This window comes from Gymnogyps californianus, chromosome 2 (genome assembly GCF_018139145.2).
Source record: "Gymnogyps californianus isolate 813 chromosome 2, ASM1813914v2, whole genome shotgun sequence".
Taxonomy (NCBI): Eukaryota; Metazoa; Chordata; class Aves; order Accipitriformes; family Cathartidae; genus Gymnogyps; species Gymnogyps californianus.
Genome location: NC_059472.1, coordinates 40,595,740 through 40,667,828, shown reverse-complemented (window position 1 = coordinate 40,667,828; position 72,089 = coordinate 40,595,740). Strand labels below are relative to the sequence as shown.

The 72,089-nt window shown below is 41.1% G+C and overlaps 1 protein-coding gene across 1 annotated transcript; it reads right to left on the bottom strand.

The window, feature by feature from the left end:
• Nucleotides 1-20,022: 20,022 nt before the first annotated feature.
• CA8 (carbonic anhydrase 8) lies at nt 20,023-70,484 on the bottom strand. The gene is made up of 9 exons (XM_050892137.1): nt 70,406-70,484; nt 69,806-69,997; nt 65,763-65,887; nt 46,271-46,366; nt 43,766-43,828; nt 42,345-42,393; nt 39,578-39,690; nt 32,982-33,154; nt 20,023-20,229 (listed from the first exon to the last, which is right to left on the bottom strand). Exons 1-8 carry the CDS (start codon nt 70,482-70,484, stop codon nt 33,020-33,022), a joined length of 852 nt encoding a protein of 283 aa, XP_050748094.1. The 3' UTR covers nt 20,023-20,229; nt 32,982-33,019.
• Nucleotides 70,485-72,089: the final 1,605 nt, after the last annotated feature.

Below are 72,089 nucleotides of genomic sequence, written 5' to 3'. Positions count from 1 at the left end.
ATGGAGGGAGACAGACCACGACTTGTGGTATGTCACAGCAATCAGAACATGACTTTTAGTGTTCCTCTGTGCTGACATAATGTACAAAAAAGAAAACATGGGTAAAATATAATATTTTTATGACATGTACCAATCCACGCCTGGGAGTGTTGGACTACACGATCTTTAAGGGTCCCTTCCAACCCAAACCATTCTGTGATTCTATCATTTCTGAAGTATCTTCACAATTTTTCTGAACTCCTTTGCAGATAAACCCGCAGCTTGAGACTTGTAGGTATGCTGGTTCTAGGAAACCAGGCACACAGGGATAGTGACACTGTGTCGCTGAGGTACCTGATTTGTACCTGAGCTGCAGTGCTCATCTCTGAGCTCTCTGATCACTAACTGAAGAGAGGGAGGAAGCCTCTCCAGAACCAGGAGATTAATTAAGTGTCTGGGGAGACTGACATTAAATTTGATGAATAAGTAAGGTAGTGTGTTTGGTCTTGTCTCTCTCTTGCTTTCCTTCATGTTTGCTTGTATTCTCAGGCCATAATTAAAGCATTCATTGAAATAACTTGGGGTTTCATAGAGTGCTGGTCCAAATGCAGAAACTATTTTCCATGAGCTATATTGACTGTTTGTTCAAAAGAACTGAGTGCTGAAAGGACTATTCATTCTCTACATCAGGTTAAACTTATCTGGTCCATCTTTCATCTGCCTACTGAGTTTATTAGGATTTCATAATAACTGAAAAAGAGTTTATTAAATTCACTTGATTAGAATTGGCGACAAAAGTGTTTAAAACTTTCTTACCCTTCCTTTTAAACCATTCTGTCAAAATAGGAAAGATCAGTACTACAAAAATGTATCCATAATTTTTTAATAATCTGTTAAAAGATACTGTTCTTCAACAAATCTTTGAAGTAGCTATAGCAGCTACTGCTACCCAGTTACTTTGTGTAGGTGGGCTCCCAGGCTGTGCGCAGGCTTGTTGAAGACAAGCAGACAGTACCTGTGTTTTGCAATTCTCCTTGTGTGTATTTGCCTGCAGGATTGGCGCTGTGTCTCATGTCTTTGAGAAATGCAACTGTTCCAGGAAAAAAAAGATATATTTCCAGTCTAACACTGTTGCTTTAAAACTTCAGAATCTGGCAGCAATATGAAAAAAATATTTCACTCTTTGTCAGTGTTCGTTTTAATGCTTTTTTGGAGATGTGGCAGCAATTTGCAATCAGACAGCTCAGTGCAGTTGGAAATATTTAATTTCCAGAAAGTGGAAGTTCTGGGCTCCTGTGGATTCCTAAAGCCTGAAGCTAATATATAGGCCCCAACCTTGCTTTCATTTAAGTCATTGGCAAAATTCCCATTGACTTCAAGTGAAGCAGGATTGGCCCAGTTTCAAAAAGGGAATATTATTAGGTCTAACATTTTAAACCCACAAACATAAGGAGCAGACTTAATATTATTGTGATTGAGCATTTTATTTTCAAATGCATTTGACAGTATATTCAAACAAAGAAATGTGGCTTATCTTTTAAACTTTCAAATTGCTAGGTTGAGCAAAATGGGAGCTGCTTTCAATTAAATAATGCAATGAAAAGTATCAGGACTGAATTGCATTTGGCAGAAGAAAATACTGTATTTTTCTCATTGTAATCCATTCATTGGTTCATGACTCCAGACTCCTCAAGCAAATATCATAAATCCACATGACGTCCTTGCATGTTCTAGCAGATTTTGCATTTGGGTCTAAGTTAGCTGAAAGATGTGTTAAAACTCATGTAACCAGGCAGCTTCCTGTCAACCACCCATCTGAGAACCCTCAGAAGTGCTAGTGATTACAGTGAGGTTTTGGATGAAGCTACGCACCAGAAATTGGCTCCAGATATGTCCACTAGAGAGAAGACCACGTGAAGTACAACTGAAATCTCCCACAACAAGCTAACTGAAAACACTTTGGAGGTTTCTGACATCACAGTTGTGAGTGAAATTCAGTTTTAGGGGCATGTATGTAAACCCTGGAGCTAAAAGTGTTGCCAGGATGAAAGGCTGCTTTAACTGGCTCTGTCTGGCACCATTTACCTGAGTGATGGAGTTTCTTAGGCATTGTCCTACCTATTGTATCCTGTGCAGGGGTTGCCTACTCTTCAGCTGCGCAAGTGACAATACCTCGTTGCGGACACTGTGCTAATAATGAAAGGGCAAAAGAGACGTGCACCAGGTGCTCCTGAGGACAGTGAATTGGATCCTGTTTTGGGTGCAGATACAGTTCAGCAGGAGAGAGGAGGGAGCTGCAGGCTTCCCGAGCCCTGCTTGAAGGCTCCTCTGGAGGTTGTGCCGCTTTGAGGCTCAGGTGGAGATTCAAGAGGTGTGGGACTGCGTGGCTGGGTCCATGGTGGCAGCAAACAGCAACGACTTCATCGCAAGGAACGGCTGGACTAGACCGGATGTGCCTGGCTCTCCAGTATCTTCATAAACAGGGATCTTGGAAGCAATCTCTTCACCAAGCTGCCCTGTGGAGCCTCTGGTGTCTGCTTACCCAGTGTTTCTGGCTGTAATGGACTTGCTCAGGGTACAGCTGGGCACAGAGGGTCCTGTATCCAGAGGACACCTTCGCCCCTACACTGATGTGCATGAATGGGCTTCTGAGAGGACAGATACAGTCAGGCTCTAACAACAAAAAAATACTAATATTTGAACTGTGCTCTTCCTCTATGTCTTAGATGTTGATTGGGTTTTGCTTGCTCAGTTGTGTCTGCATATGTATAAGACTTCTATGATGTGTTTGATTTCCTTTTGTATTATTCAAATAAAGGAAACAGAGAAGATTCAAAGGCAGTCAAGAGTAGGGATGTTATTTCCTAACTTCTTAGAGCTAAGGGATTTCCGAGAAAGTACCATGAGAAGCTTCTGATGCCAGCTTGTGAACTGCGTGGGCCAAAGTGTGAGCAGGGACTTGCACTGCGAAGGGGTCCAAATTCCCTCTCTACCCACTCTCATAGAGACAGGGGGTGAAGAGTGACTTCCCACTTTCAGAGGAAGTGATCAAGGCACCTGATATGTTACAGGTCTGCCAGGGGCTCCAGCAGTCATGGACAGATACTTAACACTGGCCATGAGAAGACAAGAGTATGAAAAAGTACTCAGGATTTGCTTGTTTGCCATTAGGAAGAAGTAACAAAAATACTCGTTTTATAATTGGCTGCTCAATAAACAAATCTACTGCAACATTCAAGCTTCATACACTTGCATGCTGAGTTCAAATTGACAGGATTAAGTGGCTAGTGATAGTACCAATACCTGAAAAAGTGTATGATTGGTTAAAAAATGAACCCTAGTATGCTGCCAGCTGAAAGAACCTGATTGTATTTACAATATGAAAGACAAATCTGTTCATCTACTACTTCTACTACGGCAATTGCAGATGTTGTGAGCACTGTAACTGAAGGAAAATTATTCTTCTCATTTTCTATACTGACAAGCCCATTCAAATAAACGATAACTGCAATTTACTATATATTCAGAATAACTCTTCTCTGCAGACTTCAACATAGACCAGTGAGTCTTTCCTTAATCCATCTGATTTCGTGTTTGTTTATCGTAATACAGAGAGGACATGTACTGAGTAAACAAGTTGTTTTAGAAAGTTAATAACTCCTGAGTTATTAGATGAGACTTCGTGCCTAAACAAGCACAGACACATAAACGAGTTAACTAGTCATAGTCAGTTCTAGGAAGGGATCACAACCACATAACTCAGTTTATCCATGGAAGATAAAACTCCTGTAAAGAGTTGTTTTCATTTCAGTGTGCGATGAAAAATAATTCATTTAAAAATATATTTTTAAAGGCTTGATCCTGTTCCACTGAATGGGGTGGTTTGCCACTGAACCAGACACTGAATGTCTGAGTCAGACCATTAATGAAGTCTGAAAACAATTAATGCAGAATGCATATTCCTGAATGTTTCGCTACATTATACACTTTTAGAATGTACATTTTGAAGTATACCTGTGGCTTCCTAGAAATATTCAGTGCCTGTAATAAGGGGAAAAAATGCTGGGAGGAGATTGATTAGTTTTTTCAGTTAAAAGTGTATACTTTCCTGTTGATACAGGATGTAACTGCTAAGTAATCTTCGACATTTCTCTTTGAGATTACAGATCTTTCTCTAAAACACCAATTTTAAATGCTGTCTTGTTATCTGCAGTTGATGCTCTTACCATTCCTTTTTATAGCAACCATTTTTCAAATGGCTTTTGAATCAGTGCCTCAGTCTAGTAGCCATTGTGTCTTTGAACACTCTTTATTCTGCCCAGTGCCTAAATTGCTGACTAACCCAGCTCTAGAAGATGAATTACTGCAATGAAAAAAATTCAACCATCAAAATGGCTGCTGTCTTTGCAAGAAACTGCATTAAAAACTGGAAGTGGCCTAGCCTAGATATTCCCAGTATTAGCGATGTATTAAGGAAATCAGGAATGCATTTACCATTTAATATGTTAATGATTCAAGAGCTGGTGGGATAAATGCATCAGAAAATATAGTGCGTAACTTCCTTGCCTCTCTCTATGTATTCTCTTTTTCATGAACTGTTGTTTACACTGAAATTTCCTGTGTCTGTACAGAAGTTATGCTACCTCTGCTGGTAAATCTGGCTATTTTAATCTGTTTATGTGTTGATCCAGCAAAAATGTGCTTGGTACATCCTCTGGTGGCAACACTTGGAAACATCAGTTGGGTGTGCAAAGAACCGACTCTCCAGTTTCTGTCTTCGTGTATTAGAGCCGCCTTTTCCCCACTTAGGCAGAGGAGACCTGGTGGGCAAGAGCGTCCAGAAGGAGCCATTGGGGAGCAGAAGACCACCTCCATCCCAGGCTGGGCTGCCCCGGGACAGGCTGCCAGCCACGGGGCTGTCCATTGCATGAGTTTGGAGGGCTGACGGCACGATCACACCACAGCTTTTCATTTGCACCCCTCTGTGCCATCCTGCCGCCTCAAACTATTATGTTTTTATGGAACAGCAGCAAAGTTGTGTAAGTCTTGGTTGTGGTTCATTTTCCTTGGAGTGCCCCTCATGCCCAAGGAAGCCGCAGCAGCCCTTTTGAAGTGCTGGCACTCAAGGTAGGCACAGGTGGCAAAACCCCATGCCAGGGAGGGAGGTAATATAGATGAGTACTCCCAGCTCTCTGTATTTAATGCAAACAGGACAAAGTAAGGATTATTGAAGTGGTTTTTCACTAGGATGGATGAGCCTGACTGAGCAGAAGGTGACAACCTCATTGTTGAGAACCAGCATCGTGAGGTCCCCTCACCTTTCCCTGCTTCTTCTTCCCAGGCAGCCCAGGCATTGCTCCTCCTCACCGCTGGAAGCCAGCAAGCAGGACGGTGTCACTTACGGATTAAAAACATGCACAAGGAACGAAGAAAGAGCTATGAAATAGGTGTGAAATGACATTAATTTAAAATTGGCCAGCACATGGTCATCTGAGGAGCATGTGTAAACAGCTCCTTTTCTGATCAGAAGGTTTTCTATTTTACCCAAAACATAGTTGTTTGCTTTTCTTCTTTTTTACCCTTTTAACTTCAGGACACGGGCAACATACAAAATGTTTTACCATACTACTTTTCACTCTAACAATGAAGCGGGATTAGTTACTACTTAATCAGCTGCTTTCTTCCCAAGACACATTGACAAGGCCCATGAAATTAAGCCGTGCAGATTTCTCAGTCCCAGAGAGTAGGTTGTGCTGAGGGCGAATTTCTGTCCTCCGGGGTGAGCCCCGCAAGGGAGGCAGAGAGGACGGGAAAGAGGGGCATCAGGAACCACGGGAGGTGGTGCCAGGTGGGATCGGTAGCATCTGGTCGTCCCTTGCACCGCAGTCCTCAGGTGGGATGGTGGCTTCTCTGTACCACAGAGATTACAGACTAAACAAAACGAAGAAAAGTGCCTGGTGCAGAAAATAGCGGAGGTGGACACCAGGCTTTCTTCAGAGTAGAGGACTGTTGGCAGATGGGATCACTGCCTTGAGGTGGGTAACAAGCTGTTAGGAACAGGACAAATTTCCGTGTCTCTGCCTGAGGGCGCTGCCAGGCCTGTCCCTGTCCTCAGGGAGGTGCCTGATGCCAGGACAGGGTCTGCCCCAGTGGTGGCTCCTGGCTGGGGTGGTGGGACAGGACGGGCTGCCAGGCCCTGCCCTGCCACCCGGGGAGCCCCCAGTCCTCATGGTGCCCTGCTGCACTAGCATGTCCATACCCTGAAGGACCCAAGAGGGATGGGGGCAAAGGTAAGGGGACATGGTCACTGAAGCTGAGTGTGGTTAGCCCAGAGGAAAAGCGTTCTGAGGAGACAGGGAAGGCTCACATGGGAAGCTCTCTAAAGCAAGTTATACAAATACCCTTCAGCCACCCTTGCCTCAGTGCTGGGATAGGACTAGACAGTGCAGCTCAACATCCCTGTGTTTTTACAGCAGCAACAGGCTCATGTACGGCAAGGGGAGACCTCCTCTGGGAGCAAATGCTCCTGTCAAGCCTGCTTGAAGGTGCCCCCACAGACTCCACCCAAGTAGGGCCCATAGGAGGGAGGATAAATCATTTTTTTGGCTACCCCTTTACAACCCTCCTTCAGTGACCCAGGAAGGATCGAGCACTTTCATTAAGTCCTTCCAGCTCAAGACCTGAGTGCCTGGATCCAGCAGTGAAACTTCAGACCTCCAAAAGGCCCGTCAGGGCCACTGGGGTGGCTCTGCCTTTCTCTCCCAAAGCAGAGATGATCTGACTGCAGGTACCATTGAGCCCATTCATTTCCAGCCATACCAACATCCCTTTCTCAAGAGACTCACTACATGGCTAGGCATAACCAATGCTATTTTGTACTACTTTTTTCTGTGAAAAATCAATAAGTAGTGCCTGGAATTCCAATATTTAATTATTTATTTGAGCATTTAAGTATTTGAACAAATACTTATTCAAACTGCATTATTAGAAGTGCAAACTATTAGATACTCTGGGTGCTAGAATGTCTTAGTACAGCCCTGGCAAGAGGAAAAAGCGTGCAAGTATATAACAAACATGATAAGTAGACAATAAATAGCTTCCAGGCCATCTCCTACTGCCCAGAGATGATTTGCCTTGATTTGCCTGAGGTACTATGTAAGAGACAGGTCCTGAACAGAGCTTTGAAGTGAAGCATTGGGACCATCCCTACTGACTCTCCAGTACCTGGAAAACAGGAAGTAAAGAGATATTTCTTGTTTAAAAACACATATCCCAGAGACCTGTGAGTCAGAAAAAGAGAACAGACCCATTCACCCTGCAGCCAGAGCTGAAGGACTAACAGGAGTGAGAAAGAGTGGAAACTTACTTCCATCAGGTGATGCCTGAATGTGCACAGAGGTAGACTATTTACTAGATTACAAAGGTGACTCAGTCACTTTTGGAGAAAAGTGTTATACTTTGGCCAAATCCAATCCTTATATCATCAGATCAAGGGGTCTTATGCACTGAAGTGGGTAGAAGGGGATAAACATTTTTCCCAAGAAGTGCATTAACTCTTTTATATGTCATTAATCCCCTATTTTATCATTTTATTAAAAACTCTTAAAAGTAAAAAGATCTTTGTCAATCCCAGTGCATCCACAAAGAGGTTCCTGTGTCCGTGTCAGAAATGGTCAGCACCCTTTTTTGGCTCTTCACTTAAGACCCATCACCTGATTGCAGTGACAGGAAAGATTCTGGCTTTGTTTTGATTGATTTGTGTCCTGTCTGTTTTCCTTCTCATCTTCTCACTCAGCTGCCCCCCTAATGGTATACCTAATCTGCAGGTATACAAATGAGCAGGGACAACTTTTATCTCATCAAGTTCAGAGTTCAGCATCAGTTCTGGCTTTCCCCTGGTAGGGCTGGAGGAGCTTTTCCTTAGGTTGCTCTCTTTTGCGGTCTCCAGGGCCAGTGGTGCTCTCTTAGACTGCATCTCCATCTTGTGTCTGGCTGAGGCACGAGCGCTGGATGTGCCAAGCCTGCTGTCCCTTTGCAAGAGTGGTCTGCCTCCAATGGGCAAATGCAGAACTCAACTGGCAAGCAGCAGGCAATGGAGTTACCTGGTGTGGCAACCATCAGCCACATGTGACAACCATCAGCCACAGGTGTCTCTTATCCACGGCTGGTGCCTTACCCTAAGCTACAGACATCGGCCAGATATGGGAGGCAGCACTGGCAGCCCCTATCTCCCAGCCAGGCTGACGCTGGCAGCCGCACCACTTGGCTTGTAGCACGGCAATGGCAGAGGAGTGCTCTCGCAGACGGGTTGAGCACGGGTAGCTGCTGATGACTGCCTGTCTCTGATAAGACCAGCGCTTGCCTAAGCTCCTCTTTCTATTCTGCTGGTGGCTATGTGGCTGCCAACATCAGGGGAGCAGAGGGCTGCTGAGCCGAGCCAAGCAGCACACTCGCTCTCTGCCCCATCTCTGCTGGCAGAAGGGAACAGGCAGCACAGTGTCCTGGCGAGGTCCGAATGAGCGACTTCTCCTCCTCAGTCCATAGGGGAGTGCCCTCGCCCCTGTCTCCTAGAAAGCGGTTTCCCAGAAGGGAAAGAGCAGCAGAGCCCTCTCGTACCATGCTCCAGGGGTGAGTTGCAAGTAGCAACTGAAAGGCAGCTGGGAGCAACATCCTAGGGCAAGTGTGTCTCACCAGCCTCTCCCTACAGCACAGTATGGATCAGTGTGCTGGGCTAAATATCCTCTGAAAGGAGGGGGCTCAGGGAGTGCCAAGACTTGGGTTGAGGATGGCTGTTTCTAAGCTAAGAGGTTTGCCAAGGTTCAGAGTGGAAGAGTGACTCGAGGTACAAATCCCAGATGCGTGCTGCCTAAATGATGTGTTGACTGTATTGGCCAAACAACGTTGTATTACTGGATGCTTCATGTATTTTCTATCATGGGGCCTTGATATTAAATAACGATAGGAGGTTATTGAACACAATGTGGATTAATGAAGGAAATTCTACTGTCTGGGTCGTTCAGGGATCAGGTGAAATTACCCGAAGGATTCCTTCTGGTCTTAATATCAGGAAGTTTATTACTTTGCTGACATTGGTGTTACTGAGGCTGTAGTTAGACAAGATGGTAAACCTGTTTTAAGATGCTTATTACAAGATCAAAAACCCTGTGGCCATATGACACAAAACACTAAAACAACTTCAGTCTGTCAGTTCAAATTTGTTCCAAATATTTTGAATTCTTAGTACAACTTCAATCTGTCTTGACAGATCAGTTTTTAGCTCATCCTGCCCACTCTAATTTTATGCCGAATACACATCATCTGTTTACCCATAGTTGGGATAAAGCCTGGCATATATCCATACCCTGTACTCTGGCTAATTCATCAGAAATATGCCCGTGCCTCATTCAGATCAGATTTGTACCACGGGATGATCCAGGAGCACACAGATCTTACGCTGTGGAAGCACAGCCTGCATGCGCCCTGTTGACAGAAATGGTATGTGACAGAAAGAATCTAGGAAGAAAGTAAAAAGTATAAAAGCTGGAGGAAAACTGATGAGCACAAAAGAATGAGATCTGACTTAAAAAGAAAAAAAAAGGAAAAAAAAAGGCATGCGAAACAAAAGATGTGAAAACCACGCACAAAACTGCATGTAATGCAAATACGGTTACACACAGTACCAGACATAAAGCATTGAGAATATGGATTAAAGGTAATTCAAGACTAGGCAGAAGGTCATTGCAAGCTTCTCAACTTGATGAAGGAATTACTGGGTGAAAATCTGTGGTCTATTTTACGAAGACCAGGCCAAAGAGAGTGAACCTTTCCACTTTAATGTTGGTTGATCGTAAGTAATTGCAAGTCACTTTGGTGAAGCAGTCTGGATTGCACATATGGACTTGAATATATTTTTACTACAGCTCTGAACGTAAGGCTGTACAGCTGGAAACAAACAGGAAGAATGCACCGATAAAATGGGAGGAGACTATCTGGAGGAGATGAAGAAAATCTCATTAAAATCTAATGAAAGACAATTTAAGAGACTAAGGAGATAAAAAATACTACATGATCTCATTAAATTAGTAATTGAAAAACTCTTGAGAGCAGATTTAGACTTGACAGATTTCTAACTCCTTTCCTTCCTCTAGCCAAACGTCCTCCTCTTACAGGTGCAACTGCTTTGTTTTGGATAACAACAGCTCTACCCCTGCATGGAGACATCCATCACAGCTAAAATGTCGGCTGGAATTCATTGCTGGGAAGGAGACCACATTTTGATTTTTTTCTCTCCTTCTTCTGGCTGCTAGGGAAAGGGACAGGCATAAGGAAAGTGAGGGGAACAGGGGTATCTCATCATCTGGTCTCTTGTTGCCTAATGAGCTTGCCAAAATTGAAGATATATGAGTTCTTCCTTCTTAGAAATCTGTGGGAAAGCAGCATTATTAAAAAACTGTAAAAGCAATCTCGTCTATACATAGCTAGGTGTCTTTCTGTATGAAAAGATTACCAAAGTAATACCAGATTGCTCTTTTCTAACTGGCTAATTAGCAAGAGGAGGTGTGTATTCGAGATCACAAAGTCTCTCCTATTTAGAGATAGTAATATAACCACACATTATCACTTTCTTCATTTACAGGACAACTGCCAGATACTTTCTCAAAGAGCATTCCTTTTTTTCCTCTCTCTCTTTGAGAAATAAAAACAATTACTTAACAAAACAAAGGTAGAATGCGGGTTGGTCTAGAAAGGAGCTGGAGGGTAAATGAAAAGAGAAATTTAGCTGATATAACAGAAGTCCTATAAAGCGTGGCTAAAACTGGTTGAAATTTGAAACCTTGATAATGTAGGGTATTCTGACATAATTAAAATTTCATTCTGGTTCAGAAAAATACTAGAAATGTCAAAAAGGGCACTTTCTTTCCTTGCAGGTGAAACAAAGACCCATCTTCCAAGGGCTTCACTGGCTGTTTGCTTTTGAGACCCCAAGATTACGCACACTGTAGGCTCTTCTCTCAAGACAAACCATCTGCCCAAAATAATTTCAGGTTTTTTGTGAATTTTAAAAAAAAATGTTACTGTGCAGAAATGCAATGGACGACGCAGTTTAGCATTCACATAAACGGCAACAGAATTCTGCTCTAATTCAAAGAGAAGTAGCAATGGTAACTTACGGGTTGCACCTCCACTTCTTAAAAACAGAAAAATGTCACTGTCAGTCTGTCCCTCAGCTTCACGAATTTGACACTCACTGTTAGGGACAGTGAAAGAAAGTTTCTGCAGCTCGTAACTGCAAGACACCAATTGGATCTTCTTTCTCTGCATTTACCAAATGAAAAGGGTGTGAAATGAGCTTGTTAGCCTTTTAGTGATTAAAAACAAAGTTAATTGTGATGGAACACTAACCACAATTATGGTAATCAACTCTAAAATGAGAATGAATCCTTAATATTAGATTCAATTTTGTTAATGAGAAACTGGATTTAAGAACTGTTACTTGATTAACTAACCAAGAGATGTAAAGAAGCAGGGAAAGCCTAAACATAATACACCACTCAAATCCTTTTGGGAAAGGGTAAATACTATAATATCAAGTAGCACACAAAAAGCAGCCGTGCTCTGCAGCCACCTACTAAATGCACTTGGGAAAGAACACACACCAGCAAGGGAAGGCATCTGATCCAGAGAAGCAAGAGGACGTCGTACCTTGGAGCAAGCAAACAAAAGCAACATGATACAGGGGTCAAGAGGCCTTGGAGGGAGGAGGCAGAGTTCAAATTTAAGGGTTATAGGACACGGTTAATCTGCCTTTATAGTGGTGCTCATTTGAGGCACTGCAGGTACTGCCTTGCGTAAACCAGTAATCTTCACAAAACTTCACAAACTTCACTTGTTCCCAGACAGCGAACACAGAGAACAGGGACCTCTGAAGCTGAGTGTCTAAACTCAAGAAATACTTCCTTTCCTGAAAGCATAGGATTTTTTTTCCCCATCCCATTCTTGGCATTTCAGCACAGTGAGCACCTAGGAAGGGCTGCCGATCATTGTGCCTTGGGGAAATCCTGTGAAAAAAGTGTTTATGACAAACAGGTACGTAAACATCTGCCCATGCAGTGCACACTTAGGCTGGGCTGTCCTATTGTTCAGGAAAGATGTGTGCGTGTTGCTTTAACGTAATAAATTATTACCTTATCTTTATTATTACAAAGGAAGCCCTTGGGGACTATACCTGGGCTCACAGTGCTCGCAGCTCTCAGCTGTGCATTTCCTAACAGCATCGACTGCATTAAAATCAAAGAGATGAGCTCCATTTTGCAAGTAAGAAGCAGCAAAAAACAGTGGGACTCCTTGAAGAGTTGGAAGCAAACCAGCACCGGGACTCATGGTGCTCCTCAAAGCCACTGGTGGCTCTGCTGCCGCTGGCCCCAACACCATGGAGATCTCCGACGCAACCGTGGTGATGCCGGGAGAGCGGTGCCCTGAGCCACCGGTGTGCTGAGCGGCCGCTGGGGCCACAGGACTGACTTTGTAGCCACCCTTACTCCCAGGGACATCGCTACCACAGCCTGACTTGCCGCTGTCTTTGTTGCGGGTTACTGCTGCTTCATGGCGCCACGTGACCTGCTTAATTGGAATTCGTGATAACTTAGGTAGTGTCAATTTGGATTTGATTTCCGGCTTTTATTTGTGAATTTTATCTGAGTAGATGTGATCTCAACAAAAGGCTTAATCTATAGTTTTCTTTCCATTTTTAATAGAAACCAGCCTCAATTTTCATACATGTAATTTTTCTTACAGAGTACCTCTTTGCCCACAGACCCCCCCACCCTTGAACAAGGGGCATAAGTCAGAAAAAATGGATGCCAGATTATGATACAGAGAGAAACACCTGCAGATACAAATTTTCTTTGTTCGCCTTTTATGCTGGGGAACAAACCCTGCCTGAAGCTCTATAGTATGCAGACATCTAGTGGTTGGATAATGTAGTGCAATTAAACATCTTTACAGGACACGTGTAAAAATTTTGCGCAGTCACGTCATCATCTGAAGGCCAGATACCTTGGTCCTGTTGAAAACAGATTCTTTGGCTCTGCAAGCCCTTTTTTCATTCATTACGGCCCTAGTCACGGGTATTTTGAGATGCTCTGGCCTCGTGTGTTTCTAGGATTTCATTTTAAATTGTGTGGAACTATGGTGGTCAAAACATAAAATGCTAAGAAATTAGGAAGGTTCAAAATGCTGCAGCACATCTGCTAAATCACAGCCTATAATTTCACACTGAGACTCATGCACTTGGTAATCATTACTGGCTTCCCTGCCAAGAGCACATAGCTCTCAGGGTCTTTTGTGTTTGTTTTTTATTTGTCTCTTGAGTAAACATCTCCTTATCTATGTGAATTACTACATGTTTCTAAGCCATGAATAAATCTTTCCGCTACCTTTGGTTTGCATTTTTTTTCTTTTTGCTCAGCCACACATACGATTATCTGACTAAAGAGACGAAGCCTTTTTCTAATTATGATTCAAAACAATGAAATCCACTTCCAACTGACCTATAGTGCATCAAAAAACCAATCTGGTATCTTCACAACATGAGGTTAAACACACGTTTTCCAGAACTGCTTTATACCTGCTATTTAAAATACTGCCAACATGGTGTATCGTATGCAGTTGTATGTGTTTCACTGACTTATCATAGCTTTCATCTGTTTCATGCTCACCGCTGTCAGATGTTTACATGGGAGGCACTTCAGAAAGCACTGTTTGTAGTGTATATTTACATTAAAGCCTAAGGGAGGCAAAGAGTTTATGCGTATGTAAGATCAAGATGGTTTTGTCTCCATCTCACACACAAACATCACCTTAAATAATAAGCACAAGAGTTGCTTATGCACTTGAAGCTCCAGCCTTCTGAAGTGCTTTACTTTTTAAAAGAATGGAGTTTGTGTTATGACCTTACTTCTTTATTGTCTTCCAGTGAGTGGGTGGAGGGGGAAGGTAACTCAACACCGGGAATGTGGTGAACAGTCAGGGTTTGGGATAAGGATTGGTGCCCAAGGACGAGCAGCCGATTCCCTGGCACTGGTGGGAGAGGGGCAGGAGAGCAGCAGTCTCGGGGAACAAGGCTTGCTAGACATGGTTTCTAATCACTGGTTTGGGAGCTGGCTGTGAGTTAGTCAGCCGGTTTTACCCAACCCACTTCCAACACAAGCGAGTTGAGAAGGAGATAGAGAACCAATATTTCCAACCACATCCCTGCTAGAAAAAAGGACACTTAAGGAAGTCTCTTTATGCTGTTTTTGCTTTATGCTATCTTTATGCTTTCTTTTTTCTTTGTTATTCAAGGCTTAAATAGCTCATTGTGTACTTTATAGGGCAAGTTCTTTTCAAGTTTATCTAAGATTTCCCCTTCTTATATCCCATCTTCAGTTGTTTGCCTGATATTTGGGGAGGAGAAGGGCCTCTCTGGATCAAGATAGGGTCAGGCTCTGAGAAAGGCCAAACAGAACTAAAGAGCTGCCACTGCCTCTGTACACAGCATGGTAAGAACACTGGTGAGAAGGATTTGAAGATACTGGACAGAAGGGCCACAAAAAATGACCCAGCACTGAAAAACAAACCTTGCAATAGAAATCATCACCTCAGCAAATTTATCAGGGAGAAGACTGAAGAGGTGACCTGACTACTGAGTCAATGCTGGGTTTTTAACTTTGCAGATAAGGTCATAACAAGTTCTCCTGACAAGGACCGCGTGTGTTGTAGGTCAATATGAAAAGTCTCTCTCTAACATGGCTGACTGCTGAGTCTTTTTCTTACACCTGGCATCATATGGATAGCCAGTCTGTGATCAGAGTGGAATCCTCACGTGATACATGGGAGAAGGCATTTGCGAAGTGAGTGTAAAGATAAGTTCATTAACACATGTGAAGCATGCAAACGAATACTGTAAGAGAGAAAGCGCCATGAGAAAACAAATGATTATGTCTTCAGAGCAAGTCTCAAACAGCATTCAGTATAAAGGACCTGGAACTGAATAATGAATAATGGGGGAAAAGAGAAGGGAACAGGACTTCAACACATGTTCATTAAGCAAAGGGAAAAATATCCAATCATACAAATACCAACAGTATACGTACAGTGCTGGTGAACTGATGTTAGGCACACAGTCTTCATACTGGAATTTATTAACTTTAATTAGAAGTTCTAAAATTCATTTTAAATTGTCCTTGTTTTAAAAATGTTTTTTTCTATGTATAGCATTCTAAAGATATGAATACACACACAGATGTGTGCTTACAATGACAGTTACAGTTTCATATATAAATGTGCACATAAACACTTCCAAACACATCCTGCGCGGTCCAGCCTCAGGACATGTGGTGGATGGTTCTCCAGCTGCCTGACATTTCAGCAGGCAGCACTGGTGTATAAAGGAAGAACACATCTCAAAGCTAACTCCATGGCTGATGATGCTACCGTGAAACCCAGCCAAGGAGGAAAAGGCAGGCCAAAATTTGTCCTCTTTCCAAAGTCTTCAACCCTAAGAGAGGGTTTTCCCCTTTTCCTCTGTAGCCATCATTCACCATGGGGTTCCCCCATTTCTACAAGGAAGGAAGCTTCTCTTCATCCTCACTGGAGTTGATGTGACAACGATGAAAGGATTAATTTGCACAAGGCCATTACTGCACCAGTGCTGTGCCCACCAGTCAAACTCAATGAAGGTGAGTCTGAGCTTACAGCAGCTGCACCCTGGCAGATTCTGGAGAACGCTGATGTGTATGACTTCTTGTGAAGCTGCCTGTGCATGGATCTCCCCCTCCTTGTTGCTTTTGCAGTCTCAGCAAAATTCAGCTGAGATTTCCCAGTAAAATGATTTTTTCTTTATGTTGCCCTGTTGTTAAGCATTTTTAACTCTTCAGCAACGGTAACCTTCAATTATTCTCTGGGATTCAGGAACACCAATGAATCAACCTTTAGGAGACAGACAGGGATGCTGTCCAGGGACTACTCTTGTTTCCTCTTAGACTCAGTGTCCTAGTTCACATTTGTTTCTATAAACAGCTACCATACCATGCTTGCCACTGTAAAGTCTGGGATCAAGCCTATCCTTTAACCCACACCAATTTATGCCTGGTCACCTCCCAGGTGTATTTTGGGAACAGGCCTAGTATTCATTCTTGCTCCACCTATGCCTTGATTTTCACACAAACGAAATGTGGGAGCTCCTCTGATCTGAACAAGCAGGAGCCCAGGATCACAGCCCAGGGTGCAAAGCGCATCACACCATAGTCTGAAGTCAAGCTAAGATCTTAAAGCCTGTAAGTTTTCCTGGGAGCTCCAGAAAACTACAGAGGAACCCAAAGAACACATCACCTGCAGAGGGAAGATCATCGACAGCAGACGTCCTGCCCCAACTCACCTGCCTTCTCCCAAGACTTGGATTTCTTCCTATTCCCAATACCTTCCTGAAGTTTACCAGAAGGCTGCAGAGCCGGCTTTTGCCTCATGAGGCATATAGCTGCTTTTAAGTATTACGTCATTAATTTCTTGATCAACAAGCGTGTAACTGCTCAACACCTCTTGGAAACTTATAATTCACATTTCTAATTGTGCGGGTTTTGGCTGGGATAGAGTTAATTTTCTTCATAGTAGCTGGTATGGGGCTATGTTTTGGATTTGTGCTGGAAACAGTGTTGATAATACAGGGATGTTTTAGTTACTGCTGAGCAGTGCTTACACAGAGTCAAGGCCTTTGCTGCTTCTCACCCCACCCCACCAGTGAGGAGGCTGGGGGTGCACAAGAAGCCGGGAGGGGACACAGCCGGGACAGCTAACCCCAACTGACCAAAGGGATATTCCATACCATATGACATCATGCTCAGCATATAAAGCTGGGGGAAGAAGAAGGAAGGGGCGGATGTTCAGAGTGATGGGGTTTGTCTTCCCAAGTAACCGTTACGCGTGACAGAGCCCTGCTTTCCTGGAGATGGCTGAACACCTGCCTGCCGATGGGAAGTAGTGAATGAATTCCTTGTTTTGCTTTGCTTGTGTGTGCAGCTTTTGCTTTCCCTATTAAACTGTCTTTATCTCAGCCCACGAGTTTTCTCACTTTTACCCTTCTGATTCTCTCCCCCATCCCACCACGGGGGAGTGAGTGAGAGGCTGTGTGGGGCTTAGTTGCCAGTTGGGGTTAAACCATTACACTAATAAATCTTTAAAATTATGTGGAGCATTGCACACATGCACATTGCACACCTTTAAAAATATTTCCAGTGCAGATAGCAATCTGATTCAGAAGAATTTTAGTGGCTGTAGGCTTGAAGAGGAAATTATTAAATTAGTGCCTTACACTACCCTCAGAGCACCTTTATCAGTTTTTATGATTTCTCAAAAATGTTAATACAAAGGTAGGCATGTGGAAGTCTAACTGGGGAGTAGCACAGCCTCACCACACTCAATAAAACCTTTCACGGATGCAGTGCAACTGAAGTAATACACAGAGAGCCCTTCCTGCAAATTCCTCCCTGCAGATCCCTACCAAAACCAGAAAGACTAATTTAACTTTTCCCAACACACCACGAATGTGGGTTGACCAATCTGTAATTAGAATGGGTGTGTTTTGTGAATGAATTTGTTGTTAGAATTAGATCTAGTTGTAAAGACAAAATACAGTTATAAGTATTTTTACCAGTAGGATTTTTTTCTCTTTCAAAGACAAGCCTAGAAAAAAGAGAGTCTCACAAATGTTGAAACAAATTTACTAACCTCAATTCCTCAGCAGTAGTATTTATATGACTAGAAGTTCACTGCACAAGGCAATGCAGGAAAGAACAGCAAACACAGGAAGGGAGCACAGGAAAGGGAAATAATGGACTTTTTGGTGGAGACATTACATCATTTGCTTTGCAATGTATCTGTATTTCACAGCCAGAATAGCATCAGCCAGCTCCAAGATAAGGAACACGTTTATTTAGAGAATAAATCTAGTTCGGATTTCATCATAATGTCAATATTTGCCATATTAATACTGCAGTTCCTCTCAGTTAATACTTAGTAGTTAATAATATGTTGTGTGCAAAGGGAAAAGATCTTCCGAATGAGCTGTGCATATAAGCTGGGAATTGCCAGGTTCGGAACATAGTTCCCTCCATGCTTTTGGAGGGTTCTTTCATTGCTGGGTGCAACGAGACAGGAACAGGTCTTCAACTGGCAGAAACCAGTTGACTTCCACCTCGCAGGGCTTTGTTTTGGGGATTTTTTTCCAAGATTTTAGTATCATACCTGACAACTAGGACAAATTATCGGGCTCCTGTCAAAAACTGCAGACAGTCCAGCCCAGCCGTCGCAGGCCACTGCAGCAGACTTTACGCAGAGACTCCTCCCTGCCCGATGGCAAGATGTGGACCGGCGGGAGGCCAGGCTCTGGTGACCAGCGTGTTGGCGTTGGGCTCTGGCTGCAGGTGCTTGAGGAGTCGTTGCCGAAGGAAGAGGGGCAGCAGCCAGTGAAGCTGCTACATGCACTTTATGGAAGTGCTGGGGGCATTGCAGATGGAAAGCATGTTTTCGGCCAGCACTGAAAACTTGAACCCCTTGACTAGATAATGGGGTTATACTTCATTAAATTTGGGCAGAAGGTGGAGAGGGACTTCCTTAAACATAACCCTAAGAAATACAAGTTCCTACAGCCCCAAGGAGTAATTTGCCAATTGCTACTCTGCTAAGCCCAAAATAAACAGATGACTTCATGGGGGCTGCTTGCTGTACATTTTCTATGCATTTATTGCAATGCATGCTGTCAAGGGCAGCTGTGTGTCTCTCCAAAGGAAGCACGTGTTTCTGCAGTACACACAGTTATGAACACATGGAGTAGTCAGCAGTATCCACTCCCCCTCACCCAGCTCACGTGTGGTATGTGGGTTCATCCTATTGTTTCTGCTGTCCCTAATTTACACATAAATGACTTGGAGAATTCGTAACTCATTATTCAGCAGCAGCTCTCCCCATAACCCTTGATGAGGTGGATTAAGCATGCCTTCTGACACTGCATTTACCATTGCCTGGTGATGTCTTTGTGATTGATGACTCACCGATCTGCTCCAAGGGAGTAACCTCCCCTTTGTGAACCCTCCGTTTGCACCTCCATTGTGCCCCTGGCCTGGAGCTTGCCATCTGTGCCTCCGGCGTCCTTCCACTCACACAGGTCTCTGCACAAACCTGCCCTCCTCATGCTAGTAAAGTGGACCTCACTGATAGCTATGGTGATCAAAGCTATTGCCCACCACATTACTGACTCTGTCCTTCAGATCTTGGTGTTTTGCAGGAATCAGAAGCTATGAGCTTGACTACCTGGCTTGCTTAGACTACCGTTCCTTCATCTGTTCTGTCAGATGTGTCACGTGTGGCCCAGCGTGGCAACCCCACGCTGTGCAGTGAGCTCAGGACACGCAGAGCAGGTCTCCAGACCACCATCCTCAGCAATGTACGGAACAAACGGAACTGTCATAAATCACAGGAGAACAAAGGCTGATAATTTTCTGCCTGAATTGAACATTTCTTTGCAAAGTTCCATGACTCACCAAGTGGAAAATAATCCAGATGATTCTGTTTATTGTTATACCGGTTAATTTTCCTTATTTCAAAATTGTCCTTTATTTCAGTAAGGTTCCTAGTAATGCAAATGTCATTCAGCTTTACTCAGATAAACCATGTTAAGTGCATAGGTTTGGCAGAGAAATGCTCCTTTCTGTCCAAACATGAATTCTGAATTTGTATAATACTCTCTGTGAACAAACAATGTTTTTATTAGCTTTATAGAATGCACCTCCCCTCTACAGAAAACATGGTTACTGACAGCACAAGAGATGATACAGAATAAAATTAAATCTAACATTCGAAACAATAATGAGTATTTCTACATATTAACATTCATAACAAGCTTAAAATTAGTACTATTTGGATCACAGACCACTATTGAATACTATGGCAAAGAAACTATATAAGCAATGATAATTATCATTTAAAAATACTTAACAGTGTGAATTGGAAGATTTAATGTGTTTTCTTCTTTTAATGTACAGCCCCATTCCCAGAATTTCACTGGACCGTGCAGACAGACCAGCTATCACAGCTGTCTATCAAGGCTGAATTAGATGAAGACAAACAATACAGGCTTTGTGGTTCAACTGAAGCAGCAGCCTCAAAAGTTTCCATTTCTCATCCGAGGGCACTGTGGGAGCATTGTCTTTCCCCTCTCTGAAAAGAGAATGGAACAATTATGTTACTGAAATTCCTCCGCAGTGGGTCTGAAAGACTGTTTATGTCCAGCCAGGGAGACAGGGAAAACGAAAAGCTGGGATTTCATGACAGCAGGTGGGGGCAGTTTCAGGGTATATACTTCAGCGACATAATGGTCCTGATTCTTCTCTTTTAAGGTAAAGCCAGTGCCGGAAGATTTACTAGCAATGGAGGAAATGGCAATGAAAATGCAAAGTTAAATGCAGTGGTAAAACTATTAACTTGAAACAAAGCTTTACAATTGGCTTTCTAAATCAATCAGGTAATTGATTCTAATGCAGAGAGCATGGCGGTAAACTAGAAAGGAAAATATACTGGTCACAGAGAATTTTTTACCATTTACTATTTTAGGGGCCCTACCAACTGAAGTGCTGAGTACGCAGCTCTCATGGGAGTCAGGTGGGCTCAGGAGATATAAAGCAATCACCCAATTTGTCCCTCCTAATAGCAGTAATATTCTTATTCATTAGCAGCAGAGATAAATCAATACCTGGTTTCAAGCAAACACATATTCATGTGCTTCAGCATAACCTTAGGAAATCAGCTGCTCAGGTTGCCCCAGTGCTCTCAGTTCAGAAGCGGTAGGTATGAGAGTGCCAAACCATTTCATTCTGTTGCTAATAATCTCATTTCTCCCTGAGGTTATTTTACTGCTAACTATAGCTCAGTACGTACACATAAAAAATCCATAAGTGCTTGGGTGCAAATGGTCACCTGGGGCTACAATTGCTTGCAGGAAGAGTCAGCGCATCTCTAGAGAGTTCCCACTCCTTTTCTTAAAGAGGAAGGGAGTGTAGAGGCTGTCAGTCACCAGCAGTGCTGTTAAGTCAGTGTCTACCCACAAGACAATCTGTGCCATGATTTCCATGCGCTCCCTGGTTATCATCCAATACCCCCAAAAGTCACGGTGTCTGGCAGCAGGACCATCTGATGGTCAACTTGAAGAACTTTCTACCAGCTGCCTTCTAAGGCATGTAAGCCCTTCACAGAGCAGCTGGTTTTAGCCACAGTTACACTCTATGTAATAGCACAGAGGATTCCCAGTTCTTCCTGGGGTTTGGTATAAAGGTGTAACATAAAAAAACACGTAACGGTAACAAGTTATTCTCCATCTCTGGAAAAACTCTTGGCACATTTTTCAGTGGGCTACTGATATGAGGGTGCAGGGACCAACCACCTCCCTGAAGTGAACAGAAAGGTTCCTTTTGTGTGGACAGAAGACACTGGATCAGGGAATTAGACTGAAAAATCTGAGTGAGGAAGCTCAAAAGAAGCCAAAAACTTGGTGTTCTTAAGGTTCTGTGTAGGCAAACTAATGCTGTGACACAGTGACACTTTCTCAATCTCAATTAGTGCTAAACTAATTAAGAAAACTGTTTTATACACTGCAGTGAGTAGTATCTCTCTTCTTTCTTGGATAATCCCTAGTGTGATGTAAGGGTGATTGAGTATCTAATTACTCCTTAATTGAATGCACATTTTGTACATTTTTCACTAGTTCAAGCTTAATGCTTTTAGACCAAAAATCAAAGTCAGTGAAATTAAGTTGAACTGGGATTTGGGCAGCTATTGTATTAATGGATTACTTTTGGAAAGGAGCCTAATTACGAGCCAGTCTGAAGATTTCAATTGTGTTTGTTATAGAAATACTTAACATATTGTCTGACAAAAAACTGACTGTATATATTGGTAGCATTATTATTCATGTTTACCCTTTATTCTTGTTTAAGAGTAATTTTTCTACCATGCTAAATTAATAGCACTGTTCCATAATATATGTGGTCAAGTAACACACTACTCAGGCTAAAGGTTTATGTAGATATGAAGATACCTGCTTCTCTTACTCTTCTGAAAAGTTTTTGGAAATGTAGTATTTGAGCTACAATTGTACAAATGGGCATGTCTATTATAATCAGAAAATTGCCTAGATGCCTTGCTTGTTTATAGATTATATTTCTGCCTCTGAAATTTCCTTTGCTTGGGTTGAGTCCTACATACATTAAACAGAGTCCCACTGCTTCTGGTGGAGTCCTCTACAAATCAGACAACATCCCCAAAGAAAAGCTTTCAGGATCAGTGCCATAATGTGTAAATACCTGGGAAATCTGAGAGCTATTATCACAATACCCATGGTTTGAAAAAAAAGAAATACTAACAAGGTCAATCAAAATTCAGAAATCATCCTCAGAATGTAAAAAAATCATTATGTTTCCAAGAATATTTATTTCTACTTCTTTCATATAATAATTTTCTGTACTTAGATTCCTCACAGAGAATAAATTTTCTTGTACAAAACTGGGATAAATGCAAGACTGTAACTTTATCTCAGAAACAAGGAGCAGCAGCAGGAGCAAAGATAGGGCCAAGCTGGTATATTTTTGTCCTGGTTTCAGCTGGGATAGAGTTAATTTTCTTCTTAGTAGCTGGTACAGTGCTGTGGTTTGGATTTAGTGTGAGAATGATGCTGATAACACTCTGATGTTTTAGTTGGTGCTAAGTAGCGCTTATCTTAAGCAAGGACTTTTCAGTTTCCCATGCTCTGCCAGCAAGCAGGTGTGCAAGAAGCTGGGAGGGAGCAGAGCCGGGGCAGCTGACCCGAACTAGCCAAAGGGATATTCCATACCATGGAACGTCATGCCCAGTATATAAACAGGGGGGAGTTGGCCGGGAGGTGTGGATCGCTGCTTGGGCATCGGTCATCGGGTGGTGAGCAATTGCATTGTGCATCAGTTGTCTTTTCTTGGGTGTTATTTTTTTGTTATATTCCTTTTCATTGTAATTATTATAATATTATTATTATTATTCCTAGTTAGTAGTGTATTTTATTCTACTTTAGTTATTAAACTGTTCTTATCTCAACCCATGAGTTTTACCTTTTTTTCCTCCTGCTCCCCACCCCACTGGGAGTGGAGAGGGGGAAGTGGCTGCGTGGTCCTTAGTTGCCAGCTGGGGTTAAACCACGACAATTTTTAACAACCAAAGGTCACAATGTTCCCATAGTAATAGACAGAACACATTTAAAAGAGAAGATATAAGAAAACTTCAGTGGAAAGGATTATTTTTCAAAGTCTTCCAAAAGTGTCGAGAAAGTGTAAATAAACAGACTATGGAGAAGTGAAATAGGATGGCCACGATAATAAGCCTTTCTATCTGTCTGATTGGGAGGAAATAAGATGCCCCACTGCAGCAGCCTTAGGTCAAGATCACTGCACAAGATCAAAAACTTTCTTCTGCTACTTAAAAGTAGTCAATCTGCTTTCTGGAGAGCTTTTCTACCTCTTTTGTCTTACCATATTCCTTACCATTATTGTCTCACACAATATCTCTATTTTTTTCCTTATAGAAGCATCTTGCCTTCTCCTCCTTAACACTAGCTTAAACCAAAAAGTTTAAGAGTTTTAAAAAAATCAAAGGACATGGGTGGCAAAACCAGTTTAACACTGACTACACATTACCATTATCCTATACCTTCCTAAAAACAGCACCTGCAAGTATGGTCAGACATGGATTCAGAATGTCTCAGAAAAGAGAACTGACTACCTTACGAATCCTTATCTTTCCTGAAACACTTTGCATTCCTTCCATGAAAAGGTCACAATTTATTGAGTCTACATCTAGCTCTGTGGGCATTTAACATCATCTAGCTAACTGAAGTGTACCTTTGTTTCTCTTGAGCTCTGGGGATGCATAAAAATCTTTTAAAAATTACAGTAAGTTTTGCTTTGTAGCACTGCTCTGTCATAAACTGTGGTGTTAGTCATAAAAAAATTGCTAACAGCAGTCACTGCTGGTATTCTCTTCCTTGAGTGACAATTATCAGTTGCAAAAACATTTTGAGTAACCCAGATAACTTGGTCAGTTTTGTTTGCTATTTTTTTTCAAAACATTGCTGTCTGCTTAGCAAGAGTTTGTTTGCAAACTTTCACTGCATTGTTTTCATCCATATGAAATAATTAGAATTACAAATTCCAGTAAGAGTAAGGACCTGTGACTACCTGGATCTTCAGTTTCAATAGAGTAATAATGTTCTGCTTAAAATTCCCTGTGTGATTTCATCTAGGTAAAACAGAGTGCACTCCCACTGCCTAACGTGTATAACATTGCTGAAGGAGGAATGCATATTGCAGGCTTTCTTCTCTGTCTGTGGTCAGACACATGTACCTGTATGTCCTCCTAATACCCCTGACATTTGAGAGCTGTTATACTACTATATTTCACATGTACTAATCTGGGGTCTCTGTATTTTAAAAAAACAGGTGTAGTTTTACCAAGGATGATTTAAGCTTCCTACCATTTTGCCTCACCACTAATTTGCAGCATTTTCCCCATAAGTGAAAATAACACGGCACAGTTTCAGTGTGTGTTCAGACTCTAACTTTTGTGTTGAAATTGCCAATAAACATGCTGTGAGGGTGTTTTTTATGACAGGCACTCCCAGCTACATTCTCACTTCCCAAATAGCAGTGTACAAACCATACATGGTTTATGGTAAGCAGCTGGAAATTATACTCTCAAAATGCTTTTCATAAAAAAGCTGATGATAACAGTGCATTGTGGATAGCAAAGAATGTGTGATACTGATAGTCACAGGTGACAAAATTTGGGAGCCCTTGTCAGCATGAAGTGTATTATTTGAAGCATAAGCAGGGTTCTGATTCCTAGGCTACCTTACAATTTTTTTAGCTTTGAAAAGGAAGCACAGTATTTTGTTTCTTCTTTGCTTCTTCTTTACATGCTAAGGGATTTTGACTGTTTTCCATTCCTCCACCAGTACTTGTGTATTTCTAAGAAGAGCTCAGTAAAGGATTGAACAAGGACAATTACAATACGGTACTAATTCTGGAAACAGCAACAACTCAAAATGGTTTTCTTCTTCATTTAGGGCTTGATCACTCCCTATACTGATGCTCTGGCCTGGACACAGCATAAATTCCTACTACAGCAGTGACCAGTCTATGACTCTTGGGCTGCACGTGGGTACCAAATCCCTAAATTGTGGCTCCTGTGTCAGAGGTATGTCACACAAGCAACAAAAGTGTTTTGCTACTCACTAACTTGAATCCTCAGCAGTGGGAAAACAAGTTAGGCTGACATTACAGGGTTCACTTACAATCTCAGTGCACACCCCATCCCCTGCTATTACAACGAAGTAGTGGGAAGCAACCTGAAAAGGCACCATCTTTCAGCCATTCCTGAAGCTCTTGGTCCCCTGAACGCTCCAAAAGTTTTGGTACGGCTCCGATTATGGTGTGTGGCTCACAAGCCAAAGGCGTTTGGCCCTCTGTCCTATAGTCACGCACTCAAATGTAAGCACATTCTCAAGTACTCCGAAATGGCAGCAGAGTGTTGGGCACTATACATAAGCTCTTAAAAACAGAAGAACAATAGTCGGTTTTGTTGATAACATGAAGTTGAGTTTCTTCCAAAGACTGAAACTTAACAACTAAACCAACCACCTTTTAAGCACAAAACCTAAACTCACAGAGACAAACAATGACTGATGAAAAATCACTTGCTGAGAAGTAGCATAAATACTCGTATTTCATCAAATCTAGGAAATTGGTGTTTGTATTTCTAAAGAACTAGTGTTGATAATCTTTGTGTTGTGTTTTTTTTAAACCAGGAAAAAGAGAAGAATGGTCACAGTAGCCTAATGATGCATGGCTGCTGAAATCTCACTCCAGCTCTGGGTCTACACAACAGGAAAGCATAAAATCCCCAAGTGTTGGAACTTTCCGCAGAGCAACTTGTTTGTGAACTTCAGGAACTACTAAGGCTACTAGTAAACTCAGAGTAAAGACACATACTGACTGGTAATGTAAACCTCCACTCAAATGCAAAGTTCACTGAGATTTGCTCAGGCAAAGAAATACAGACCATAGTATCATGCCACTCTTACCTCCATTTCTCAAAGGCAGGGCACAGCTCCATAGCTCACTCTGTATTTGAATGTCCCTTCATATTCTATAATTTAGTTAGCATACAATATGCAATGCCACAAAGACAGGAGTGTACCACTACCTGTTTAGTACTAGCTCATTCCCACTGGCAACACTGATCCCCTGTTCAATGTCCTATGGAAAGGGCAGCATAGTTTTGCTGCCACAAGAGCAGCTCAGCAGCTTCAAAAGCAAGTAATTTGCGCTATCCACTCACTAAACCCACTGGATACAGTCACCACATTGCCCTCTCTCCTTACTGTGAAACTAATGGTATGCCAATTTCTGCTTGTCTGCTCAGACCTCTCAATATCATGCAGACAGTCTCTGCAGTATCAGACATGCAGTCTCTGTTCCTCCCACCCTAAATTACTCCTTCCTGTTACTCAGGCCTAGCACAACCATGGTATTTTAATGATGTCATTTATTTTTTTCCTCTAATCTTGCAAGTACAACTAGGAAAATGGTAATTATATTAAGAATGGGTTTTAATCCAAATTAATTTCTGCTATCGTAATTTACAGAACATTAGATAAACTTGCAGCTACTTACAATCTGAGGGCTACCAAAGACGTATGTGCATGTATGAATGTGTACAAGCATTTGTGTATATAAAAATCAATGTTTTTCAGGAGTTTCTGAATCAGTCACAAAAAAAAGGTTCAGGAGAACTGGAGTAATGTATATAGGTAGATGGACCAGGTATAAGCCATCATCACACTTGGAGGACAATTCTTTATTTACAGATACAAAATAAATTGTGTCTGGGATGTCCACTTTTGAGACAACACATTGGAGATCAAATTCTTTAGTTTATTAATTATGCTCAGTGGAAAGTAAAGTTTATCACTTTCAAAAGAAAATATTCTTTCAATATTATTTTAGCAAGCTATTTTTTAGAACTAGCTCTTACTGCCTTCTATTAAAAGAATCTCATTGATTTCAATGACTTCTGTACCAGGCACTTATTTGACCTCCTCTTAGTAAACGGGAGCAATGCCATTTAACTATCCTATGCATGAAATCATGCTAATACACCCTGATTTATAAAGGGATGAAGACATGTAGGCATGCTATACTGAATACAATATCATTATCAGTTCAAGCTGATATTCAAGTGTTTGAAATCTGACATCTTGCTCATTCACAGATAAAGCAGTTCCACTGATGTAACAGAGGAGAAAGGCATGTCTATCAAATCAGTTACATGTAAAGCAACAAGTATTAAAGAGAGGGTAATAAATCCATTGGAAAGCACAAATGATACTGTCTTCAGTGAAGAATATACTACTGAAAAAGTACTTATCCATTAGGTAAAGTGGCAAGCCCCAAAATAAAATAGCCTGCTGGAATACTCACAATTGACATGTTTAAAAATAGTCAGTCAGGACTCAAATTGCCAAAAAACTTAGCCTTTAATAAAATGGAAGATTTAAGGTTTTTCTTATTTGATTTCTAGGAGTGGTAGCATTTGTTGTCCCCATTGTTAAGCTTTGCTGTATAACAATAAGAATTACAAATCTTTTTCCAAGATCACCTGAGATTATCAAGAAACAGCCTGATGCCCACAGCAAGGGCTCCAAGTCAAGTATGAAGTTACCAAAAAAAATAGTGGTAACACTGAGGAAGTCACAATGTTATCCTTTCTCTCTTTTCTTTCAGAAAAGGATCTGGCAGTCCTGGGAAACAACAAGTTGAACATGAGTCAGTAATGCACGCACGCAACAAAGAAGGCCAACAGCTTCCTGGGCTGCACTAGGAAAAGCATTGCCAGCAGGTGGAGGGAGATGATCCTTTATTTCTACTCAGCACTGATGAAACATCTGGAGTACGGGGTCCAGTTCTGGATTCCCCAATTCAAAAGAAACACGGACATGCTGGAGTGAGACCAGCAATGGGCCACAAAGATGATTAAGGGATCGGAGCACCTGTCATAGAAGGATAGGCTGAGAGAGCTGGGACTATTCAGCCTCAAGAAGGGATGTTTCAAGAGGCATCTTATCAATGTGTATAAATACTTTATGAGAACAAGTATAGAAGATGGCACCAGACTCTTCAGTGGTATCCAGTGAAAGGAGAAGAGGCAATGGGTAAAAATTGAAATACAGGAAATTTCATTTAAAATTAAGAAAAATCTTTTTCCCTGCAAGGGTGGTCAAACATAGGTACAGGTTGCTCAAAGAGGTTGTGGAGTCTTCATCCTTACGATATTCAAAACCCAGCTGGACATAGCCCTGAGCAACCCACTGTAGTTAACGTTGCTTTCAGCAGAGGATTGGACTAGTAGATCTCCAGAGGCACCTTCCGACCACAGCTATTCTGTGATTCTATTGTTCTTCACTGTCTGAAACTGAATTCAATTTTTTCACTTTCCGTGTCTGAAAGCAAATCTGTACTGAGCTTTCCCTCCAAATTCCTTAACACCTGACTGGTTCTATTACTACTGGATATGATTTAAAGAGGTTAGAAATAAGAAAAAAAATGGCTTTTTCGAAAGAAACTGTGGCAGGTACACCCGCCCTGGTTGCGAGCCAAACTTCTTGGCCAGTGAAAAGAAAAAAAAACCTAGAAGCTGTGGTTTGGAGGTCGAGCCGCCCCGCCCGCACGGTGGGGTCAAGTTATGACCACTAGGTACACGCTTTGGTCAAGGAATAGGGTTTGTCCTCGGCCAAAGAGGACTAACATGACCTTATTTGACCACAGATCAGATTGGACTAGGGTATAAACAGAGCCTTGCCGGGGGGCAAATTGAGTCAGTCCTCCTCAGAGCAGCGGGTCTGCAGTCGGGGACTCTCCCCTTGGGTCAGGACGCCGCCCAAGGTAACTCCTTGAGGTGGAGAGCCCTCATCTTTTAGGTGAGTGATATGCGCATTTTGGGCTATCATTTCTAAAGCTTAAGAATTCTTAAGTCGGTTGTGTAGTATTAATTTCCCCTTGCATCACTGAACCTGTGGTTTACTAATGTTGTCAGAGTTCTAAACGATTTTGATTGAAGAATAAATTTTGTTGAGTTTAACATGTGTTTAATTTGATTGTGTGAGCCTCCATGACAGAAATGTATGTGAAAACTTTGGCAACTGCAGGACAGAAAGGATGTAAAGGCTGTTATATAAGGGATGTATTTCAAAAACACCCACACAACAGAGTCCAAAGACTCATTAACCCCAGGCTATAGGAGACACACGCATTTTTAGCAGAAAAGCAGAGCCAAAAGAGGCCAACTAGATAGCAGCAAACTTATTCTAAAGCCCATTTGGTTAAAGAGAACAGTGAAGCTACAAAGTTCTACCTGTTTTGTCCTCCTGAAGGCTCCCTTTAGAGCCCGGCCAAACTTTGTTCTAGAACTGGAAGGGGGTATTTTGAGATCTGGGCTTTCCCATGATAGAAGAACATTTTAAAAAAAAAAAAAAATCAGTTCTTTACCTGAGATTGCACACAATGATATATCATGTTTGTGTCAACTCTGCCTTCAATTCGACAAACTAGCACAAATTACATCGAAGATCGACATATGCCATTTGATCATAAGCCACAAAGGGTTCAGTTCTGTCAAGGTTTAAATCAAGGCTGAAAAGCAGATGTTCTGAAGATTTGTGAGTGTGGCATGCATAGAGCCTGCATTCTGATTCAGTCAAAACTAATTAGACCTTTCAAGCAACCTCTTTCTACTCCTGTGTATACAACACTTACGGAAACATTTGTCGTCTCCGTTCCCTGACAGAGTGACGAGGTCATGGAAAACTAATGTTCCTCAAGGTTCTTCAAGTGGCTGTACCACACTGGCTTGGAATAAAAGAAAATATTGAAAACTTTAATGATAGGAGTTCCAGCAGCCTTGGCAGAGGGGCATCATGTCAGAAAAGAAGTCCACCAGTGTGTTTGTAATTGTAATATTCAAGACATACCAGAGCTTTAAAATAAAAGGTAATCTCCTCTTTGAAAGGAAGAAATGCTGCCTCTTGGATCACTATGTAGATGCCACCCTGCAAACTATTACCTCCCCATCTGCTACTGAGTCTTCATAGCAAGCCCATGTCAGCAGTCCCAGTTTAAGGACCATTACCCATTCCTATGAATGAGGCAAGGTGCCTTTTCTGAGGATGTCTGAGGTCTCTGTGAGGAGCTACTGTTCCTCAACACCTTCCTCCTGGGGAGAACTGTGTGAGGAAATCACTACAAAGTAGGTAAGATTGTTTTCTTCCCTTTCTCCCTCTTTGCATAGAAGAAAGGTGATCAAAGCCACACAATTTCTTTTTACACTTCATTCTTCCAGCTCTCCAGAGACAAACTCAATAGCAAGGATATATTCTGAACCCTTGATTGGTTCAGTGCTATTTGGACTGATGCATCCAGAACTAAAAAGAAGACCTGGCCAAATGAATTTCTGATATATAATTCAAACGGGTGTAGAGAGCCAAGTGTCATTTCTTCTGTGGGCTACACAATGCCAGGAATCACAGTTCTTTCTCAGTGCTTGAGAGTCCATAATTAGCATAGCCCTACAGTGAGGACTATCATTTTACATTAAAAATTCCATCATTTGGGAATTAAAACTGCAGATTATTTTCTGAAGCATGGCCAAGATAAATCTTACTATTTAAAACAAATCTTTATAAGTATTGACAAATGTAATAAAATTTCAAACATGAAAGCAAAAGGGAAATTTTTACATTTCAATTCCAGCATTGTAAAGGAAACTCTTTCATGCTTAAAATTCAAACTCAGTGTGTCAAGTAATTTCACTGTTACAGACTTGAATTACCTGCACTGGCCTGAGGGCATTATTCACTCTCTGAGAAAAATTGTACTTTAATATTGCTATGATTTTCCCAAGTAATTTTTATGTGGAAGCCAGGATGAATTTGAAACATCCATTTCAAGACTGAAGTGATGACATTTGGTGACTGCAGAGAACCATGTAATTGAGAATTGGGCTTAGGGATGTGCCCAAAATTAAATATGAAAATGAGAAAACAATATTAATACAAGGACCAATGTTTTGCTCTCTTTGCTTAACTTCTGGGATGCGGATATTAAATAGAGCTATAAAATACAAATGTACCCTTACTTCAAAAATGTTTAGATGCACACGCTATATTGAATGCATATGCTATACGGAAAGACCACAAAATTGTTGGCCACTGTCCTAGCCCATTTAACAATTTCTGTCACATGCAGGAGGAAAGATAATCTTCCCCCTCGGTTTTAATGGATCCATTTTGGGAAGCACTGAATTATCAATCTCTTTTAGGGGCTATCTGCTGCCTGATCATTTGCTAACTTCATGTGAAGTTGGGGGCTGGACCCAGAGCATGCTCTGAAGAGGCTTAACTCCACAACAAAGCCTGACGTGAACTAAGGAGTTCCATCATTGACCTAGATAGGGCAAAAATTTAATGTACAAATAAATGTCCTTAGCCAAAAGTGTTTATCAAAAACCTTTCAGCAGTGTGCTTTCAGGTGAAACTCTGGATGAATTGGTTCTCTTGTGAGCATATGGCTCTGAAGAAATGTGCAGACAGAAAAACTGATGCTTTTATATAATGGATTCTACCAGTAAAATACGGTAATGGAGAGTACCCAATGTTTTTATCATTTAAATAAAGTTTATTGTACGATAGTAGATGAAAAATTTTACTATGTTAAACAGTAGTAGGACTTATTAAAGAATGCAAGTGAACAGATTCATTCTTTTCTTGAAGACTTCCCACATTAGCTGTCTTACTATTTGTATATAGGTGGGGCCACTTCATCACAAAATCGACCATAAATGTTGGTGTCTTGACTCACTACTTTCAAGGTAACTAGTTGTCTTGATAGCAAATTTTCTTTAACTCTCTAAGAATCTCATTAACAGGTTTTTCATTATAGTAAAACATTGATTAACTAAGTATAATGAGGTTTAGGAGTAACTGTTGAGCATTGAGGGAATTTATGTTGTAACTGATAGAGGCTAGGGGAACATGACATGGGAGGTTTTAATAACTGAAGCGGGGATAATGCAGGTTCACATATGTATTAGCTCTTACGCATTGAATCCAACATCATCCTTAAATTCTTGCTCTGTGAGCCAATGAAGGCTGAAAACATCACTGACGACAAGAAGTAGCAACTACTTTGACGAAAGAAATATGAAAAATTAGCCATGACAGAAGTTAATGAGTTTCCTCTTGTATCTACACTGGTTTTGCCCAAGATTCAGTCTTGTTGGGAAAGAACAGCATTGTAAAGAAGGGAGAAGGGATCCAAAAAAAAAAAGGCCTCCTTTGAGAATTAAAGGTCTTCTTCCAGAACTACTACCCTGATTTTTAACAGATAACACTAGAAAGATTCACCAATGACTGGTCTTCTAAAAACACGGTAAGAAATCAACCAGTGAACCTCAGTAACTGGGGAAATCTACCACGTAACCTAGGCATACTCTGTTGTTGCTCACTGCAGTAGGAGAAATTTAAAGCTACAAGAAGTAACTGTGATCTAACTGTGCGTGATCCACTGCCTAATGAAGTCGATACAAATATTTCAATTCACTAAATCGCCTATTAGATTCCAGCCACTAAAGAACCTAATAGTAACCAAACTATCCCAGCCACTAAAGAACCAGTAGTAACCAAACCATTACACCACAAGATAAAATAAAACAGTACAGTGTCAAAATTTACTATTGTGACAATATAGCTGAAATGAACTCAGTGTGTTTTCTCCTTTAGCTAAATCTCCCCTCTGAAAATTATTTCAATGTTTTGATTTTTCTGCTAAGCTTTTACTTACCTGAATAAAGATTTATTTCTGTTGTTCTTCCTCTTCTGCTACTGAAATGCAGCCCTGATGACTCTATCGCTAAGTGGCTGAGTTGGTCTGAAGTTATCTCCTAGGATTCCATCACAGCCCTCTAAAAGTTCAGCACCTTTAACATGTGTCCTCAGTCTACGAAATTCTTCTATCTGAAAGGCAGAAAAACAGACATGAAAAATCTGAGATACATTCTTCACTATGGGACTAATGATCAGAATCAGCCTTGTCCAGCCACTTCTGCAGCTTTGAAACTTGGAGTATTCAGGTACCATATACTAAGGTCAATATACATCATTAATAACATTTTAAAATAGCTGTCAGCACTGTCAAAACATTTAACATATAGAGAAAAATAGCAACTTTTATGCACATGGTTTGGCAAACTTATCCTTTGCTTTTTTGTGACTTCTTTTGGGTTCTATAACTTTCTTAGCCATTGTAGATTACATCCTATGAATCAACCTCACAGTTGTGACATGAGAGTAATCATTCTGGTCTTCTTCAAAGAAGTGCATTTCAGGAATAATTTGGTCGACTATAAATTGTTTCGTATTTCTTCCAGTGATTTATTTATTTATTGCCTGAAATTGTTGCTTCATTTAAATAAAAATGATTTTCTAAACCAGGAGAATTCTCAACAGACTCTCAGCTTTAGAGGAAGTCTGTTGACATGTTATATGGAAAAATATGTTTTTTCCAATCAAAATAAAATACCACTTCAAAAGTTCTGTAGATGTAGGTACTAAGTGTACTTAGAAAATCAAATACAGTCAAAAATCAATATAAAACATTTCAATTGGTCCAAAACAAATATGTTTCCATTTATAGAAACTAAGAGTTTATAGACTCTTTTTAGATTTTTCTAAATCTAATCTGCTGTAGGGAAGAATGTGAGCAGCTTCCATCTCCATCCCTGGTATCAGCATCAAGCTCTGTGTGATAAAAAACTAAGAAAATCAATGCATATCTCAGCAATATTATACCTTATTGTTCAACAGTGCTGTTTTAAAGAGTCTGGTATTTTAAATAAGTAGTTACAACTACTAAAAAAATTGTGTTTGGTTTTGCTTTGGCACGTTGACAAGCTATCTTAGCTAGATACAGCAAACCTACTTGAAGGCTGACTCCCCTAGCCTGAGCCTTTGTACTTGTACTGACCCTGTGATGCCTCACTGTCCAGCTCAGCTGTAACTTGAAACGGGAGCAACTCAGAAAGCAAAATGGAGCCTGAAGTATTTAATCATTTTATCATCTAAGAGATTATAGAGAGTTAATTTCTCCGTGAAAAACACCCTATGAAAGATTACAGGGAGAATGCAAGTGTGATTCCAGAATTAAAAGAAATTAGGTACTAAACAGCAGGTAACAGCATTTTTATTCTTATACTGCCTGCAGAGAATACTTTCTTACTGCAACCTGGAAGACAACTGCTGTCATTGTTGGTTTCCAGTCTACAGCAGAATCGATACAGACTTATTTACTTGATTCAGAGGCGAGCTCCACTCTGCTTTATTTTCCTCAAAAAACAGTGTGCTTAGAAATCAACACTCAGCTTCTTGCAGCTGAGATATAAGGCAACAGCTTAGACTCAAAAGATGAAAAGCAGAATGAACTGTAAAGCTCCTTGAAGGTGCTTTTAGAGGCAGAACCCTGTTTTGGAAGATTTTTTGTTGTTGTTTATTTAAAGCAAACTGAAAACAAACCCACTACAGGCTTGGATCTCAAGGAGTCTTCAGGAGTCAACTGCTGCTAAATCACTGAATGGATTTTGTAAAAGTAGCCTCTTTCACCATCTGAATCAACTCTGGAAAGTCTGAAATAATTGTAGTTTAGGAAGGAGCATTTTACAAGAATGTGGCTTTTGTTTGATCTTTTGAGAATGAGAGACTTCAAACATGGGTGAAGGAGAGGGAAGAGCAGTTTCTCTGCAAAGCTGGCATTTGTGAGCTGTCTCCTACCATAACTACAAATGCTCTGCCCCAATCCCCACAGTGAAATCTTTCTCCGGGAGGTACTCCTCACAAAGCAGCTTCCAGTTTCTTCAGTCAGGAAAGCAGGACTGACCTGATCCCTATGCCTGCTCTTTAGTCTTCAGGGAAGTCAAGAATTGTAGCCCTGCTTCAAGGGGGAATTGCTTCTGAGATCACCAGCCTCCTTGTTTAGTCCTTCATACCATGGTTCAGACCCCCGTGACAGAGACCCTCTATACACATGGTGGTCTGCTTCACTCTTGAGAAGTGGTTCTGTCAGAAAAGGACACTAGCTGTGCTGACACTACTTTCCCTATTAAATTTCCATGTGACAAGGCAATATGTGTGCCCCACTCATCTTGCTTCATCTCATACGGAACCACTCATTAGCTCCTCCCAAACCCTCACAAGTAAATGCTGTGAAGTACACCCTGTAGGACTGCTGAGGAAACAGATATTTTAGAGGCACAGGGCTAAGCACCCTTGGATATTCACATACTTTCAACAGGAATAGCCATTTATAAAAGTTTTTCTCATACACAGAAGACACTAAGGATGACCTAGGCCTGTTCACACTGAAATTCAGGATCAAATTCTAACCAGTGAAGGGGTAAATCCACAATGTTAAGTCACATTTCTACTGAGTAAAAGCATTTAGTTTATATTTTGTAGAATTTTGCAAGAATGTTTTTACCACTCCCCTGTATTCAGATCCTGAACAGTGCTTTCTTCTGTTTCACTTAAATATTTGCTGAAGAATAGAACATACAAAACAAAGAATTTACATGTTTTCTCTACAAACATTTCTTCTATATGAGGAATAGAAGCATTATCCTTCTGCTTGAAAATTTCACATGCCTCCGTGCCACCTTCCAAGAACACAGATCTGCTTCCCAGTGAACACAATGCCATGAACCTCTCAGAATGCTTTATTTCACAGACTATATAAATTTTGCACAATTCCCACTCCAGCTCCATATGCTAGTTACTATTTCTGTCCTTCAGGAGGTCTTGATTTTGAATGAAGTAGACAAAAGGACTGGAGACCTCGCCATTCAATACAAAGCCAGTTAACTCTGACAACGAGTACAGCAGAACAACAGCTCCTTGCTGCATCATTGTTTAAAATCCCTACTCTGAGTGGCTTAGACAATGTACTTGCTCTGGGCTTCAGTGAACCACAAAGCACATTATTCACAAATGTCCAATTTTTAAAAAATACAGAGGAGAGAAGCACAAGCAAGTATTTTTCAATTATTTCCTGCTCTTTACTGGCCTAATAGGAGGGATTTTTTTATTTTCTCCCATTGCATTTCAGCAGTGTACATGCATGGGCGAGGTATCTCACGAAAGCAGTCAACACAGTTCTTTCTGGGATGTATATTTCAATATAAGACAAGTGAGGATGATAAAAACGGCAAAAGGAGGGCAGGGATATTCAAAAAGAGCACTACAGGGTGCAGCTTTCCAGACAAGCTCCTTTCCACTGAGGTCAGTAATAAAACTCCAAGAACCAGATTTGCAAAGCCCTTATTCTCCAGGAGAGAAGAGTAGCCTGCAGACTTTATCCAGACCTCACAGAAAGACCCGTGAAGGAAACGGCTCTCTGATGGAAGTGAAGCCTCACGTCAAAGAAAATGACTTCCAGTGAGGAAACAGCATTGGACTCCAGGAAAGCACATGCTGACGCTGCAGTCCTGGCTTGCTCTTTTGCTACTCATATAACCAACACACTCAGACACCAGCTGCTGAAGTGAGGCGCATATGGAGATGAATCTCCTTTCACTTAACATTGACTTAGATCAGTAGCAAATCAACTTATTAGTTGAACTTTAATATCTATACATGTCTTCAGGAGAAACAGAAAAAGATTCTCTACTTTGCAATGGTCAGCCTATTATGCCTATGCCAAAATAGTTACTTTTCCATTGTTTCAAAAGAAGAAAATGTGAAAATATATAGATGTGACCATGAACTAGAATTGCAATTTTACTCATTTTTTCCTCTTATGACCCACAATTTGTTAAGCTAATCAATATTGCTATGTTAATTACACAAAATGAGAATGTGAATGAGTATCTTGTCTCCAATATATTAACTAGCTTCATCAGAGGAAGGCAATAAAACCTATTCCATATCAGACCGTGTCATTCTTTATTGTTACTTGTTATTGACGCTCAGAATTTGATTATTTTATGGCCTGCAAAATGAAAATAGAAAGCCTTGAATTTGTCTCTTACCGGCTATAACCACAGATGCTACTAGTATTTATATAAATCGCTTGAAGTTTCATAAGCTGTGTTCATTAGTATCCCACAGAAGAAAGTTCTACAAGTTAATGACACATGTAAAAATAATGTATTTAAATCCATTAGAAATGCATTTGCACTAAAATCTATGTTTTAATACTACAAGCAGGCTTAATAAAATTAAATGCCTTTACCAGCCTTCCATGGATGATTCAGAATGGTATATGCTATACTACATCCTCTTATTTTCCATAGACAAAAGCCTTTGCATTTCTAATCTATCCTTAAATGGAATCTCTCATAGGCACTCATGCCCACATGCACAAAGAGGCCAGATACTTAACTGCAGCCAAAATGCTAACTACAAGTTAAAATCTTGGATGTCTAGACTATAGCAAAATATTCTGGCACCCCCAAAATCTTATTTTGGGCATCCTGGAGAACTCTCAGTCCCTTTTGACTTTAGAATCACTGTCTCTCACTTACTTGTCCCCATATTTATTTTCAATTGACATCTGAAAGCAGTATCTGATGTAAGTAAAATTTTTATCCCACCTTGGCAAAAGTCCTTCATGTTCTTAATAAGTCTTTTCTGTACAACCTTGACTTTAATGCTGCTGCATTCATAACTAGCAGTGAGGATTTTTTTTTCTAATTGATGCTGATCTACAAGCACAAAGTGTTGTGGATCATATTGGCATAAGTCCGCTCCAGTCTCTTACTCTGCTCCAGTGCCACGTCTCACCTGCGTACTGTGTCAGTGGCAGGGAAAAAGCCCCTCCATGACTTGTGCGTCCTTCATCAGTGCAATGATCTTGTTGGATTGGGTTTATACCAATCAAAGTAATGCAGCAACACAAACCAGCTACCCCTCACCTAAAGAAGTCCATGACTCTTTTCACCAGGCACTATGGGTCACTCTTTTCCCCAGGCACAATATTCTCTTCTGGAGACTTAACCCCTTCACACCACATTCCAACATCTTGTTTTCTTGTGGTAAATGAGTACATAATAATATTAACTGAAGTTGCGCTTCTCTGCTTAATTCCTCTTTCATTCACCCTCTCGCCGTCTCCCATCACTTTTGGATGGCTTAAACTCTGCCCTCCTCTGTGCATTGACTGGATTAAAAGGGAATAGAGTCTACAAAACCTGCAGCTAGCATGAAATAAAATATCATACAATGTCTCAGTGTAATAGCTATGGTCTTTATACTTCTGATTAAGTCTTCTTATTTATCCATATCATATCTGGACAATTAGCTGCCCAGTTACAAATGCACTCTGTCTTTAAAAGTTATTCTGAATCTAATAATGCCAAGAGTTCTGTTTCAATTTACTCAGTAGTAAGCAGCCACAAGACTTATCCTTTCATAAGCAAATAAATACCAGATTCATGATGGGATACATTTAAGTTGCAGCTACCATACAAATAAGCTTATTGGGAGCTATTGCTTTTACCCTATGATTAGAACTAGAATTCAGTTTTCCTATGAAAAGAAACACTGCCAATTTCAAATTGTTAAAATTGTGCTGGGATTACTAGCAAAACTTTAGATTATTAAAGCTGAAATAATTTAAATCTGTATTTATCACCTTTTATACTTTTTTCCCTTCTGTTTGCACATGCTTCAGAGCAGGCAATGAAAATTAACGCATTCAGCTTCAGGGATTCTAGACAGTTTCACTTAAATTAAACCCACATTCCTCCAGCTGGGATTCACAGACTGTGGGAGAATATTCATCAGGAGTTTTAATTGTTTTTTCCAGGATTATCTGTAGACAGATTTGAAATGTTTTCTATAGAAAGGCTCACATGACTGTTAGATATAATTTAAAGAAAAAAACACTTTAAAATACATACGTGTGAAATCAAATTTAAATAGGTAGTTTCCATTTGACATTTATTATAAAACAGAATTAAAAAAGAACAAGATAAGTTAAATATAGTTCAATGCAATATAGCTAGCCTGTACTATGTTAACATTTTTCCTCCTCCAGGACATAGTGTCTCCCTGTGCTTTTTTGTTCCTTTAACATCAAAAAGTAGTGGTATTTGAAAGCTTACAATTACAAAGAATTGAATTTCTCTTGCCCATTGACTTCTTTCTTTTTCTTTCACTTAAATAAAGAATTATTTTAAATGCATATGATAAATGATAACAAAGTTTTTCATCTCTGACCTTTGCATTGCTTTCAGTCACTCAAAAGGCTTAACCTTTACTTGAAAAGCCATGTACTGATCTAATGGGATCTTCAAGGAGAACAGATATAATGTCCTGATATATATATTTGCACGCTATAACCTTTAGCTCATAACCATATTCCAAGGTCACTTCAAGCACAGCTGTTACCTGCACTTGGGACACAGTCAAAGGATAGCGAAATAATATCCAGGTGACACCTTCACTGCAGGGTGGAATGGTTAGAGAGCCCTCATACACCCAGTAGTCACGCAGAAGAGGATCTGAAATTAAAAGGAATGTGGAATTTTAATGACATTAAGGAAGATAATTGTGTCTTTCAATTATGACAGCTTATGATAGCCATGGGCTTGCTCATATGATGAAGTTAGTATGCAGTAAGCTAAGGTCTGAATTTATAACCTGCCGAGCACTGTCCACTACTTTCTCGTGTGAATGTACATGAGCTTGTGGTCATTATATTACATTAACTTCCCCCTGCAGATGAGCATTTTAAAGATGAAAATGCCACTTTATAGATGTGAAAAATAACATGTGCACAACTCCTTAAACTAACACAGCAAATAAATAATATGGTGGGAAAGAACTCCTGTTAGTGTCAAAAGCTGCAAGAGACATCCCATTTTGAAGGCAGAGGGGCTGTGGTGATCAAATTTTAACTGAATTCTACATTTAGGATATGCCTCAAGGATGAATTTATTTCATTTTTTAGAAACATTCAGGGAACACAGCTCAAGACAAACTTTTCAGTTCGTGATTCTGGTGACATATTTTTTGAGATGTACTGCTGCCTCCTAGCTTTGGAAAAGTGAGTTGAATTTCAGAGGGGAAAAAAATCAAGGTTTATTTAAGAATAAACTTATTTTAATAATTTTATTAACTTATTAATAGGTTTATAAATAAATGTTGGAATAAACAGTTGTCTCTCAAGAAAACAACAATAGTTTGTCCAAGCAGAGTTTTAACTCTACATGCAACACGTTTGATTTTAATTATTTTAATTTTAATTCCTCAAAGATTCCAGTCACACTGCACTTCGTAAGTGAGACTACACAGGGTCTTCCTTTGCTGCTGTAGGCTATACTCACAAATGACTCCCTGACACAGCTTAAGAGTATGGAGAGAAAACTGCCTGACTGTAAAAGAGGGGACAAGAAACAAACCTAGAGAAGAACTGGAGACAAAGAGTGGTTAATCATGGCATGGAGAGCTAGGGGGAAGGTTGTGACTAGCTTGACAAGGACAGAATGGGAGACTAGAAACGAATAAACTTGCTTAGTTAACCTAACCTGTTACTGCCATTTCACTACTAGCTCAGAGGAATATCAGTAGAATTAAATCTTGCTAATGAAGCCTGTGTTTGTCCGTGAATGGATTTTGTTTTGTTGATGTAATTTTCTTTCTCAATTAGGGAATTACATAGCAAATCCATTGAAAGTGAGTTGCATTATCAAACACTCAAAAGTTAAGAACTGCAAGAATTAATTCAGCCCATCCTGTGCATGCATTGTGACACCATCTTGTTACATGATCACGTATGTCTTTTCTAGGTAACCTTTCATCATTTACTTGCAAAGATGGATGATTTTCTTTTGAAAAGCATCTAATAACATTTGGATTTCTCAGTACAATATGTGGTCCCTGGTCTTCTTTTTCCCATGGTATTCAAATCCTGCTTGTTAGAAGGACCACATTTTCTCATTTTTCATATTTCTAATGCACTCATTTCTTCAGTGTCCGAGTGCTTCACAAACATGAACTAATTTATCCTTCCAACACCCCAGTGTGGTGAGGAAGGACAGATTACCCCCACACTTTAAAGCTGGGGAACTGAGGCACAGAGAAGTTAAGGTCAAATGCATCTATTCATTTGAGGTGTTCGATATGAGATGCTTAGAACCTGATTTCTCAGAGTAGTTAACTTTCTATAGCACTTAATGCAGTCAGAGCACTGCTCCCATTGACTTCAGTTGGAGGTGTAAGCACTCAGCACTTCTGCAAATCAGACCCCATGATCTCAAGTCGGGCACCTAGAAAATGAGGAACACATAGTTAGAGATGACTTATGAAAATTTTGGTTTATGTGACTTGATCAGCATCAAACAGGAACTGTGAGGCAGGGGTCCTGTAAAAAACAACTTACGGTCACGCAATTAAAAGATGTTTTATAATGCATATGCATGAAGGGGCACAGGCAGCTTTAATTCCTGCAATTCCTAATTGCTGAGCACTTGACTTTGCAACCTAAACAATATTCTTTTGATATAATTAATATAGTTTAATGTAGACCTGGATTACTTTGGAAAATTAAAGATCTTGCCACTATGACATGGAATTTAGCTCAGAAGGATTCCTTGCAGAAACATTCATCTTGTAGAAACGCGTTTTTTAAAAAGCCACATTTTTATTCAAGACAAGGTAGAGGAAGTGGTTGTTTCATACTGTTACTCTTTAACTTTTAGCTATATGAATTTGAATTTGCCTCCCATTGTCACTAGTCCTTGTATGCTATACAACTGTCATTGCATTATGGCATTGTCTTTTGATGCTGCCAAAAAGCTACCCTGGCAAGTGCGTAACCTTACGCTTCCTATTTTATGCCGAAGGAGAGAAAGGAGTACACACAATTCCCCCTCTAGGTGGGATGATAAATCATCAAGAAAGCTAGCCACAGTGTTGCCAGCAGTGCATCGACTACAGTATCACATCCCACTCACACGACGAAGGTGCGGATTTATCATGAAGTTCCAAAGGGACTTCATCCCTATCCCTGTTAGCACCACTAGGTGCAAATGCATTACCACCTTATGGGACACACTCTCAGGCTTGCAGTCAGGCTATGCTTTAGATCAAGATTGTCTCAGCCTCTGCAATTAGCTAGTAATCCACACACACAAAAGTAAGCAAAGGCACCTACCTGGCAATAAAGAGTTGGGATTAAAACAGGGTATTGTTTTGGATTTTCCCTGAAAAAATGAATAAAAATCAATCTCATCTCTAGTTTCGTATTAAAATGATGATGAACAGAGAGGTAAAAACACTGTGTGTTCTTATAACATTAAGCCTTGAACTCCTCTGCAAAGCAACCTCATTAATAGCCCCCATTTAATCATCATTGCATTTGTCCTTGCAGCTTCACAAACACTTTTTTAATTCTATTTTATATTTTACTTCTAAGGTTATCTCAGCAATTTGTTAACTTTTTGCCTTTAGTACCTAGGCTCCTTCCATGTCCCAGCCTTGAAATTTTCTACATGAAATTCAGGGGTTCCATACAAAATGAGTTTAAAAAACAAGGGCCAAAGTGAGCTTTTCCTTGACCAATGTGGATAACACTTAATAAAATGAAGCTGGTTCCACATATTTAAAGCAAGGAAATTTTATGTATGCCAAAAGTATGTTTGACGCTGACCCTCTGAAAGTCGTTAGTATAACACGCTCACAATGACAAGGCCTTCCATGACCTTCCTCTACTTGGCTGTCCTTTCAGTAATGAAACTACAGAATTCCACACACTATTGTTTTCTCTGACACCTTCACAAACAATGAGTTTGTAATATTAAACATCATGACTGAAGTTTACGATATATTATTTGACTAAAAGAAGATTTTCAATTCCCTTCTAATAACAGCTCCTAATTTTTCTACACTTCAGCATTCACTGAAGTGAATGGCTAATCTCTCCAGACCAATACAGAATGTCTCATTAATACATTTCAAAATCTTTTAAAATCAAAGGTAAGTGTGATTATTTCTATGTTACAGACAGAGGCCATGAAGCAGAGAGATGGAAGTAACTTGCCCAAGGTCATTAAAGATAGCATCAACATTCTGGAGAGCACTCGTATCTCCTCAGTCCTGCTAGGCTTATTATCTGTCCTTCAGGATCCCCACACATAATCCACCTGACAAGACAGCATTGTGTTGTTGCTGATTTCCCACTGCAAGTTAATATGGGTGCTCAGTTCATCTATTCTTTTCCTCTACAAATTAAAACCAGATAAGTTTGGAGATACTGCTGCTGGTGTTCACTAAGCATGTTGCAGTGCTTGCATTCACACTGACTCCATGATAATCACTGAAAAGGTAGTATTTGCAATCAGTTACTGGTATAGGAGATCAAACTTTCTGGCCACCAGAAAAGGAAGTAACTACAAAGACTGTATATTATCTGAATACTGTAAAATGCTGAGGTTCTGATGCAGGCTACCAAATGATGGCTTTCACACATGGTTTTACTACAGACACATCTGAAACCCTTCTCTTGGCTTCATATAGACCCTTCGCTCACTTCCTCTCTGGTCAGTGAAGGAAGCATTTCTTCAGACAATGCCTTACCTTGTACTGTATGTCCTGGAGAATTTCAGTTACAGCCTTTAGGCCTACATGCTCTTTTCCTATCTGAAATACAGCAAGCAAAGATGAGTTTCAGTATTTTGCTATTTCAGAAACTGTGAGGCAAGACAGAGGTCAACCAGAACAGTAAGTTCTGCAGTTGTTTTTAGTTAAGCTACACAACCTTGTGTTAACCAAATACACTGATACATGGCAACTCCAAACAATTATATCGCTATAAAGCCATGAGTCAAAAGTAAACAAGGTGTAAATAACTTTAAAGCAGAGACAGAAACTCACAGAACAAGAGAAAGAGTCACAGTTAAGTCCAGTAAGTTTTGACTAACCCTGTTTTGCAGCATATACTGCATGTGGAGTCAAAATCATGCAGCATTATGGCATATAAATGCCAAGGACACAGTTTGTCTTTACCAGTTTTTGTCAGAAAAGCACACGGAAAGGAACAGAGCGAACAAGCGCGACAGACACTTTTTGAATTTGTTCCCACAGCGTTGCAAATCTGGCCCAAGGTATCTCTGAAGCTCGGGGGAGTTTTTTCCTGCCTACAGAGCGCAGAATGGCAGATCCCCTCCCTCACGGCATCTCTGGGATCCTGCCGGCAGCCTGCAGCACTGCCTTTACCAAATGCCTTTAAGGCACAGAAGATGGGGCTTTCAAAAGAAATCCGTTACTGAAATAAGAGATTCTTCTTTTCCATGAACTTTGTTCACTCTGCACACTGATTTCAGCTGCTTCTGATCTAAATCACCCAGTCTAGGACCCTAGCTTTTACCTTCAGAACAACATTGTCAAAACAGGAAGACTCAGAATGGCCTTCCACTTGATTTCTTTGCCAATGTGTACACATACGAGGTGAGCAATGAAGCAGGCATGAGTAAGAACCGGAGAGTTAGACCCTGAAAAATTTGTTTGCTTTTTGTTTCTCTTGGAATAGAATGGCACAGTAGTCACTGGAAGGAAACAATTGAATGTCAACAAAAGGTACTTTGTTATTTCTAGGAATTTAAGAGGATTTTCTTTTGTTTCAGAATGGGACTTCAATTTAAAACCTTCAAAGTGCGTAAAAGATATTGAAATCACTTCAAAGACGCTGTTTCTAAAGTAATAATCACCAAGGGCTGTCACTTAATCAGTAAAAATATTTTCACTGACCTTAAAATTATGTGTTTGAGAACTGTGGTGCAAAACTATTATATTTCCATGCCTTTAACAGGAAAAAATGGTCACCGAATTTCCTCTCCCTGTTCCTTTAATAAACAGCATAAATACTATTTTTCCTTGGTCAATTGTAATTATATGATGCCTTTCTTGGCTAATAAAAAAGCCCTTTGGAATGCTTAAGAACTCTGGTGAAGGTGAGAGACCAGAAATGGAAAATGTATCACTGAAGTTTCAGATTGATTTAAGAACTTACGAGTAACTTTCTAACTAACTCGAAGGTTACCTCTGCTGGAATTAGAAGGTGACTTACATAAGCAATTATCACACAGCCCTCTAGGATACAAAACTGAAGACTTTCTAACTTCCATTTTTAGCAGTTCTATCTGAGTGTTGGAGCTGTAACCAATGTACCTTTAAATTCAAACAGAGGTAAAGCTCAAAGGCACTCATAAACTCGTTATGAAATATGACAAATTAATAAAATCACTGTGAAAGAAAATCCATTTGATCTAAGCACGAACTCTAAGCCTTTTCCTCCAAACCCATTTAAGTAAAACAGTTTGCCATTTCTCATGAGAAGGATGAGAATCTGGTGTTTGAGGACTAAAACTGAAAACCTTCTTTATGGGGTGCAGCCTTTGAAAAACCTTCAACAGCAATTAGACTATGGGGCTAACTTTCCAGCTTGCATTACACCTTCTCGTCAGGAAGCTTTAAGCCTCCTCGTCACATGCTTTTCTGAGGGTCTGTGGCAAGACTCGTTACACTCTCAGTCTGCTGTCTCTGAAGAAGTAGTATGACCCCACCTCACATTTGTCCTGTGTGAAGAAACACACTTGTCCCTCTGTTCAGAAAAGCACAATCCTACTACCAGTTTTCGGCTGTGCGAATGGGTTAGTAGGCTTTTTTTCCTCTTTCCTCCTCCCCTCTGTGTATTTCCTCAATCCCCAAACAGCAGGCCTGGCCAGGAATGGAGAAAAACACATTACAGAGATAGTGAAGCACTTGTACCTCCTGACAGCCCTCATTCTGCCCTCAGAGGAATCGAGATTGGATGTCTGCTTATAGCCAGAGTCACAGAGAGATGGTGGACTATGTATTATCCCTTCTTTAACTAAGATACTTCCAACATCCTGTTTAAATAAGAATTATTTATTTAGCACATACACAGAAGATGTGACTGAGAAGGATCTTTTGAATAGAATACCAGCAGTCATACATTGTTTTATTTTATGAAATCATTAAAAATGAAAGAAAATGGAAAGGAACTCATTTTCCTCAGACAAATGATAGTGCATGGTAACAAGTGCAACACAGGAAACTTACCTGCACAAACAAAGCAATAATAGCTATGCCGTGCTTCTTCCCTACTGCCTCATCAATGCTGCTGTACAGTGTGGAGTTCCAGTGCATTAGATGAAGCTAAAACAAAGCAGTGCAAATAGACCAATAGAGAAATATGTTTTGTAATAAAAAAACACCAGCAGTTAACGTCATTTAACAAAGCTTCAGCATGTGTGTGTGTGCATGTGTGAATATACATATGTGCATGCCTATGGCTGTGCATGTATATATAAGTGGATTCCTATTCTAAATATCAGGAATGCCAAGGAAAAAAAGGTCAGCTGTAGAGAAAGTGACGTATAGCCAGTTACCAAATATCTACAACAAAAGTGTGAATAACTGTGCTAATGAGCCTAATGATGATTTACCAACTCCCTCACTCTGAGTACTGAAATAACATCAGCTAATGAAACCCACCAATGTTGCCTCTCAGCCAGCCAGCTCTCTTCCAAGGCAGGTGTATGATTATGGACATGGGCTGTCCAAACACACGTTTGACTGGCTGACTGTACTATCTTAATGTCACTTGTCTCACATATCACCTCCCAAGATGAGTCACTCAAATATCAGTAGTAAGAGTAGGAGAAGTGATTTCAGGAAAGGCTAAACATAAAGAAAGTTAAGCAGAGAAAAATGGCTGGAGGATCACCTTAGAGACAGCAGTGAAAGGGATGCTGAAGAGTAAAATATGAGCCCTCAGCTGCCTTCTTCCACAAGGTAGCAGGGCCTGTAGGAGTTAATGCATGAATACATGTCAGGCAGCAGACACCGGATGGTAAACACAAAGCCTGTTCTGGTGAGGTGTCACAGCATGATTTGGGAAGTGGTGTTTGAGACAAGTGCTGGAAGACAGACTAGCAGGCGGTTGGAAAGGGAGGGAGGAAGGAAGGAAGGGGAAGAAGGGGAAGGACAAGGGTGGGAAGGGAGATGGGGGGAAAGAGGGGAAAGAGAAAAGTGCTGGAAAACAGACTGACAGTTGAAAAGAGAGAAAGAAAGAGAGAGAAAGGGAGGGAGGGAAGGAAGAGGGAAGGAAGGACAGAAGAAAGGAAGGGTGGATAGGCGGGAGGAAGGGAGGAAGGGAGGAAGGGAGGAAGGGAGGAAGGGAGGAAGGGAGGGACAGCGCTATCTACTGAGAGGTAATACGCATTTCAAACATGAGTTTTGCCAGCACTAATGCTAAAATGCAATCTCTGTGGCTGGTCTGATAACCATTGCAGAGCTTCAACATCCTAAGCACAGCTGCTTTGAAGTTTATCTGCCAACAACTTTTGCACATTCCACATAGATAAAATAGCTAAAAAAATACAAACTCTTAGATTTAATTCCCGTTGTAAAATCATGATCAATGTTTTGCTCTGTCACGTGTCTAAGGAGTTAAAATGTCACCATGTTATCTAACATTGTTTCCACCTTCAGCAAAATTAGTTTTTAAAACAGATAGTGTCTTCTTATTTTGTGTTTTATTTCTGCACAGTAACAGCCTCTGTGAAATGCTTATTGCCCCTTAGACAACAGGAGTTCACTTGGGCATCTCAGCATTTCAGAAGACCAGTTCTTCAAGCAATCACTCTCCCCTTATTTAATCTCCGATGAGAATTTTGGGCACTCCTGTTGATGACTGTCATTTCAAAAGTCAATACAAAATTTTAAATGAACATATTGTAAATCAAATTAAATTCCAAATTATCATACAAATAATTCTATTCATGCTGATCAAAGGTATCTGCCGTGCTAAAAACATGAAACTTTTTTCTTAAAAAATATAATAATTCATTTGCACATAGGAACAGTAATACAAATGTACTTGCCCACAGCTACAAAACTTCTAGACATACAAATGTTCCCTGTTAGAACTAAGCTATCTATTGCCCATGGATTTACTTGGTGTCATGTATTTTATCATCCGTAAAAAGCTTTGTTACACATTCGATTTGCCTTTGGCTTTTAAAGTAACAAAACCACAGGATCAAATAATGAGATTTCTGTCTCCAGCGCTCACTTTAGCAGACACAGAGCTACCGCCACCCAAGAAGACGAAGTCAGAGCACGGCATTTTCCGAGACGAGCCTGGCGTTTGCATCAGCTATCCACAAGAGGGGGCTCACGGAGTCCCACGATCCTCACCAACATCCCGACGTTAGGAAGACGTTAAACGCGAAAGAACGAGGTTGGGGTGACTGCAGTCGGGATGGCAATGTCCTTGGTGCGGCTAGAACAGCGCTGCATGGCACCGCGACCCGGTTCGTTGGAAATGTCAAAGCAAGCTTGTCCTTTGGTGGCTGGAACAATAGCGCTGAGGGCGATCACCAAGTGTAAAGAGACCATGACTTTGACTGCGTCAACAGGCGGGTCTTGGCTAAAGCTGCCGTGGCATTCAGCGTGTCACGCTCCTTTGGAGTTGAAGTCTAATCTGACATTTGTCTGCATTCTGACAACAGTGGGTTTTTTCTGAAGATTTGAAAGGAAAATGCTGAGTCCCAGCAAGAGGAAAATGACCAAGCACTTCAGACCGTACCAGCAATGACCCCAGTTTATCCAGAAACAGACTGTTGTCCTGTCTTAGGCAACAGGCTCATCAGGGCAGAGACTTTCCTATGATGAGGCTATATATCAGGCAGAAAAATGACACTGAAACCTCTGTGTAACACTATAAAACATGAAGAGGTCTAGAATTAGTCTGTGCAGCAGCATAAACAGCCTGGCAGGAAGATGTGCTGCAAAATACACTTCTGTGTGCTGCATGAAAGGGGGACCACAGTGCGAAAAGCCCTGCAGCTGGAACTGCTTTCCAAGGAACATACCTACTGGCCAGCAACTCTTCCCACCTCTCCAGGGGACATAGAGAGAGTAAGTTAAGTATTAGCTACGCATTTTAAGAGTACCTTTAGGTCTCTGCATCCCCTCCAGGCCTCCTTCCTTTCCACCAGCTCAACAGAGGTCAGGATGGTCTACTACAAAAAAAACCCGTAACATGAAGACAAAGAAGGGATGTATTTGAGGTTAATGTAGACACTCCTAGACTAGGATCAGGTTTAGTAATCAAGATTACTAAAGGTACTGAAATAGGCAGTCAGCACTTTCCGGTCCAAAGGTTTCTGTAACTTTGAGGTTCTGCTCATGGATGCTTAAAATACACAGTAGGCTCCTTGGAACAAGAATCATCATTTTGTACTGGGTTGCTAAAGCCCAAGGTAGAACAGACTTCTGGTCTGTGTTTAAGATGCTACTGTGTTACTTCCTCAGAGGTGGCGATAACTACAGTGGATTAGTGATGTATTTTTTACACAGCAGGTTGTAAACTTGCTGTCATAAACACTGTGCTGCTAAATAGTATCAGCAGGTTCATAAATGGATTAGACAAATTATAGACAAGTCCAAAAACAGAAACTAAAGAGACCAGGCAGAGATGCCGCCTCTAGCACTCCTAGTCCTGTGATGGCAGATGACCGGGGAGTACAACAAAAAGTGGTGAGGCTCATGTGCTCTCCCTACACAGCATCCCTTACTGACACTGCTAAGACTGCATACTGGGTGGACCACAGGCCTGATCCAGCAGCGTATTTATTATGTTCCCATGTTCTGAATCAAGGTGATATTCAGAATAGCTATTCACAGAAAAGGTTCTGTCATTAGGGATTTACAAACTGAAATTAGACAGGCAACCTAATGGAAAATAATAATTAATACCATAAGATTTCCTAACAGGCCAACAGGCCTCACATCTTTTGCTCTAACTCTGATAAGCCCATGCGTGCACACTGAAATAAATAAACGGATGTCAACATGCACTTAAATAAATGCAAGTCAAATAAAACTAATTCTTTTACAGAGCAGGAAAAACGTAGCTCAGATGGGGGCTGGGTAAGTACAAGAAAAAGTGATTCAGAAACGGAAATATTAGCAAGGAAGTAGTAAGGCCCAAGTGTTTGTAGCAAAGTGTTCCTTTCAAATCGTGGTTTATCCTGTGTATTAGTGTGGTTCTCTGAACCTGTTCTGCCTTTTGTTTGCTCTTTTTTTATTTGTAATGTGACATCAGATGAAAACATCAGACAACAGCTTAAAAAAAGATGGCAAAAAGTCTACAAGCATTACAAAATTTGAACTCTAGAGAGTACAGTCCACAAACAACATGGCCTGTAACTCTTGTTAATATTTGTGGGAATCAGATGTGCACAGAGGAAAGACTCCAGTGCTTTTACAAATCTTGAAACTGTCAATATAATATAATGCCCATGCACATTGATAACTTCATACCCGTGCATCTGTATCATACAAGTAGCAATAGCCAGAGAGGCTTATTAGATTAATACTCTGTATTTTGGTAACCTTCAGTTTTACATTGATTTGAGACAGCTATATAAAAAGTGCATACTCACAAGGGGTGCCAGTCTCCAATATGAACATAACCATGTGAGTTTTTCTAAATAATCAGCTGCAGTGTATTGGCAGCTTATCATTGTGTGGTTTTCATTCGGAGTACAAACAAGCTGCACATGCCAGTATGGCAGCAGAGGCTCTGCTCAACTTGTTAGCTAATGTTTTGATACTTGGTAGTTTTGATGGTTCTATACAACCAAAATGAGTCAGCTATGCTGTTACCGATTATCGGTGGCTGGCTCGGCATGCCAGACAGTATATTTTTACAAAACAATCAGAAAGCTGTAAGAAACTCCTTAGCACTCAAAAAATACATTTTTCTCTTGGATAAAAAAATAATTTGGAGCCTGTTAACATTCCAGCTGTAAATCAAAGAATTGTAGTGGTGACTTCCTTAAAATCAGATAAACTCACAACTCATGAACACAAATGATAATAAAGTGCTGATAAAGTTGATTTGTTCTGTGAACAGCTGGAGAGACTCTCCTTCACAGGAAAGATTAAGAAATTATTCCAGGTCGCAGAGCAACCCCACAGAAGGATTATTCTGTATGGAACAAATTCAGAGAATCTTCTCAATTTTCATCCAGTCTCCACTCAACCAAAAGACTACTGATCCCAGTCCTACTATCCTCGCTTAGGAAAAGCTGACACTGACATTAACAAGGGGCCTGTCTCAAATCAAGACTTTCTCAAAACTGAGTAAGGACCTGAGATTCTGGCTTTAAAATCAATAAACAAATGAAAACCCTACCCTTAAATCCATTCCTTTCTCTACCAAAGAAATACCTTTTATGTCAATACGAAAAGAAAAGGCCTGGGATGGTAGATTTTTACACAGAATCAGAGTCCCTGGGATGACAGATTCTGGCAGGAATCAGAGTCCCTGTATATGATCTAGCCCATTTATCAGTTCTGGAAGCCAGTTTCTCTCAATAAAAAACAGAGTTACAAAAAGACATACATTTTTCCCGTCTGGGGCACCGGCTGCTCTGTGGAAATCTGCAGGGTCCTAAGCTCCCTGAGAACAAAAATGATCTTTTAAGCTCTGTTGACCTTACTTTATTCCCAGCTCACACATAAAAACATATAATGACAGGATAATTTATGTTGGAAGTGGCCTCTGAAGTTCAACTGCCTCCTTCCCCCATTCACAGCAGCACCAACTTCAAAGTTAGTTGCTAATTCAAAATCAGATCAGGTTGCTCAGGGCCTTGTCCAACTTAAGTTTTGCATATCTCCAACGATGGAGATCCCACAACCTCTCTGGGTAACCTGTTCTGTTTGACCTCCCCCGTAGTGAAGAATTTTTTCTCCTTGTACTTAATCAGAATCTCTCTTGTTGCAACCTGTGTCCCTTGCCTCTCGCCCTTTCACATTCCCCAGGAGACTCTGTTCAGGAGCCCAGGCACAAATTGCCCATGACCGCCAGAGTGATGCCTCTTGACTGACTCCTGAATGACGTCTCTTTCTCAGACCCTCTCAAGTCATCCACCTATGTGAATGACCGTGCTTCACCTAAGCTTACTTTCACCTAAGTTTACCCAACTCTTGCAACCTCAGGAAAGTTGCTATAGCTCTGTCCCTTGCTGCGACATGCTGGTGTACTCACCCAAGCGCCAGACCAAACATGAGACAGGCTCATTCCTTATAGGAAAATACACTCTGAAATAAATCACAGCTCATCTTTTGTTATGACATATCTGATTGATTAATGGTAAGGGGAGAAGAAGGACTCTGCTCCAATGTTTCTGCACTCTTATGTGACCTTAATGTTACAAATTTGCTGTAAACCTGCACAATCTGGAATGACTTGCTACCATAAAAAGGAGTCCATATACTATAACTGCTTTCTTTACGAATACTTATTGCTAGACTACTGAAACCCTAATTTGTTATTGGGATCCCTATAAAACTTTGTTCAATGTGCAGTGTTTTCACTGGCTAAGTGAGGCAGTTTGGAACAAAGCACCAAGCCCACACCCCATTGAAGTCAAGGGGAAATGTGCCAACAGCAAAACTCCTCCTGACCTCCCTGGCACCAGAACCAGGCCCTACAGGGGACTTATGCCTGATAAAGCCACCAGCAGCAGAGGCAGCAGGAGGCAACATGAAACACCTGCCCAGCCTGGGTGTAGGTCCTGCCTCAGCCTAATTGGTAACCATAGCCCATATTGCAAGAGGTTGTGACATGGGGGATCCTTCTGTTCAACAGGCTCCTATTTTTGCTCTACACACAGTAGAAGACAGTCATTTTTAAATAATTCCTCTTCAGATCTGCACATTAAACTATTAGAACATCAGATTGTGACACTATCGTCACTAGGCTTGCTTGAATCTATGCTGCTGTTCCAACAGCCATTGTACTTTTTTCACTCTCTACACTCTTAGTCTTTACTAAGGAGCTAATTTTACAAAAGCTTCCTTCTTCAATGCATGCTGCATCATGTATAAATTAATCTTCTGGAAAGCTTTGTTCCTTGGTCAGAACTAGGTTATACAGCTATTTCTTGTTAGCTGTGCAGCTAGCAATTACAAGCTCCAGAAAAGTCTGCTTTGTCTAGTAATATTAGAGGACAAGAAGGCATCTAAGGATGAGAGATATGTTATCGCTCTCATATCTTCCCAAATCTTATTTCAATTCATATAGGCTGTACCTCAAAAGACTAATAGGTGAATACTGCATCACCACATCTTAACCACAGTTGCACCTAAAACATGTTAGTGTGGAAATTTTGAGCATATTGCTTTTTGTCATATTTCTGTTACTGCTGAGAAAGAGAGTGGAGCTCAAACTCTGTTATGATCCCACATAAATGCCATCTCAGGGATGAATCTGTATCCCTAAGGTAAATTAAAGCAGCTTTAGAGCTGCTCTGCTAAAGATTGTAGAGCTAAGAACTGTTCTCCTGGACTTACCCAAGTTTGTTAGAGATCAGCATATTCCAGTTTCATTCACAACATGCCATAAAAGCTGAGGAGGGAACAGTACAAATGGGAAACCCTGGCTACCTAACTAGGGCCAGCATAAAGTCTTTTTCCTGCTTTGAGAGGGATGAAATGAAGCTGAGGATTTCAGCTAGTAATAATGGAAGGCAACACAGCCTAGTCGTACAATAATGATGTGTAATTTCAACAATGCAAATACTGCATAAACAACATCACAGGAGGACTAAATGTGGAAAAATTGTGTCTTGCTATTACACACGTGCACAAGAATTTATGAGTTGATACTTAACTTGGCACTGAATTGTTTCAGGAAGCAATTGACTAAGCTGCTGGCAGTGACCATAACATACAGTAATTAAGTTCCAAATTCTCACAAGGGGACCGAACCAAGGATATGACCAGGGCACACAACTTCAAGAAAAGTGATTAAAAAAATAGAAAGTTAGTTATTAACAGCCTGAAGGAGAGGTTTAGGAAATTAAAGTTAATGGAATTGATACAGTGGCTGTTTGAAAATGTCTTAGGAGAAGCAGGAGTATGTGTATATACTCCATGCCACAAAAAAAGAAACAAAAACTCATAAAGTAATAAAGCGTGCATAGTTAAACATTACAGTTCAGTCAAGGTAAATATGCTTCCTTTGAGAATGCAAATAAAAGCAAATGACTAGATCACAAACTGGGCAAAATCATGAAGAAGAAGAGGACAAGGAAGTAGCCAAGGGAGTTAGGTTATTAATCAGTGTACTTCGTTTATGCTTGTAGACTTGAATTTTTCAATGCTTCTATTGTGGATAGGTGCCAAAATGCCACCAAATTTCAGCAGAAATCAAATCTTCTTTAAAATTTCATACATAGATCATTGTCATAAAAAATAACATAAAGGGAACTCTGTGCCTATCTTTGAAAGCAACACTAATTTCAGCACTAAGAGAGACAAGCTGAAAGCAGCGCCAAGAAACACAGATGACAACACTGTTAGCGTTGAAAACCTCCTGATCAATATCATGTGGGAGAAGGGAAAGCACAGGTTCTGCTGAACTTCTGCTTGTTACCATTTATTAAAAGTGTTAAAGATCTAGCAGGTCTAGTCTGTGGGTTAACCGTCAGACTCCAAGTATGTACAGAACAAGATGACATTCCCTGAACAAAGAAGTCTGTAATCTAAAATCAGAGAAATTAGGTGCAAACAAATGAAGGTGGAGCAGAGCACAAGGTATCCTGGGGATACTGTCTAAACAACTTCACAGTAACAGTGTGAGATACTATATGTCTCAGGTCAAAAGCTACATTCACAGCAAAAACATGCAGAACAAATGCTTGACTGGGACAGGGTAGTCCAGAGCCCTTGCTGACTGGTGGTCTCCTCTCCATCAATATGTTTGAAAGAGGGCAGAACTCTAACATGGCTGTAAATAAAATTATTTTAGTTGGATCATAAAAGGAATGGTTGCAAAGATACCTTCCAAAATCTATTCTCTTTCCAAAAAGCCAGCCAAGCAACAGCAAAAGTAGTCTAGGCAATTGTGCGGCATACCTTCAGGTGTGCCACTGAAAAGGTAAGGAATAGTGGGACTACTGAATTATTTGCAGCATCTCAGGAAACACTCTTGCAGTTGCTGGGGCAAATCGCTTGTGCTAAAGAAGTATCTACATTGGTAAGCCACACTGAAAAAAGAATAATAAAAACATTGCAACATCTAACATTAAAGAGGAATCTGTGTTGCCTTTGAACAGTCTAATCACATGCAGTAGCCTCATTTCATATAAGACAAAGAACTACTGGTCCATTGAAAAAATGAAATTAACAGCAGGAAGTACTGATGTATATGGAAAGACTCAAAAGACTACAGCTACGAACAGTAAGCTAAAAAGAAAAGTAATGGGAACCATAAAAAAATCCAACTGAGTACTCTTCTTTCTGTTTCAGCAAAAGAAGCCAAAAGGTTAAAAAAAAAAAAAAAAAAGAACATTAATTGAAAATTATAAAAAAAGGAAAAACAGGTTAAATCTTATGTCCCTCTTCTAACCAGAGATGGACTAACTCTTCAGAGAGAGGCTTCATTTCCACTGTATACAAGGTTAGGAAACAGGAAGGGGACACAAGGAGGCTGACACAAAGCCAAACACCACAGCAGTTCTCTCAGCATTCACAGGGAGGCAAGACATGGGCACAAACTATCTTCATGGTTAATTCAACCACAACACCAATGTCTTTACCTATCTTAAGTTTCTGTGAAGGACACAAATCTGCAGAAAGCTTTGCAAACCCCACCTAGACCCCTTTTGTTCAGGCCTTGAACAGAAGATCAAAATATCTCCTCGTTTGCCCACGGAACCTGCTGACATGTAACATTAGCTTGCCTGTTTCTTAGGAAAATCATTGGCAAAACATCGAAGGGTACAGGGGAAACTGAGGATGCTGTAACTTGTAATTTGTGGCTGTTTATTTTTTCTTCCCATTTGAAAGCACAAGCACTGCTTACTTCTACTGGCACGCACAGGAGATGAAAACAGGAATTAATAAAAAATTAACATTTTTCCAACTGTAATAAAAGCATACAGGCTAAGAAAAGGAATGAAAAAGGCAAAATACCCTTGTTTTTAGATTGCTGACTTTCGGTATCAACCTAATCAGCAAGAAAATGAAAAGCTACACAGTTACTACTGTCAGATTCATAAGTCAGGCTCCTCACTGTGCCAAGTTTCTGCTCAGTGTGTGAAGCAAGGGGCACCACAGAGCAGGTTATTGTTCCTTGATACCACATCTGGCCCCAGCAAACATGTAGGCTGAGGTGCCCTGAGTCTGCCCTTACCTGTGCTAACAGGAACAAATATACATTCAAGCCTTTCTTTCTCCTTCCCTTGAACTATGAAGGCCAGGAAGGAAAAAGCAAGGATTTTAGTGCAGGACTCTCCAGCCTGCTTTTACTCTGGATTCTTGCCAACCTGAGTGGGTGTATGTGTGTGCCTGTGTGTGCTTTTATAGCTCCACAGTTAGAAAGAGTGAAGCTTGGAAAAAGGACTGGCCCTTGATGAATAGTTGATGATATTACAGACTAGCAATGCTGTCAAGAAGACAGAAAACACAAAGTGCTATGGGTTAAGTATTTAATTCTGGAAGTGTTATTTATATGACTAAGCATTTAATATAAGTATGTCCAATTCCACAAAGTGTTGGCTGCAATCTGTTACCTTGGATTTAAAACCAGACTGTTCATATGTAGAAGGATTCAAATCCCTGATTTAATTTTCAACAATAGATTCTCTAATGAAGGCAGAATAAAAAACACTCCTTCCCTGCTAATTTACTAAGTTTTATTAATAACTGATTTGAATCCCACAGTTCTCTGTGTTTCAAAGCTAAGGGTCTCTCTAAAGAGATGAGAATCTGCAGCTGCATGTTATCTTCGTAAACCATAATCTCGACTGTTCTCCAGTGAGCAGTTGCTCTTGCATACTACACTCCTCTAGGAAACTCAGTTAGGTTTTTTTTCTGTGATGTTGGCTAAGCTTCCATTGAAATAATAAACTTCATTACACATTTCCAACAGTTTTCTCTTGAATTGCAAGTTTGCAGATTGCATAATGGTGTTATACTTTTCTCCTCTCCCATAGTTCCATAAACTCCCCAAATTTAGTTAAACTTTAACTGTTCCCCAGTCCAGTTCATCATGTGGCTTAATGCTGGCATAGCGAGAAGGCAGGAATGACCAGTGAGACCACCTCATTGGCAACAGTGTGGTCTATGGACCAGGGCATCAGATAGCCGTGTGGTTAAGTTGCTGAACTGGGATTTACAACCTCAGTTAGGTATTTTGGTACTACAGTGTCTGAAAATCTTACTAGAATTCAAGCATCTAGGAGTCATGAGTCAGTTCTCTGTCAGTTCTGAAAAAGGCATCATGTGTGACCATGGCCAAACAATTTAATCCCTTTGAACTTGTTTTCTACCAGTTCGTTGGCAATAGCAGAACTTGTCTCCCTCACACTGATGTTTTAAGGATTACATTATTTGTGCTTGTGAAGCACTCAGGCATGACAGCAAATACTTGTGGAAGCCTTCAAAGGTTTTCAGATCTTAGATGATCTACAAGTTTCATCCTTTACCTCTTAAGAGCCATGCATGCACCATTAGCACAAATAACACAAAATTTTGGGTTTTTTATCAGAAAGCTAATATCTCTCTCAGAGTATTCACTCATGAACTGGGGCCACCCTAGGAACTGGTCCTGACTCAAGCATGCAGCATGGAAAACAACAAAATAAGGAATCTCCTTTCCCAGCTTCTTCCACAAGTGACAGGTCTTAGAAAAACAGTTAGACCTAGTGGTTAGGGCAAAGTGCTAAGGAAAACCAAACAGGAAAACCAAGGCACCAGGAAACTGAAGCAAGATGCAAGCAGAGTGCCAGCAATGATCATGGCAGAAATTAGAAAATTATGTACAACTGAAGCAAATCACGTCAAGGGCACACAGCTAAGAAAAATGGCAAGGAAGAGACTTGAGCAGTCATCTTGTTGCACTCAAACCTGGGTTTAAACCCTCTTCAGAAGTCCCATCTTCTAACTGACTACACAAGCTCTTCTCCCACAGCAGAGAGAAAACGTAAGTAGCCATCTTGTTAGAGCTGGGAATGGGATTTGCAATAAGGGATGTCACGATAGCAGCCTCTATATCCATGAGTACAAGCACTGTCACCAAGACACTTGTGTGAGGAAGTAGAGCAAGGAGAAGGCAAAGCTGAAATTCTGCTCAAGGAGTGGAAAAGATTCACATCTTTTTAAAAAGTATCAGAGGCTCTGTTGTTTCCACCGCAGACAGGGATTGCTAAGAGCTATTTTGTTCAAGGTTACTTGCCTGCCTCCACGAGGATGCGGCGCCACCAAACCTTTTACTACAGGCTGCAACTGAACATTGCATCTTAGCCCAGCACGACTGCAAGAAAATTTGGTGCAACATGTCTATTACAGGCAAAGCGCAAAGACTGGCTGCAGCTTCTGGCAGAACTAAACCAGTAAGCTGAGGTAAGATGGAACAGAGCCCAGAGAAGGGCTCCCCTCTTGAGTCACACCTCATTTTCTTCTCATTCTCATTTCCTTCACCCAACTTCTCTCCACCTGCGACATTTCTCCTTAGAAGAGTTTTTCCTATTCTGCTCAGCCATTTGTAGCTTGGACCATTTATTTCTTAAAAGAATACTGAAATTCTCCATCCTGGTAGAAGTTACAAATCACAGACTATTGCAACTGCTACCTCAAAAGAGTTTTAGGTGCATATGAGAAACAAAGCTTCTCCACACACAACTCGCTGTAAATAAGACAACTCTTAAAAGAGAGACAAAAGGATAAAGAAGCTTCAGTATAGACTGTTAATGCCACTCTTCTTTGACCTGCTGTCTGGCAGCTTGTACGTCTTCCACAATCCAATAAATAAATTGCAGATTTTGCACAGAAGGGAAATCACATTTGCTACCTCTGAAGATGTGTACAGTTCTTCCACAGAGCTTAACTGAGCATTTCTCAGGCGCCGGCCAAGCTAAAAGCATGTTTGTGCTAGCACATCAGCCCATTTTTGCACCTGCTTTCACGAATCCACAATACAAAGCGCATAGATGTATTCCCTGAAAAATTCAAACTTTATGTGACTGAGCAAAACAAGGGCCAATCCAAGCCCATATTGACAAATTACCTAGAAACAAAGTATACTTCAGAGATTGCATGTGCCCATTTAGGTCAAATTAACCCTCAACCACAATAAAAATATAATACTGAAAGAGCTTAGCAACTAGCAATCTCAAGAGTCATAAGTTGCTCATGTGTGCTTTTACAATGATGGCAATTTCGTTTATATCTTGTTGCTGGTTTTCTGTTTCCCAGTATACTGGGAGGGGATGGAGACCTCCCAGCTTTGTACCACTACAAAAAAAACAAACAGAAGTCACATCAATTAGGAGACCACAGAGTGCACAGTACACAGAAAAATGCAGAAAAATACTTAAACACCTGCACATATGGGGCTAGGATCCCACGTAATACAATTCACTGACAGCCCTGGAATTGGTGCTAGGACCAATTTTGCCCATGGAGTGCTGTGTAAAGCTAAGTATTATTGTTATGTTTGTAAGCGGCATCTACATAATGTGTAAAAAATTGTTTGTGTATAAATCATTGCAGATTTGGAAAACAAAACTGAAAACATCTGCTTAGATATTGGCCTGATTTTCCTGTGTTTTTCCACAATTCTGTCCTCAAAAATTAGATAATGTCCAATGGGCATATCTACTTTAAACTATTATTAATCTGTTATTCATAACCTGTCAAGGATATAGCTATTACATGAATGTCATCATTTTCTTATAAGACGCACTGTTTTAATCACGGCTCACAGTATTCATCTGCAATGATTTCAAAATTTAGAAAATCGTCCAAGCCTTTGAGTAACAAGTTAATTTTCCACCAGAAAACTTGGATAATTTCTGAGCAGAGTTCCAGACCTCAGCACGAAGCTACGTAAACCCTCCTGGAATCTGTTCTTTTTTGCCTCCTGTTAAATTCATGACTGCCTAAGCAAGATATGCTTCATTCATAGGCCTTGTGCTGCCAAAATGAGCAGAATTAATTAATTTTTTTCACAAGCAGGTAATCAATGTAATCAGCTAAGGCAACAGGATTTACTCCTTGGTTTAAAACCTTTCTTTCAGGGTTTATGACTGGGATCATAGTCCCATTAAAGCTACTGGCAAAAATCCACAGATATCAGAACTGAGCTCACATATTAGAAACGACCGTCATTACAGATTAAATCCTGCTTGCCATTCACACCTACCCAGTCCCACCGCAGTTTGTAAGTCTCTGCGTAAAGAGAGAGAGACACGCTTGCATGCACACTATCTCCCAGGCCTTCTATTACAATTACAAATACTCTTTTATTTTTCTAACCCAAATAATTTGCTAACAAGCTAATAAGAAACTGATTAAAACAGACAGTAAGATTAAATAATGTTGGCAAAGAATATTAAAAGTTGGCAAAGAATAAATTTCTGTGTTGAAAGCATGACACCTCTCAAGAAATGCCAGAAAGGGGATGCACAGTGTGCAGGTATCTGGTTTCACAGCCAGGCACAGAGAAATCCCCACACGGAAGACTGTGAAGACTTGAGTAGATAAGTGTAATGTTAACAGCCTAACCTGAAGCCCTAAGGCTGTAACTCTGTTTGATGAGAACCTTAGGCAGGCACCATTTCACGTGAACAAAGGAAATCAGATCGAGGGTAGGATATGTTTTTCGCGTTATATTTAACTTCATTGCAGCAGGTATTTCAGTAACTCCAAAAGAGTCTAGAGAATGAATTAGTCTGCTCTTCGTTACACAACAGAAAGGAACATCTTTTTTTTCCTGTACAGAACTGATCCTGGTCCTTCAGGCAACTGGATTTTCTTCTGTTCTACTCAAAAACTGTAACACAGACAATAATACAGTTTTTAATCCTCCTACACATCTTGGAAACATTTTTAAAATTATTTTCTGCCAATCCTCTTCTACTGAGAGCTTTCACATGGTTCACAGCTAATATAATCCTACAGTTTAAAGAGGATGGATTACAGAGAATTATCCTCCTGGTTATATTACAAGTGGTGAAAGGAACCTTTTTATTTTCTCAGATACAGTTTTATTTCAGAGCAGCGGCCTGGAAACAACTGTTCCCTTATGGTCAGATTGTGCCCTTGGTCACACCACCACTTGGGTAACTAAGAGGAAGAGACACCTTTAAGGCATAATTTTCTCTGTTTCCCTTCACTTCAGAAGCAGTGAAAACTTTTTTTTTTTCCCCCTTGCATAAAACAGCATTGATGCTATCATATGGTTCACTTTCTCCTGCTGTCTTTCCTGTCTTTTTTGTCTGTAAGTTGATTCGGCCTGGCACTATAGTATGCTGTGTTTATACAGAGATCGGGTACAATGGGACTCCATTTTTAGCTGCCCCTATTTTAACTTTGTTAACAACAAAAATAAATAGCAATAATTTGCTTTTCCTGTCCCCCTCTATCTCCCTGTTATACATCAAAGGTAAGGGAAAGAGTCAGAGTTCATTAGATCTTCATTTGTTCTTCCTCCTTCTCCAATCCATACTCTTGGCATGAAGGAGAGGAATAAAGATGTCAAACAGTTCCTCTCTTTCTCACACCTAAATCAGGTTCAGGTAAATCACATGTATAAGTGTGGATTTTACTGCTCTGTGGAAATGTATACTGTAAAGCACAATCTAAGCTTTGGTACCTTGTTCCATTTGCTGGCAAGAAACAGTCTCTCAATGTTAATACCATTACTAAATATTTAGCACAAGTGGTGGCCAAAGTAACTTTGGCCAAAAGGCAAAGTAACACTGTTTACGTGCAGCAGAAGTACTTGGTGAGAAAGATTTCTGGAGAAAGTTGCACAAATGTCTCTTTCCAATTTCTGACCAAAAGGCAAGAACGGCCTTCATGCCCTTGTTTTCATGGAACAGAGAGAGGAGTATTGTACCGATACGTACAGCCCTCTGCTTTTCCTTTGTTTAAAAAGACGTGTTACAGTATTTACCTTTGACAACTATTTATTGTTTTGTCCTGCTTTCCTGACTGATTGCAAACACAGATGTTTCAGTGAAAATGATAACACTGGCATATTACTGTCAACATTCTGGTTTCTTCAGTCAAGGAAGGCCGAAAACACATCTCTGCTGAACTTCATATAATAATAAAAATAACAATGAACTCAGCCTCCAAGCCACATGAACGTTTTTCGACAGCGTGAATTATTTCAAGAAGCTGTTCCAGAGGTTACATAAGCTTAGTAGTCTAACCCATTTCACCAAGAACCTATATATCCTAACCACATGCAAAGGCCCCAGCTGTCTAGTAAAAAGTAATAGATTTTTGCACTAAGAGACACAGGATATTACCCAACTAATACAGGATATTGCCTAATTTCTATAAAAGCAGTTATGGTATCAAAGGTGAAGAGACTAAGGAAGTAACTGAAGAGTGCTCTTCCAAACTTTGAAAAATAACACTCTTTTTTAAAGTCATCCTTTACAAAGATCATTACACTATTAATCTGAAGCTGTTCCACAACTATTTTGTCCAATGTAATAAAATAAAGCCTTACAGTCTTCAGTCCTAAAAAAACAGACTGCTGCTCCAGTCAATAAATAGTCTTAGTCATCTCAGATGGATCTCTTCAAACTCAAAGTTGGTTCTGTAGAACTGCTCGGGTTTTATAATAGTGTAGTGGAGTACATAATCTGGGCCTAGGTGGTTGTTGTGTTGTTAATGTATCCACTTAAACCAAGCACTTAAGTTTTCATGCTACTGCTTATCCCTTTGATTTGTCTTCCTCCCACAAAGAGAAGAGAATTTAAAGTCCTTATCATCTGCTTTGTAAATCATATCTAGTTTCTTAGGAAAATGTCCTACTAGATTTGCTCCATTGGCAGAAGTTCTAAACTTATGCACTTGGTGCTCAACATATTTCTAGGCATGCATTTGTGCACAAACAACTGCCAGCTTATTTTGTATTTAGTACAGGACAAAAGCATGAACTACACCAGACTGCTTGTATATAGCCAAAATAGGCACCCATCGCTGTTTGTGTTCAGTAACTAACAAACCCAGTGAAAATCAAGCCCAACACGCATTCAGAATACGGTGGTTTCCAACAACTGTATAAACCAATGCTAATGTTAAAAGTTAAGAAAATAAGATTTCCTGGTCCCTTGATCAAAATGATTGTTCTCCACAAAAAAAATTAGAAGGGGCAATCCCTGGAATGGAAACAGAAAATCTTCCATTCTGGAGTCTCAGGTGTACTACTTCATAAACACTTGCAGTGGTCACAAGCACCTGTTCTATTATTGCTCAAGTATAATATTTGATTTGGACAATTTGAGATGGATTTAATATAGCAGCTCTTTGTGCATGTAGCAGAAGGAAATGCAGCTCATCTGTCAAACAAACTGACGTGCACTTTCTTGCAACATGGGGCAGAAGATGATGAACTGGCTCAGCCAATACACCTGTGTGCAGCTGACCTTGGATACAATAAGTTATGCTGTCATTTTCTGCCAGAAGAATTAATCTGCATAAGGATTTGTTTGCAAAATTAAGCATTCACACTGTATTTAAAGTGTATTATGAGTCAATTTTTTTCTGCTACAGAATTTTTGCATCAGTAATTATTTCTTGGAGATCAGAGTCTAGCTGAAAGCTGCTTAGATGCAGGAGACAGGATAACACCGGCTTGTTCACCTCCAAGTGATGTTCTTCAAATGTGCCAGAATTCTGTTTGTGCAGCTGCCATGCTGCTTTTAAAGTAGGTGAAGAATGAAATCCTTTCATGACTGATTCAGTTTGTTGTTTTGCATCTCTGGGTCAAGTATATTTTTCTCTGGACTGATTTGGAGCAGAGAATTCTGAGGTTTCTGCAGATTATCCATAGACTGTTCCCACATACCACCAAGACTGTTTGCAAATGATCCTTAATAAACAAGGAGACAGGAGACCCTGATAGACTCCCAAGTACAGTTCTCGACATAGTTCACGTCCATATTTCTTGATCACCACATGCTGGATCAGCCTTGAGGAAAAGCACTAAGCAGAGCTGTTTCATAATGAACAAGCTACTTCTTGCCTCAGGGGAACACTGCAGTATCCTGAAGGTCTTACTGCCCATATAAATCATGTTGTATATATTATGCCAGGTAAGCAGGATGCAGAGGTGATTCCTCTGCTTTCCCTTTGGTTGATGAGTCTTCGCCATTCAAATAATTCTCCTGCATTGCCAGGATCTGCCTGAAATCAACCTGCAAAGAGGATCTACGTGTAGATGTGGCACCTAGGGACATGGTTTAGTTGTGGACTTGGCAGTGTTAGGTTTACGGTCGGACTCGATAATCTTAAGGGTCTTTTCCAACCTAAATGATTCTATGATCTGCCTCAACTCAACCTGCAAAGCCCCTATGAGTGACTTTATATATGGGGGTTTTTAACGGACCAATGCAAAATAGCAAACAGCAGAGACCAAAATCTGACCCACGACTCTCAAAGAAAGTACCTGAACAACCCTAAGAATTAGATTGATGGTGTAAGTCCACACGCTTTTTCCACTTAGCTCTGCAGTAGTTGCTCTAATACTTTTTATATCCTTTTCTGTAAAGCGGTTCTATTCCAGTAGTCTGGCACTCATGAATATAACGCTACCAGCACTGAACAACACAGAGAAAAAGGAAACAGTTTCAGGCTCGTGAGGGATTATGATAGATAAAGAAGGCAAAAATAACTCAAAGAACTCCAAAAAAATCTTGAGTTTCTTTAAAACCAATAGTGCACAACAAATGAAATAAAAGATGCAAATCTGAAGTTACCAAACATCAGGGTTGGTATCTGTTAAAATTAGTCTTGCAGCCCAGGGCCTAAGGGATACTCCAAGCCACTCCTTGACAAGTGTAAGCAATGGGACAGTGGGAAGTGAAGTAATATGATGAACGGCTGCTGGAGGGCAGGAGAAATAGGTCCCAGCATTTTGGGTTGCCTAGGAGCCTAAAGTGACACCCCATGAACAGCTGAATTTTTTCAGACTGCATTATCACTTTGCTTGTGTTTCAAAATTTTGTAATTCATTGAGATATTACAGAATATATCCAAGAATATAACATAATCTTCAATTTTCAGGTATGTAAAGCTATTTCATGAACAAATTGCTCTACACTTACTCCGAATTTACCTAAGCTATTATTATTCACCATGGAAATATTTCCAGTGGCTAGTTCTCCCCATCCATAGCTATTAGTCAAGGTGACATAGGAAGTGTTGAAACAGCAGGTCTTGTTAGAACACTAATATTATTAAGACAGAAGTTAATAATTCTGCAAGTTAACTTTATGACCAATTAATCATACAATGTGATGAGTGCTGGAGGCATTCTATTCCAGATGCATATCCTAATTTACCTGCACTAAAGCACACCTCAGCAAGATAGCTTTGTGGTTGAAATATAAAGCAATAAAATGCTGAGCTAAAAGAAACTCTCTTTTGAACTACCAGGAATTCAGGCCATGAAATAAAATCTTTTGCATTTAGCAGGTGTTATGCAATGCAGTGTCACTCTTACCTCCATGGGAAAGGCCTTAAAATTAACCGTGTGTTCAGAACCACGCTGGTTTTCTCTCCCCCAGTGAAATCGAACATCATGTAGTTCAAACTCATGTCCTCGAGGCAATGGCCCCCCTATTAACACTGGGAAAGAAGACAAATGGTAAGGAACTTGACTTTTGAAGCACACAAGCCATTAAATATATTCTCCAAATACAATGGGGAGATTGTTGCAAGTTTCTTTATTATCAGCGGTACTAGAGAGGAGAAGGGTAAAGTTGACAGACTTGACACCTTGACTTTTGAAGTACCGTGCAGGTACACAACACGAATGCAGGCAGTTACGAACAACAGTGAAATTGCTGTCATGCTGCACTCTTTGTTTTATGAGGCAGAACAGTTGGTCATAACACAAAAGAAAAACATTGTACCTTTATCAGTCAGAAGAGTGAATATGTTTATTGCTCTTATCAAGACAGTAGCTGTGTGCTCTAGACAGATGGTGGGGGTTCTGAATTGAACTGGTAACTACCTCCAACTTGTCCGAATGCTTAATCTCCATCACCTATATTTGCTACGAGTCACAGAAACTAATAGAAAACTTTTGATTGCCAATATTTTGCTAGGTAAAGGTGTTCAGTCACATACCACGTGTCAGGCTTCTGAGATACAGAATGCCTCCATATCCAAATATAATCAAACCTACACACAGGAGCAACAACATACCTCATTTACTTAAAAACAGCTTCTAGGCAGCCATGGCTTTTTTTTACTTCAGTTTTTTAAACATCTGGAATTTCTTAAAAGCATCTGTCCACAATTGCAACACACACACAAAAAAAATTATATAGTAACTCGATACTTTTGCATTAATAGAGACTTCCACCACAAGTAGTAAAAGCAAGCAATTGTACCTTGTGAGGCCCAATCTACTTTGGAATTAATCAATGGAAACATTTTGCCCAGGGATGTCTGAATCTGCTTCAGATCAAATATTACTCCACAAGCAGTAGGTAACTTCCCACTGAAATCATTGAATATTGGCTTTAGGCAGGGCTGGATTTTACTTCAGGGCATTCACAGTCTTCCCCAGAATCCATTGAATTCTAGCTTACATTTCATAGACTTTGAATGAATCTTTTATAATCTCTGATAATTGAGAAAGATTATTTAATTGCATAACCTACAGCTTTAGGGAATTAAAGTTCCATAATATAAAGTTATTTTGACACACAAACTAAATGGTCTCAGTTTGGAGCACAAGACATAGTGTAATACTAAAACATAATTTAGCAATTGAATTGTATTGCAACTGTACAAACACAAAAACAAAAGTACACAACTATAAAAAAAGGAAAGAAAACTGATCAGTTATGGTTTTCATAAGCAATTACATTGGAGAAAAAAGCAAAATATTCCAATTAATCCTCCTTTATTAATTCTTCAGAATTAATCTAACAGCCATTAGGGTTTCTAAAATGAAATGTCCTAAATGCAGTTATAGATTCAGATTCGCTTCTTAAACTTGCTTTATCTATAGTCTATCTATACCTACATCCTATAGGGAAAATCTACAAATCTGGTCAACATTGGGGGAAACAACTAATTGAAGTATTTAGGGAAATCTGGACAAATAAAAAGAAACATGATACCCAATTAGTGCTATTTCTTAGGCAAATGGAGCATTTTCTCTGTTTTAAAATATTACTTCTAGAGAAAGTATAACTAGAACAAATGTTCTCTGTGTGATGTACTTCTGGATCTCTAGGAGCTTCAAAGAGTATTTCTGAGGCTTAAGTTATAACACTGATCCCATGATAAAAGTATTTCAATGCATGAAGCATGTTTATCTTTCCTTTGCCTTTCATCAAATCTTGATCCTTGTCAATACCTGAAACATGTTTAACTTCGCTTTGCCTTTCAGCGATTTTTGATCCTCATTAGAAAATGATTCTGAAACTATCATCCACTGTGCAATCCACTGCTGGCTTAAGAGAAGTCTCTCTGTTAGTAGGATAACCTCTAAAGCATTTTTCAATATACAATTCCATTACACAGTTGGTCATGCTTCTTCCACCTAATGCATAACACATGTACGATGATCAAGCTGGAAGCAGCCTGCGAAAATGTTTGCAATTAAATAATGAGAAGGATTTGGGAATTCCAGATGGACTGGTGTCCTGAATTAAAGGATAAAATCAATCACCAGTAATGACAAATTGCTTTTTAATATGGATCTTAATCAGTTTACTTTTTTCCAGAAAGAAGTTTTTCTTTGACTGTTAACATTACAGTAGATGAGGATCTCTTGCACATTAATTGCAGAGTTTTAAAAGCATTTAGTGCTCAACAGTTCCCATTAAAATAATCTGGCTAAATGGATTTGTCATCAGAGATCCCCTGTGAGGAAAAGAAGCTGCAGGAGTTTCTGCAATCCCTGAAAATTGGCCAGAATACTAGGTCAAACACAGCTTATTAACTCTTTTCTCCTCTTGGTAGGGATAATAAACATTGTCTTCCCCCTCCCAACAATGGAAAAATTATCCCCAGTTTACAAATTGAGAGTGGGAAATTATGTAACATGAAATCAAAGGAAAAGCTGAAACTAAAACAAGATTTTCTAAATCATAATTCCATACCTGTCATAAATTTTTATTCTATTTCACATTTTCTTATATTTCAAGACTCATCAGTCTGGCATCACACTGCATTCAAGTTTAAAAAGTTTTTCCTTCTCCTAAGTCTCCAATGGTTTTGCACACGCATTTAGGTGTGTTGGTCCCATCTTATTAATTATTGCTACTAAGTTACAAACTGCCCTTGGGAAAGGTAGGGTTGAAGGAGTTTCATTTTGGCATGCAAGTGACGACGTCGTTTGCAGTCGCTCTCACTTCCTCCACAGGAGAATTCAAGAACCTTCCTGATCCTGCAGAGAGAACCCTACTCCTTGGAAAAAGAGCTCTGCTTCTGATGAAGGCAGTAAAACTTCCTGATGAAGGAAGTACAAAATTCCTGTTCTATTGCAAATCTGCAAAATTCTGTGGAAAGAAATGTTCTGTGTTGCAATAATACATGGAATTTATCATGGAAAGGAAATTATAAAGGAAAGCATCATTATTAAAATAACAAACCCTTCCTTTTTAAAAAATACAGTGTAAAACTGAACTGACTTCCTCACTCTCAGCACAGCTGTAGCTCCCAGGACTACCAGGATCTCAGAAGGAAACAAAAGTTGAAATGTCTCATAGTTTGACAATGTTCAGCTGTTTGAATGCTCCCAAAAGGCTGTTACTAGCTAAGATTGGTTAGAATAACTTGGATGCTCTTCCAAACACATGGTAAGAACTACCACTGTGCTGGAAAGGACAATGGACTTTTTTTCTCCCTACTTTTTTGACAGTTGTCTCCTTCATACAGAATAGTTTACCCAGATGAAAGGTCTGAATGAGATACTGCAGTTTCACTTAAGTTGGAATCGTTTCTTTTATCATCTGTTTCTAATTCTTATTTGATGAATGACACCAAAAAACCCTTTAAGAAATGAGGACTGCTTTGCTACCTGCTCTTCATCAATATTGTAAGCATGTATAACTGTCTTAAGCTGCCCAATTCTCTAGTTAGTATTCACAACCCACTCAAATTAACGGAAAACGCTCTTTTAACTTACATGGTCTTCGGACCAAGGACAAATTTTGCCAGCTGTACAAAATAGTTTGGCATCACACTGTCTTAGCGATAGTCTGGACTGCTTCTGAATGCAGACAGCTGTTAATGCCAGTGAATTAGATGACACCACCACAAGAGGAAATTGTGGACATGCTCTGAAGCAATCTGACTGACCATCCAGTTTGGCGTTGAAACTTGCAGCTCCCATTGCAAAGCTTGCTCCTTTTCCTACTGAAGTCAACAGCAACACTCTTACCGGCCTCAGTCCATGCCGAATGAGCACAACCGCCCGCTGCTGGGAGCAGTTGCCGTTCCTATGCTCCGGCATACACGTACAGCGAATCTTAAGGCAACACAAGCTTTAGCGGGGACAGCAAAGGCCGTGTTTCAGCATACCTGATTTTGACTTCAGGGCAATCTGAATTGAGTGCCCGTCGTTGATCACTTCACAGTCACGACACACGACGTAGTTTGGCGACAAACGCACTTCCAGGAGCGAGGGGTCATATTTAGCTTCTCTCGAGTTCAAGTTAATAGGCGACTGGTACTCCCCGTTAGCATCAGGAAAAATCAGCCCCCACTCCACTCCTGAGACACAAGGGAAAGCCGTTACAGGGAGACCCGGCACCCTGCGCTGCACGGCGGCTTCCCGGGCCAGCCAGACCCTCCCCGCCCTCACTGACCGCCTCGCTGCTGCCCACCGGCGCGGGAAGGGGGGGGCTGCTCCGCGGCACCTCGGCCCGCCGGCCCCGGCGACCGCTGCCGGCCGGCTCCGCCGCCGCCGCCGCCCCGCGCTGCTCTCCCGCCGGCGGTGACGGACCTGCCGCCCGCTGCGGGCCGGCGCCTCCCCGCTCCCCGCGGCTCGGGGCGGCCGGGTGGGCGATTTTCCCTCCGCTCCGCCACTGAAATCCTCCCACCGCCACGTCCTCCTCCTCCTCCTCCTCCTCCGGCCGCGGCGAAAGTTTCTCCCCGCCGTAGCCGCCGCCCGCTCCTCACCTTCCTCGTAGCCCCACTCCGGAGCCTCCTCCCGGCGCGGGAAGGGCTCGGCGCCCTCGATCAGGCTCCTGTCAGCCATGGGCGGGCGCCCTGCGAGCGGCCCCGGCTCCCGTCGGCCGGGCCGGGGGTGTGTGTGTGTGTGTCTGTGTGAGTGCGTGTGAGGGGGTGTGTGTGTGAGTGTGTGTGAGGGGGTGAGGCGGGCTGCCGGCGCTCCCCGCCGTGCCTCGGCCCTCCCTCCGCCCTCCCGCCCCCGCCGGTGGGTGTCGTCGTGTGGCGGGGCAGGGGCAGGGGGCGCGGCGCGGCCGCCGGGCGGGCCCGGGAGCCGGTCGCTGTCCCAGCGGCGCGGCGCGGCGGGCGAGGGGGAAGGTGGCAGCCGGCGGAGCCGGGAGGGGGGACCGGGCGGTCGCGGGAGCCGCAGCCCAGGCTGGCGTCCCCCGTGGGCCGCTGCTCACCTGTCCTCCCTGCGTCTTCCTCGCCTTCCCCTGCAGGCTACTTCCCTCGCCTGCGTGGGTGGGTGCGTGGGTGGGTGGGATGTCCCCGCCGCTCCCGCTGCGCCTCGAGCTGGGCACAGGCGGTCTGTGCGCCCGGGGATACCCGGGGAGAGCAACTTCAACAAGGGGAAGGGCAAAGCCCTGCCCCTGGGGAGGAACAACCCAGGCGCTGGTACAGGCCACCAGGCTGGAAAGCAGCTTGGCAGAAAAGGACCTGGGGGTCCTGGTGGGCACCAGGTTGGACGTGAGCCAGCCATGTGCCCTTGCCGCAAAGAAGGTGAATGATACCTTGGGCTGCATTAGCCAAAGCAATGCCAGCAGGTGGAGGGAGGTGATCCTGCCCCTCTACTCAGGCGCTGGAGAGGCCACACCTGGGGTACTGGGGCCAGGTCTGGGCTTCCCAGTACAAGGGAGACACGGACATACTGGAGAGAGTCCAGCAAAAGGTCACAAAGATGGTTAATGGGCTGGAGCATCTCTCCAATGAGGAAAGGCTGAGAGAGCTGGGACTGTTCAGCCTGGATAAGAGCAGGCTCAGGGGGATCTCATCGGTGTGTACAAATACCTGAAGGGAAGATGGAAAGAGGATGGAGCCAGGCTCTTTTCTGTGGTGCCCAGTGACAGGACCGGAGGCAATGGGCACACACTGAAACACAGGAGGTTCCCTCTGAACATCGGGAAACACTTTTTACTGTAAGGGTGACTAAGCCCTGGCACAGGTTGCCCTGGAAGTTGTGGCGTCTCCATCCCTGGACATATTGTTCTGAACACGGTCCTGGGGAACTTGTTCTGGGTGGCCCTGCCTGAGCAGACGATTTGGACAGGGTGATGTCCAGAAGTCCCTTCCAATCTCAGCCATTCTGTGATTCTGTGGTTCCTCCTCACCCCACAGCACTGTGCCCCTCCTATGGAGGGATGAACGCCCTCGGTGAGGATAAGGGAGCCACTGAATAAGCAAGGGAGCCCAGCTCTGTCCTTTCTGTTGTGAAGGAAGGTTGCAGCCTCCATACTCTTTACAGTGACCCCTTCATTTAAGCCACACCCAGGAGCGTGGCTTCAACTCCTCCTGCAGAATATACAGGATATAGGGTTTGAGGAAAGTCTCTCCCCAACACGAGGATGCCTCAATTCAAGGATATGAAAGGACTCTTCCTTCTCCTTTGCCAACAGCCATGTATGGACCTAGAGAACAT

Coding starts and splice junctions, on each gene's coding strand:
- CA8 (XM_050892137.1), bottom strand. CDS start 70,484: ATGGCTGACAGGAGCCTGATCGAGGGCGCCGAGCCCTTCCCGCGCCGG. Junction 69,998..70,405: donor GGAGTGGGGCTACGAGGAAG/GTGAGGAGCGGG, acceptor CTTGTGTCTCAG/GAGTGGAGTGGGGGCTGATT. Junction 43,829..46,270: donor TTATTGCTTTGTTTGTGCAG/GTAAGTTTCCTG, acceptor GCTGTATTTCAG/ATAGGAAAAGAGCATGTAGG.